Below are 72,089 nucleotides of genomic sequence, written 5' to 3' on the forward strand. Positions count from 1 at the left end.
GCATCTTGTTTCTGTAGTAACTCGGGCCATATGAGTAGCAAGTATGTTGTGGGCTTATGCGGCAGTTTCACCCCTGTGATGTTTTTTATTATGTGTGAGATTTCAGACCAAAAGGCCTGCAGATTGGGGCATGCCCACCAGATATGTGTCATAGTGCCTGGTTGTATGCCGCACCTCCAGCATGGTTTTGTGTGGTCTATTTTATGAAGCTTGGCTGGTACCATATACCATCGGTAAAGTAATTTTCTGCTGAGTTCAATGTGTACCGTATTTAGCGTAAAATGTTTATGCGCCCTTTGTGCTTGCAACCACTCTTCAGGTAGCAGTGTTTGTTTGATTTCTTTTTCCCATGTTGTAATACAGTTAGGTCTTTCTTTGTGTTCCGTTGGCCCTATCAATCTATATAAGGTGGACATTAGTCGTTGCGGTGGCTGTTTTGCTAGACATAGTTGGTCTATTTCAGTAAGTGTGTGTTCCTGGGTTTGCGAGTTGTTGTAGTGTTTGGATACCCATGATTTCATCTGTAGATACGAAAGGAGGGCCGCAGGTGGGAAATTGTGTTTATTACGTAGAGTGGCATATTCGATCATCTGGCCATTATCCATCACCTGCGATAGATTAGATATCCCATATGTGTTCCATAATTTATATTCGAACCCTGGGATTAGTATATTTAGGGCTTGGATTTGGAAGGCTTTGAAGATTTGAGCCTGCGAGTGTTGTTTTTTTAATAGGTTATCCCACACTTTCAGTGTTGTGGCTGTGGTTGGACATATGTTTTTATATCTTGGCCTTAGCATTACCGGTATCCAGGCTAGCCCGTGAAGTGGTAGCCCTTCCGTGTACACCATTTCTATTCGGGTCCAGGCTAGTGGGTGTGTGTGGTGATGCATGTGTATGAGCGTGCCAATAATGGCTGCCCTATAGTAATATGCAACATTGGGTACCCCCATTCCTCCATCTTTAAAGGATCTATATAGGACATTTGCCGCTGTTCTGGCTTTTTTCCCGCCCCATATGAATGTGTTTATAGAGCCTTGGGCACGCTTTAGAAAGCTTTGTGGGAGGGTGATTTGCAGGGTCCTAAAGAGATATTGTAGGCGCGGCAATATCATCATTTTTGCTGCTGCAATTCTACCCATCCACGACACATATTTCCCCTTCCATCCGAGTATTTGATTATTTATATCCTGAAGGAGTTTCTCGTAATTGGCTTGATATAGTTTATGTGTGTGCGGTGTAAATGCTATTCCTAGAAATGTGAGGTGGTCTCGTCTCCAGTCGTATGTGAAGTTGGTTTGCAGGTTTTTAAGTCTTGTATTACTGATGTTGAAGCTCATGGCCTGGGTTTTGGTAACATTGAGTTTATAATATGAACAGTTGCTGAACCTTTGTATGATCTTTTGTATCGTCAATAAAGATGTTTCCGGGTTAGTCAGAGTAAGCATCACATCGTCAGCAAAGAGTGTGATTTTGTTCATTGTATTGCCTATGGGTACCCCAGAGATGTTGCGATTTTCCCTAATATGCTGTGCTAACGGCTCTAGTGCCAATATATAAAGTAAGGGTGACAATGGGCAGCCTTGCCTAGACCCATTGGATATGTGGAATTGTTTGGAAGCGAAGCCTCCATTTATCACTTTTGCCGCCGGCATATCATATAGAGCCAATACCAGCGTCAGAAACTGTTTCGGGAAATTGTATAATTTTAGCACCGCCTCCAAGTATCCCCAGTGCAGCCTGTCAAAGCTTTTTCTGCGTCTAGCGACAGGGCAACACTGGGTTCATGCGTTTGTTGTATTCTATGGATAAGATTTGTTAATTTTCTAGTTCCGTCAGAGCCTTGTCGCCCCTTAACGAATCCTACTTGATCTTCATTAATGAGGGATGGCAAAATGTTACCCAATCGAAGTGCAAATATTTTGGCTAACATTTTTAAGTCTGTATTTAACAATGAGATTGGGCGCAAGTTTTGACATCTATGTGGTGGTTTGCCAGGTTTGGGCAATGTTGATATATGGGCTATCAGCATTTCTTGAGGTATAGTGTAGTATAGTGTAGGCTCCTGTAGTGAGAATATGATTGTATAATTTCTCTAAGTGGGGTGCCAATATGTGTGAGAAAGTTTTATAATATAGGTTTGTGAACCCGTCTGGACCGGGAGATTTCCCTTTAGGGAGTTTTTTGATCGTTTGGTATATTTCGTTAAGTGTAATGGGGTGTCCTAGCATTGTTTGGTCATCCGAGGTTAGTGTGGGTAGTCTTACTTCCGATAAGAAATCGTTAATATCAGATAGGAGTGGCTGGTGTGTGTCGCTATCTTTATTTAAATTCTACAGTGTATCATAGTAGTCAGCCATCATGTTATTGATATCCTGTGGGTTAAATACTTTATTGGCATTGAGATGTTTCTGTCTAAGTATCGACGCTAGTGCTTTCCCTGCTCTGTTTGCTTGCGTATAGGTGTTGAGCTTCAGTTTATTCATAATATTTACTGATTTGAGCGTGTGTAGATTGTTAATCTGTTGTTGCAATTGTTCTATCTGCTGCCGTTTTTCTTGTGACGGTTGTAGTATATGGGCTCGCGTTGCATCTCTGAGGGATCTGAGAAGGTTGGTATATTCTTGGGTGGATTTACGTTTTAAATGTGATGCTCTACTAATGAGGTGTCCCCGAATTACCGCTTTATGCGCCAGCCATATGTTAGCAGGTGATGTATCTGGTAAAGTGTTTTGGGTAAAATATGTTGTTAATTCTGTTTCTAACTGTGTGTTAAATTCTGGGTTGTGTAATAAAGTCTTGTTTAGGCGCCAGGGCGTCATTCCCCGGTGTGCAAAGTTATCTTTAAGTGTTAGCCAGGTCGCTGCATGGTCCGACCATGTTATGTTACCTATATGGCTGTTGGTAGTATATGGTAGCAGGTCTCCGCTCACCAATATATAGTCGATCCTGGAATAGGTGTGATGTACCGAGGAAAAGAATGTATATTCCCGGTCATCTGGATGATGTGTTCGCCAAATATCATACAGACCATATTCAGATATGAGACGAATCAGCTGGGTTGTTTGTTTGCTTAGTTGTTTATACCTGAGGGATGTGTGTGGTAAGGTAGAGTCTAGGTTGGGTTGTAGTATATGGTTGAAGTCTCCACAGATTATTGTCGGGGTATGGTGTGTTGTTGAGATTTTTGTTAGTATTTTGTGAAGGAAATTCCTTTGGTTATCATTTGGTCCGTAGACACTGGCCACTAGATATTGGGTATCATTGATTTTGCAATGCAATATGACAAACCTGCCTTGTGCATCTCTTTTTAATTGTAAAAGTTCGAATGTTATGGATTTATGTATCAGTATAGAGACTCCCCTTGATTTGGATGTATATGTTGAGTGATATTGCACTGGAAAGTCTCTATTTGCAAATGTTGGCACCTTATTATGTACAAAATGTGTTTCCTGGACACACAATATGTCCGTTTTGTGTTTTTGGGCCTCTTCCATTAATAATCCTCGTTTGTGCTGGGTATTTAGCCCGCGCGCATTAATTGATTGTACTTTCACCATTATTGTTTTGTGACGTGGTTCTGCTAAGAATTTGTGTGCACCAAGCTATCCTCATATCAGTTGTACAATGATGAGGCACTAAAGAGGCATCATCCATCAGATTGGAATTTCATTGTGAAACAGTACCCCAGAGTATGGACCAGAACCCTTGGTATTTGTTGCGTTGGTAGGGGTGATTAGGGAGTTGTTTGCTGGCTTGTAAGTTCTTTTTGTTTTGTACCGAGCTGGTAAGAGAGGTGTTAGGGGATTTAAAACTGGGATGTGGGGTAGAAACTATATACAAGGTGTCTCGGTAAGAGACATGGTGTGAGAGTTCCACACCGTGGGAGGTGAAGTTGCTAGACAACTCCATCAGCATGGTCTTGGGCATTTGCTTATTAGTTGCTGCTATGTTTTGCGAGTTTAAATCTTATCATGCAGGGCCAATGCACATATTATAAAATAATGTAGTAGTCTACATCCATACCTTTCCCGCAGTGGGGTTTTAGCTAGTTCAAGCATGTTATAGATAGGCGGTAGCCTTTTGGGTCATATAATGGAAGAAGGGCCATTCCCACAGGGTCATCTCCCCATGGACCCCGAGGAATCACATATTACACATTTATACATAGTTATACACATTCGAGTCCATATGATATGTAGGATCTCCCGAGTCGATCGCGCTCGCCAGCGCATGTTCCCCACCAGCTCTTAGGGGCTCCTGTAAGGGGGACACATCGGAACACATTCACTCATATGTTCCTCGACATAACAACCCCCCCATCCGTCAACTTCCCTTCCCCTAAGACCCCCGGCTCCTGATTTCACAGTCCATGAAGCCCCGCTTATATTAGCTGCTATCCTTCTATTAAAATAGTATAGGTCATCCCAGCTCTGCATGGTTCAGCAGTGCAACATGGACTGTGTGTCCCTTTCAGAGTGTCTGTTTGTGTAAGGTTCTCTTACCAGGATCATTGCCAAAGTCACTGCTCGGGTCCAGATCCGAGTCTCCCGCAGTTATTCCACTGCTCTGCTATGCTTCATTACAGGGATGGTGGGAGGCCCGGATCCAGTTACCCTCCTGAGCGTCCGGTCCCGCTGCACTTTTACAAAAGACATATGCGTGGGGCTGGATTTAGGAGTACATTGGTTAGGCCACCTCCGACAAGGGGTGTTTGCTATTTAAGCCGTTAGCAAGAAGAGTCGTGTTTGGTAATTGCCAGTAAGTCCGATGTCATTTGATATGCAGTTTTAAGATCCGTTCTTGTGTAGCCTTTCTCACTGCGATTGACGTTGGTCACGATTTGTATGTCCAGACCCGGGTCCCCCGCAATATGTCCACTGCTCTGCTGTGCGTCGTTACAGGGGTGGCGGGAACCCCGGATCCGGTTGTCTGCTTGAATTGTGCTGTGTTGGAAGGTAATTATATGGTATAGATTCGTGGGTTAGGCCCTCTTTTCAGAAGGATATCTGTAGTTGATGTCGTGAGTGTGAAGTGTAGAGTTTGGAGATTGCCGGTAAACCAGAAGTCGTCTGGTATTCAATTCTTCCTCTGTGGTTTTATCCATTCTGGCTTTAGCTGTTCATTAATTTTCGGCTGAGCTGGAGGATCGGGTGTTAGTGGAATGTCCCAGAGCTTCAGTCGTTTGGCGCCATCTTCGGGGTGAGGATTACTGTTGTTGTCCCCTCTTTGGTAACGATTATTTTCGTGGGGAAGCCCCATTTGTACCGAATGCCATGTGTTCTCAGGGCGCTTGTCACTTGGGAGAAGTCTCTCCTCCGTCGGAGCGTAGCTGCAGAGAGGTCAGCATATATCCTGACCGCTGCATACTCATCTGGTGGCTTGGTTCTCGTTTTGCTATTCCGGAGTATATGCTCCTTGATATGAAAGTAATGAGCTCTCATTAGTATGTCTCTCGGAGTCGTGGGGGGGAGATGTCGTGGTTTAGGTATGCGGTGTACTCTATCCACTAGCTGCATCTCCGTCGGAATTTCCGGTGCGTGTGCTTTTAGTAGGCCCCTGACATAGGCCGGGAGATCAGCGTTGATGATGTCTTCCGGGACCCCCCTTATTCGGAGGTTGTTTCTACGAGAACGGTCCTCCATATCTGTCAATTTTTCCTCCATGTTATTTAGTTGAGTGGACAAATGTTCCACAGTAGTTGCTAGGTCGTTATGTGCCGTGGCGAATTCGTCGCATTTGTCCTCCATATTGGATGTCCTCTTCCCCAGCTCCTGGATGTCTTTTCTCATAGAGTCGGCTGTATGTTGCCAAGTTGTAATCAATTTATGCGACAGGGCTTCCAATGCCGCCGCTAGGTCGGCTTTGGTTATCTGTTGATCGCATGATGTTATATGGAGTCTCGGGTTTTGCCTGCTGTCGTCTGACTCAGGATCCTCGATGTCATTTGAGGCCTGGTCTGTTGCAGCTGCGGGTGCCGTTTTCTGATTAAAAAAGTTGAGCTTTTCAGCCTTTCCCGAGTTCTTCTTGTTCTTATGCTGTGACATCTTCGTAATTGGAGGTTAGATGCAGCGTTATTTTGCTGGATTATAGCAGATTAGATGCCCATGGTGCCGGAGCAGATTTCTATGCGACCATCTTGCTCTGTGTTGGCCACGCCCCTCCAGCAGTACCATTTTGATGGGTAAGTAAGGTGCTGAGGTTTTGTGTGTTTTGTTTAGTAGCAACCGTGACTGTCAGCCATGAACTCAGTACTGTTATAAGATCTTATACATTTTGTGTTTCTTTATGGGACTGTGATGTAATTCATCTTATAACAGCAAATACTGCATCCCTTTGTTTCAATAAGAATACAAACACTGCTCCTGAATAGTCATTACTGAATGCCATGGTATATAAAAAAGATTTACTCTTGGGGTTCTATTGAACCTACTAAGTCAGTATTCACAAGGTCTAGTGCTGCTGTAACTCTAGCATCAGGTTCACTGCTTATACTTTGAGTGAAAATTTCACAGTTTAGGTAAGACATTCATTTTACTCTTATTCTTCATTCCTTTTCCTTTTACAACCCTTTATAACTTTGCAATATCAAATACAGGTGATACTCGAAAAATTAGAATATCTGATTTCATAGATACCTTGGAAAGGAATACTTTCTTACAGTAAGGCCTTATCTGTTATTCAGAGACATTTCCGATTATCTGGACTAACCTGCCAATTAGGGATGTGCATGGGCAAAAGATTTGGTTCGGAAATTCAGGTAAGTAAAAACAATTCGGCACTTTAGCAATTTGGTTCGGTTCGGCACTTCCGAAATTCGTTGATTAGGCACTTCGGGACTTCAGAATTCGGAATATCTGTAGGGCTCCCTACCCCTAACCTTTTTTGTAATTTGTCTGCCTTTTGTCATTCATTTTAATTTATATATTGTTTTTAAATAAAACAACATATATCTTTGGGAGTACACGTGATATTGGAAGTCATTTTGAGTGAAACAGCATCCTATTTATAACAAGGCTTTTTTTTTGGGGGGGGGGGGGGGGGGATACTTCATAATGTGACCTTGGTATAATATTGTCATTTGTTGTGTGCATTATACTTATTATAGATAGACGTTATTGACATGCTCCACAACCTGATGTTAGTATTTTATTGATGTTAACTCTGTTCACCCATCTAATTTCCCAGACAGACTCTGAAAAAGTATTTAATTTGTCTCACATTCCTACCAAGTATTGCCCGTCACAGTTTGGCAAAATTGGCAGTTTCTTTCTTTTAATCCCCTGCACTGTCTGTCTCTATCACTTACAATATGCACAAATCCATTCCATCTCAGTGGTTAAGAAATATTAATAGATGTATGACTGTTTCCGCACATGTGCAAATATACTAAATAAACATGTATGAAACCAATATATTTTTGTCAAACACCCAGGTATATGAGAGTGGATGGATCATTATGGCAGTGTCATTTGCATATCTCAGTTATTGGATTCTTCTAAGCACCAACTCCTGGTTCCGGTGTTCCTGGTTTATAATCTCCTGACTCAATTTCCAGTATTCAGCAATTCGGGACTTCTTCAATTCGGAACTTCGGAATTCGGAACATCTGTAGGGCTTCCTAGCCCTACCCCTAACCCTTACCACCACAACCACTTACACATCTATAGGGTTCCCAGTGCCGGACTGCCACCACAGCCACTTACACATCTGTAGGGCTCCAAGTGCCAGGATTGCCACCACAGCCACTTACACATCTATAGGGCTCCCAGTGCCAGGAATTAGCTTATTGGTCAAGATTCCTGTCATCATTCACGTAATTTTCCCTCCCTCTCGTTTTGCCACTTTCCAGAAATCCAAAGCAGTTCGGCACTTCTAAAATTCGGCAATTCGGATCGGCACTTCGGAAATTTGGCAATTTGGCACCTTGGATATTCAGAAGCATCCGAATGTCCGAATTGCCTGAAATTTATCCGAATTTACATTCTGTAACGAGTATATACCCCTACACGCAGGATCCAGTCCTAACAGAAGACAGTACAGAGGAGAGATACGTCTACCGGACCTTAGAGTGGCCGGACTCGACGTAATAGGATAAGACAGAGTCAGGAACGATCCGAGGTCAAGGGCACAAAGAGACAGCGTAAACGAAAACTAGCCGGGGACTGGTACACAGGAATCAGCAAGCCGGCAAACAGTACAGAATAGGATAAAGCGAAAACGAAGTCAGAATACAAAGCCAAGGTCAAATACGGAGAAACACAACTGAACACAACAAGCACTAAAGGGAACTGTAGCAGAAACCACGATAGGGCAAGGAACTAAGGGAAAAGGGTAAGTATAAGTAGCCTTCAAACTAATGTGATTGGCTCCTGTCACTTCCACTCCCCCAACAGGTAAGTGTATGGGGTGATTGGCATGACAGGAGCCAATGGGAGCCTTTTTGCAATTTAGGCTCCCACTGTCTCTTTAAGAGCGCGCCCGAGATTCGCGGCGCGCTCTTAGCTGCAGGCGGGACACGTGACCGCTTCTCGCGGTCACTGCCCGCCTTCCTGTCAGAACAGTCGGACGAGCCGCGCGCGGCTCGTGCAGCCGCAGGACCGCGCGCGGCTTGAAGAGAGGACCGCGTCCGGCCCCCGGATAAGGTAAGTACCGCTACAGTACCCCCCCCTGAGGACACGCCCTCCGGGCGGGCAGGACCAGGCCTGGCAGGAAAACGCGAATGGAAAGAACGTACAAGGCGGGGAGCATGAACAGCATCCGCAGAAATCCAACTGCGCTCCTCAGGCCCATAACCCTTCCAATGTACCAAGTACTGAAGCCGACCCCTAAGAAAACGAGAGTCAATAACAGCAGATACTTCGAACTCCTCATGACCCTCCACAGAGACAGGAGGGGGAGGGGGAGTATGCCGGGTATAGCGGTTGTGTACGTAAGGCTTCAACAAAGAGGTGTGAAATACATTGGGTATACGCAGATTCTTAGGCAGACCCAAGGCATAAGAAACGGGATTAACCTTATGTATAATGCGATAAGGACCAATGAAGCGGGGAGCCAATTTCATAGAAGGCACCCGGAGGCGAATATTCCGTGTGGAAAGCAAAACCCTGTCCCCCACAACATAGGAAGGAGCCGCTCTGCGATGCTTGTCAGCCTGAGCCTTCTGGCGGGCAGCAGAGTCCACCAAAGAACGCTGAACCTGCTCCCAAGTATTACGCAAACCAGCCAAATGCTCATCCAGAACTGGCATGTCCTGAGAGGAGAATGCAGCCGGAAGAACAACGGGATGCTGGCCATAGACAACGTAAAAAGGGCTTTTGCCGGAAGAATCATGAGTGGCATCATTCCGAGCAAATTCAGCCCAAGGAAGCAGGTCAGACCAATTGTCCTGATGGTGAGACACAAAACAACGGAGGTACTGCTCTAGAGACTGGTTGGCACGTTCAGCAGCTCCATTAGACTGGGGATGGTAAGCGGAAGAAAATGAGAGGGAAATACCCATCTCCGAACAAAAGGCTTTCCAGAACCTGGAAATAAATTGGCTACCCCTATCGGATACAATAGATAAGGGAATACCATGTAATCGAAACACTTCTCTAGCGAAGATAAGAGCCAATTCCTTGGAAGTGGGCAACTTGCGAAGAGACACAAAGTGAGCCATTTTGGAAAACCGATCTACTATCATTAGGATGACTGTGTTACCATTCGAAGGGGGTAATTCAACAATAAAATCCATTGATAGATTAGACCAAGGTCTCTCGGGAACGGGCAACGGATGCAACAGCCCACAAGGAACTCTACGAGAGGTTTTCATACATGCACAAGTAGTACAAGCACTTATATAGTCAGTAACATCCTTACGTAAGGTATCCCACCAGAAATACCGAGAAACGGCTGACACTGTTTTGGAAATACCAGGATGTCCAGCAGTCTTAGTATCGTGATAAAGTGACAGAATATCCCGTCTCTCGGGAATGTCAACGAACAATTTATCATTAGGCCTCTCGCTGGGTGCCATGCCTTGTTTCGCTTGTATGGCCTGCAAGAGGGACGAGGAAATAGACAATATAGTAGTTGCTATTATCCTGTCTGGGGGAATGACAGGAGTGACATCAATCTCCTGTTTGTCAATAGTCTCGAATTGTCTGGACAGAGCGTCCGCTTTAGTGTTCCGGTCACCTGGCCTATAGGTGATTATATAATTAAAATGAGACAAGAACAGTGACCACCTAGCCTGCCTTGAAGACAATCTTTTAGCTTCGCTAAGGTAGGATAGGTTCTTATGATCTGTAAATATGAGAATAGGATCCTTAGTTCCTTCTAGCAAATGTCTCCATTCTTTGAGTGCTAAAATGATAGCAAGGAGTTCGCGATTACCCACATCATAATTCCTCTCTGCCTTGGACATTTGTTTAGAAAAGAAGCCACAAGGATGCAATGGCTTGTCAGGAGACTCTCTTTGGGATAAGACAGCACCTACCCCTATATCGGAAGCATCAACCTCAAGTATATATGGCAATGAGGGGACAGGATGCTGTAAAATAGGGGCAGAGGCGAACGTAGTCTTAAGAAAGTCAAAAGCCTGAAGTGCCTCAGTAGACCAGACACGTGTATTGCCATCCTTTTTAGTCATACGAGTTATAGGCGCTACTATAGACGAAAAACCTTTGATAAAACGTCTATAATAATTAGAGAACCCCAGAAAACGCTGGATGGCTTTCAGACCTTGCGGCAGAGGCCATTCTATGACTGCAGCGAGCTTCTGGGGATCCATCCGAAAACCCTCGGCGGAAATCAAATACCCTAAAAACTGGACCTCGGACTGGTCGAATAGACATTTTTCTAATTTGCAATAAAGACCATTAGCAAGAAGGGTCTTCAGAACTGTTGTAACATGTCTGTGATGAGCGTGAATGTCTGTAGAATATATTAAAATGTCATCCAAGTACACAATAACAAATGAGTGAATAAAATCCCTTAAGACATCATTAATAAATTCTTGGAACACTGCTGGGGCATTGCAAAGCCCAAATGGCATGACGGTATACTCATAATGACCTGACCGAGTGTTAAAGGCTGTCTTCCATTCGTGGTCCTTTTTAATACGTATCAAATTGTATGCTCCTCTAAGATCTAATTTGGTGAATACCGTAGCATGTTTGAGCCTGTCAAACAATTCTGTTATTAGAGGTATAGGGTAAGCATTTTTGATGGTGATCTTGTTAAGACCTCTATAATCAATGCAAGGTCTTAAATCACCTTCTTTCTTTGATACAAAGAAGAACCCCGCTCCAGCCGGAGAAGAGGATCTTCTAATAAATCCCTTGTCTAATGACTCTTTAATGTACTCCTCCATGACACGGTTTTCTTGAACCGATAGGGGGTACACCCTGCCCTTAGGAGGTATAGTACCAGGCAACAAATCAATAGCACAATCGTAGGGTCTGTGAGGCGGTAATTTGTCAGCCTCTCTTTTATCAAAGACAGTCTTTAAAGTTAAATACTGAGAGGGTATAGTCGTAGATAAAGGAGGAACAGTAGGAACGTTAATAGAATTCACAGGCGTGACCTCAATAGTACATGACTCATGGCAGGCTTCACTCCATGATTTTATCTGCCCTGTCTCCCAGTCAAAAATGGGATTGTGGGCACGTAACCATGGATACCCTAACACCAACTGTGAAGAGGGAGAGGTGATGACCTGGAACCGAATGGTTTCATAGTGTAGAACCCCTGTGTACATGTGTAGCGGTGCAGTCTCGTGAGTAACAACAGGAGATATCAATGGTCTACCATCTATGGCCTCAACGGCCAAGGGTATCTCCTTCTCTCTGATGGGAATATTGTTTCTCTTTACAAAACCAGAGTCTATAAAGTTCTCGGCTGCCCCAGAATCAACCAGGGCGTATATGTTTTCAACTATACAACTCTCTCCCATATGTAAAGAAACAGGGAGAAGCAGTCGGTTAGGAGGCAAAGTAGGAGACTTAGAAATCACACCCAAGGCCAGTCCCCTATAAGGTCTTAGGTGCGAGAGTTTTCCGGGAGCAGAGGACACTCCTTTACCATATGGTCTCTCTTACCACAATATAGGCAGAGTCCCTCCCTTCTCCTATGTAATTTCTCAGTATCTGAGAGTTTGGCAACCCCTAATTGCATAGGTTCCTCTTCAGGTACTTTAACACTCTCCGGTATATTAACTCTGGGTTGAATAGGTGTAACAAAACGTCTATTCCTGTTCTTAGTATAGAGCCTGTCACGAATCCTATTATCTATATCGATGAGGTAGTCAATAAGGTCCTCTAAGGCAATAGGAAGCTCCTTAGCTGCTACCTCATCCAATATAGAGTCTGATAACCCTTCCATGAAGGCCGTAGTTAACCCATTATTGGTCCAATCGACCTGTGAGGCAAGGGTACGAAACTGTATAGCGTAATCAGCCACAGACCTAGAACCCTGTTTAACCCTCATTAATGCTCTAGCGGCATTCTTAGACCTTTTCATAGTATCAAAAGTTCTGCGAAAAGCTGTTAGGAAACTGTGAAAGTTATGCACCATAGGTCCATTAGCCTCCCAAATAGGGTTTGCCCATTCAAGTGCTTTGTCGGTAAGTTGGTGCATAAAGAACCCAACTTTAGACCTCTCTGTGGGAAATGAACGTGGATACATTTCAAAATGAAACTCTATTTGGTTAATGAACCCTCTGCATGTTTTAGAATCCCCTCCATACCTAGGAGGAGGCGTTAAATGTGCTGTAGCGTTAGGCATAGTCGATACTTCAGGAAGCAGGGGTGCAGGAGGGTTAGGTGCGGTTGCTGGAATGGTTCTAGCTAAGAGCGTCTGGAGAGCCTGAGCTATTTGATCCATACGGTGATCCTGCTCTACAAATCTAGCCTCATGGGTCGCCATCTGTTGAGCTAAATCTGCGGGGTCCATGGCCCTATCGTAATGTAACGAGTATATACCCCTACACGCAGGATCCAGTCCTAACAGAAGACAGTACAGAGGAGAGATACGTCTACCGGACCTTAGAGTGGCCGGACTCGACGTAATAGGATAAGACAGAGTCAGGAACGATCCGAGGTCAAGGGCACAAAGAGACAGCGTAAACGAAAACTAGCCGGGGACTGGTACACAGGAATCAGCAAGCCGGCAAACAGTACAGAATAGGATAAAGCGAAAACGAAGTCAGAATACAAAGCCAAGGTCAAATACGGAGAAACACAACTGAACACAACAAGCACTAAAGGGAACTGTAGCAGAAACCACGATAGGGCAAGGAACTAAGGGAAAAGGGTAAGTATAAGTAGCCTTCAAACTAATGTGATTGGCTCCTGTCACTTCCACTCCCCCAACAGGTAAGTGTATGGGGTGATTGGCATGACAGGAGCCAATGGGAGCCTTTTTGCAATTTAGGCTCCCACTGTCTCTTTAAGAGCGCGCCCGAGATTCGCGGCGCGCTCTTAGCTGCAGGCGGGACACGTGACCGCTTCTCGCGGTCACTGCCCGCCTTCCTGTCAGAACAGTCGGACGAGCCGCGCGCGGCTCGTGCAGCCGCAGGACCGCGCGCGGCTTGAAGAGAGGACCGCGTCCGGCCCCCGGATAAGGTAAGTACCGCTACACATTCGGAACAAAACGAATTGCACATGTCTACTGCCAATTATCCTTAACTGAAGGACCTCCAGCCAACTCCTAAACCAATCATAGTTACCTGTTTATTTCCTCTGTAAATTTGTCCTGATTACTTGCCTTTTTTGTCTACTCTTTCTTGTTTATTTGCTTAGTTATACAAAACCGTATATTTACCTGTTATATTTAATTTTCAGTAAACTCTCCTTATTTTTTAACCATAGCTCTCCTTGTTCTTTGTCTAATTTAGTTGTTTATTGCACTGAATTGTATTTTGGGGAATATTCATTAAATTAGGTTCTTTGTCTTACCTTCCCTGATCCTCCTTAAGTTCACCCTCTTCCTCCTATCTATTCTCGATTATCTTATACTTCCTTATCTTATATACTCACATACTTGTGTATATATTTATATATCGCTTAGATTATTGGCATCACTTCTCATTCCCTGTTCACCTCTATTCCTGATTATCTGATTACTCCTTTGACCGTTCCATTTATTCACATTTCCCTCTGTGCAGCGGCGTAAATACCGCGGTCGCAGGGGTCACAGCTGCGACCGGGCCCGTCACTCCAGGGGCCCCGGCCACCCTGCGGACCCCTGTGACCGAGTACCCGCCATTATCTTTTGCGGCCGCATGGTAAGGGGTCCATCGGGTGGCCCATGCTGTCAGGGCCACCCGATGGATATGGATTGTAAGGGGGCCCGGTCAGCGCTGGGCGCTTTAACAGCGTGACTGAGCCTCCTGTTATTACATCACAGAGCTGGGAGGTAGTGACTGCACGTCACTCCTCCCAGCTAACGCTGAGAGCCGCGCCGGAGGAAGCAAAGGGAGTCAGAGTGGGAACTCTGACTCCCATCCACCTGAGCCACCACTGGACCCCAGTCACCCTCCTGCCCCTAAAAGGTAGGAAACAAGAGGGTGACTAAAAAAATTTGTGTGCGTGTGTGTATGTATGTGTCTTTGTATGTATGTCTTGTGTGTGTTTGTGTGTATGTGTGTATGTGTCTTTGTAAGTATGCCTTGTGTGTGTGTCTGTCTGTATATATGTGTGTATGTGTGTGTCTGTGTCTTTGTATGTGTGTCTTGTGTGTGTGTGTGTGTCTGTATGTGTGTCTGTCTGTTTGTATGTGTGTATGTGTCGGTCTGTATGTATGTATGTGTCTGTATGTGTGTGTGTCTGTCGGGGGTGGGGGAGGGGCAGGAGAGAGGGAGGGAATGGGGGGGGGGCTCACAGATAAGTTTTGCACAGGGGCCCTGTGGATTGTGTGTATGCCACTGCCTCTGTGTGTTCTATCCTTACTTGTTTGCTGCCCATACTATGGGTAACCCTAAGAAAAGTGATATAAATGTTAATCCTTTTTCAGAACTCTTGTCTGACCAGATGAATAACCTGACAGTCCATTTCTGGGTCTCTTCAGACCCTGGGAGTAGCCCTTTAGCAGTCTGCAACCATAAAATCACCACAGCTGAGCACGATCTATCAACCGATTACTCAGCCATGGTGTTCAGAATGGATTGAAAGGGCTGTACGCAGCATTGACTTTCAGCGCTGCATACAACTCATCAGTTAGTCTTGGACAACAAAAATGACCTCAACTGACATAGGAAAGCCCCATGTATCTATTGATACCTGACTTTCCTGGTGAGTAGGGATTTAAAACTGCTCAAACTACAATGTCTTCTATGTGGACCAAAATAGCTATAACCCTCACTTTGAACACTGCATACAGCGCATCTGTCAGTCTAGGGCCACTAAAAATGTCCCCAACAGACAGAGGCAAGTCCCAAGTGTCAATTAATACCTGGCACTAGCTAGTGTCTGCCTGATCACAACAAAACTGCAGGACGTTCCATGTCATCCTAACAGCCTATAAGCCTACTCTGTGGAGGAAGGCATGGAATATCCCAGGGTTGGAAAGGGGTTAACATAATTTATTTTCTCGCACTCTGCTTCTCTATGTGTTGCGCTTACTGTAGTTACACCACAGTGACGGGCCACGATCTTGGTTACTGGAGCACCCTCTGGCCCTGTGCTTTCTTTAGTTTCAATCGTAACAAGTTGTATTAGAATCATGATTCATTCTGAAGCTAGGGATTTAACTTTTTCACTGTTTTACTTTTAACACCCTATACTGTATACTGTCTAAAACTTTTCATTTCACAAAATGTTTTATAAAGGTTGAAAGAATAAGTGAAAAATTTAAATTGTGTATTAATTGACTAAAATTACTTTTCATTTTTACATTTGTTTTATCAGCAATTTATACACAAAATTCTCGAGTTATATGTTTATATGCTAGCTCTACTTCCCTTGCTTCAAATGCATGTTATGGTAATCCTAATGTGCTAGGTAGTTAAAGGTGTAAAGAGACACACCACTGCACAAATAAAAAAAATCACTGAACCCCCAACATGCATGCATTTAATTATGTATTTTTCCTTGGGGGTATTTTTAAAAACAGCTTGCAAAAGCTGTAGATTTCTTGTCTGATGCCTGTGCAAGCCCTCCCCTTCTAACCCTGCCCAGACTTTCTGTGGCTGTTCAATCATAGACTTCTCAATTCATTTCACTGAGAAATCTTTACAAGGCAGGTGTTCTGAGCAATTGCTGCCTCTAGAGTATAGCTCCATTGAGCTACACAAACCAGGAAGTTACAGAACCAGTTGTCTGATTGACAGCCACGGGAGTCTAACAAGGTTAATTTATAAAGTTGCCAATTTCTTGACACTCTCTTCACGTAAGCATTTCAACAAGCTAAAGTGCTTTAAGGTCTAGAGTGTCTCTTTAGGAATACATCCTGTGTAGTTTGTGAGCAAAATACAGCTGACCCTCTCTATCATACAGTGTATGATAACTCATTGTACTAACTAATGATGATAACACGTCTCCATATTTTGAACTATATTCTTTATTGTGAATGTTTTTCATTGTTTCAATATTTGCTTGTTTTACATATTTGGGGACCTTGCCCACTCTGGCCGCTTTTTGTGCTTTGCTCCTTTGTCCCTAGTAGCTTTGTGTGTCATCAAACTGTGATTATATTTTTTCTTTCTATGATCATTTCAATAAAAATTACATTGAAACAAAATGCAGTCAAAATTGCAACATAACAAATAGATATGATTACCTAGAATTTTTAAATACAATATACAAATGTGTGGGAAAACTGGGCTATGTGAAATACAAAATTCTGTTATATTCAATTGAAATGTAAATCAAACCCCACGTATTACAATGAATATGAGTTGTACATGCCCAGAAAGAGCTTGTGCACTCTGTTGTCTGCAACACATCCGGTCAAGTATGTTCCTGTTTACGATCAGATTGTCTGGTACGTGTGGCAATAGAAAGGGATGAGCGTGATACACTTGCTGTTTCCACCATTTCAATGTCCTTACAAGTTAGGCAAGCAACTAGTTTCTCTCGTGAAGCACTGGATGCGAAGAAGAACTCATAAGAGGCACCAGCCAAAAATGCACCCATCACTGGTCCAATCCAGTAGACCTAAGGGTAATGCAGTGTTAGAACACACAGCTGAAAGCAGTGAGACATTTCAAGAATTACACTGGAACATTTTAGACTAAAACAAATATGTCTAAAACACTTATATAACAGAGATTTTTCAATATACTGAGTGCATTGAAAGCATGTTAAGATAATATTGTCTGTTATGAGCTATTTCTCACTGACACATTAGGCTAAAAGTGTATTTTAAATATATGTTATATTTTGTCAGTTTACCTCCATGTGCGGTATGTGCGGTATGGATATACAAACCAATATCCTTTTTTAAAATTAAACTCACTGGTCTGTAAATGACACTTCCTCTTTCATTGACCTTTGTAAAAAATGTTGAAGCATAAGCAAAAAATACACTTGGCTCTGCTATACTTTTATGTTGTTATTATTATTACTGGTATTTATATAGCATCAGCTTTTTTCAGAGCGCTTTAGAATGTTATCAAATGGGAAGATTTAACAATAAATGAGACAAATACAAAAGCTTACAGGAACAATAGGTTGAAGAGGGCCCTGCTCAAACGAGCTTACAGTCTATGTTCAGTAGACATGTGCAATTCGTTTCGGTCCGAAATGAATTTCGGGAAATTCGGACATTTGGGTACTTCCGAATGTGGGTGGGGGCCCTAAATTAGAATAACGGGGGATGAACTATTGTCCTCCCCCGGCTCCCACCCCTGAGCGGTGGGTGGGGGCTCCAAATTAGAATGAGGGGGAGGACCTAATGTCCACCCCCTTGGCCCCCACCCCTGAGCGGTGGGTGGGGGCCCTAAATACTAATTAGGGGCAGGACCTAATGTCCTCCCCCCTGGCCCCCATCCCTGAGCGGTGGGTGGGAACCCTAAATACTAATTAGGGGGGAACCCTATGTCCTCCCCCCTGGCCCCCACCCCTGAGCGGTGGGTGGGAGCCCTATATACTAATTAGGGGGGGAACCTAGTGTCCTCCCCCCTGGCCCCCACCCCTGAGCGGTGGGTGGGAGCCCAAAATTAGAATGAGGGAGGGGACCTAATGTCCTCCCCCCCGCCCCCCACCCCTGAGCGGTGGGTGGGGGCCCTAAAAACTAATTAGGGGGGACCTAATGTCCTCCCCCTGAGCGGTGGGTGGGGGCCCTAAATTAGAATGAAGGGGGGGACCTTATGTCCTCCCCCAAGGCCCCCACCCCTGAGCGGTGGGTGGGGGCCCTAAATACTAATTAGGGGGGACCTAATGTCCTCCCCCCTGAGCTGCGGGTGGGGGCCCTAAATACTAATTAGGGAGGGAACTAATGTTCTCCCCCCTGGCCCCCACCCCTGAGTGGTGGGTGGGGGCCCTACATTAGAATGAGGGGGGGACCTAGTGTCCTCCCCCCTGGCCCCCACCCCTGAGCTGTGGGTGGGGGCCCTAAACTAGAATAAGGGGGGGGACCTAATGTCCTCCCCCCTGGGCCCCACCCCTGAGCAGTGGGTGGGGGCCCTAAACAAGAATAAGGGGGGGGATCTAATGTCCTCCCCCCTGAGCAGTGGGTGGGGGCCCTAAATGCAAATTGGGGGGGACCTAATGTCCTCCCCCCTGGCCCCCACCCCTGAGAGGCGGGTGGGGGCCCTAAATACAAATTAAACCCCCCTCCCCCCAGGTGACTAGGGGCCCCCAAAGCCCTAGTCACCCCCTCCCCAAAAAAATAAACTCCTACCTACCCCCCTCACCCTAAAAATAATGAGGGGGGACCTTTAACTAAATACCTGTAAAAATAAAAATAAACTTACTATTCGGTGTTTTCTATCTTCTAAAATCTTCTTTTTTCAGCCCTCAAAAAGGCCAAATAAAAAATCCATAATAACCGACGCAATAAAAAAAAAAAGCAAACGCAAAAAAATTTATCCATCTTCACCCGGCGAGGGCTCCGTGCAGACTGAGCTCTGCAGGGCAGGGGAAGGCTTAGTTGGTTTGAAATCCACCAATCAGAGTGCTCTGTGTCATTTTACACAGCGTGGGAAAATTCCAAAGAACTTTCCCACGCTGTGTAAAATGACACAGAGCACTCAGATTGGTGGATTTCACACCAACCAATCAGAGTGCTGTGACAGGTAAATGTAGATACTTACCTGTCAGTCTCTTCATTTACCTGTCAGAGCACTCTGATTGGATGGCTTAAACCCACCAATCAGAGTGCTCTGAGCCTAATTGCAGGGTGGGGCAAGGCTTTCTAAGCCTTGCCCCGCCCTGCAGAGCTCAGTCTGCGCGGAGCAATCGCTGGGTGAAGATGGATTTTTTTTTTGCGCTCGGTTTTTGCCGAAGTTCCGAAGTGGCGACGTTCCAAAGTGTTCAAGTGCCGAAGTCCCGAAATGACAAAGTCCCGAATTTCGGAATGCCGAACCGAGACGAAAATTTTCGCCATGCACATGCCTACTAAACAGTCATTTGATAGCTCACAGAATGTAATAGTTTTTTTTAAAACACCTAGTCGAGGCTAAAATTATGGGGATTTAGTTACAGTATATGATCATGCATTGCATAAGTCTGCCACAACACCAAAGTACCCCATTTTTGGCAGGTCATATGCTGGCAACCTAATGCCTGCACTTATAAGATTACCCACTTACTTGGAAATCCTTCCTCCTGGGTCTCTCTGCAGGTCAAGGTTAAATGGGCCCTGGAATGAGGCACCTGTGACAGGGAGGGGTACAAAATTGGGGAGTTGGCCTAGACTCCCAAATATTGGACTCCCAAAATGTTGTATGAATTGGCCCGAGCAGCAGTGTAATTTGTAATGCACAGATATTGACACACTTCTAAGTCCCAAATGCAGCCTTCCCTCAGACTATCTGTGTACTAGAATAATAATTCTGTAGTTATGTATACATTGAAATGAAAGATTTTTAGTCAAAGCTATAGCTTGGTTTGTGCAACTATAAAGTAATATCATGAAAGAAAAACTTGAATTTACAAATTTAGTAGAGTTCTTCTTTTAAGGCGTGGCAGACTACTCTGGTGCCATCTATGGCATATTGTACAACTGTAGCCTTCTTGTTTTTACCCTGATTTTATATAAAAGTACATTATCTTATTTTAGCTAGGGATTTTTACACATTTTCAAAACTCTCTCACCCAATGATTTTCCCAAATCCCTGTGACAACAGCTGGGCCTAGTGATCGGGCTGGGTTCATACTGCCACCAGAAAAATGACCCTGTGTGAAGAAAACAAGATTCGTGTAAATTATTTTTTATTTAAGAAAAACAAATCAAAACAAGTTAAATAAAGTGTATATTAAAGGAAGCTCATCTTAAAATGAAACAGCCTGGCTGAAAATTATCCTACTTTATTAATGCATTAGATGACATATGTACTAAATAAATAAAACAATATAATAAGCATTGTCCTCTTTCAAATGTCTGTATTCGCTTCAAATCCTCAGGATTTGCAGCTTTTGCATTAAGCTCTCTCAGCCATTCCTGGCCTTCATGCAATCTTAACTATCCACTGTTCTCAGACAGTTCTAAGCATATCCTACAACCCAATGCCGAACAGCAGGAGTCTGAATACTGTGAGGGATGGATGGAGACAGGAGGGAGTAGAGCTGTAAGGTGTCCCTGAATACCCTTTAATGAATATGCACAGCCAGCCCTGTGCCACGCTTTTTATTTTATTTTTTTATATATTTTTTCTGTGCGAGAAAATTACAAGCATTTGTGGAGTGCCACAACAGCACGCATAGATTAAGTAACAATCATTCAATTAGGCACTTGGAATCTGCACATTTTTAGGTATTATGTTGTAGCAGGCTAGACACAATTTTTTTTAGGTATATAGCGAGAAGATGACACGTTAAACATGTGTCAGTAAACAATATTGAGGCAATAGGCTAAGCTTTAAATACTTTAACTGCCAACATGGGAGTGATTAGCCAAGGTGAGTATCCAGGATATGTGTGCTTGTTAAGGTATAGTAGATAAATGTTAGCTTAAACAACAGTATAGTGTTATTGCTCTCGTTTCCAGTCAAGTGGCTGGGTTTCAGACTATTCATGTATGTCCGGTTATCTAGTACTATAGGTTCTACATTATGTGTGGGTTAGCTGGACATGTGAGTGGTTAAATAAAAACGAGATCAACGACATGAACATTTCAGAAGTAAAGTGGTTAGTGTATATTGCAACTGCCTAGGTTGTGTCTACCCTTGTTTGTTTTATCGGTAACTGTGTAAGAGAGCATGTATGATGTTCGGCTCACTGTGGACGTGACCTGGTATAGTGTATGAGTTGTTTCTGTGGAGGTAGGTATAATTAACGGTGAAAGTGAGCATATAATGGGACATCAATATTTTTAACTCAACTCTATAAGGTTCGAAAAAAAATAAAGTGAACTCCTTGTATAAAACAGTTTGCGGCAGTTCTAGGAAGGCACTTCATGTTCCCATATGGCAAGTGGGTGCTGCCCATCGTTCCTGGTTAGGTGGTGACTGAGGTGTAGGTGTCAGGCGAGGGGCCTCGCGGGAGGAACGGGATGACTCTTGCTGGATCCCAATTTTCGGGTGGGCGAGTTTAGCTCGTGGGCTCTGTCTTGGGAGAGTGAGTCCTGTGGTAGGCCTAGCGACCGTAAGAGATCCGCGTGCCTTGTATCCGATGTGTGTTGGCTCCATGTTGTACTAGGAGTATTCGGTAGGGGCCGCCATCTGTAGCTGATTTTTTGTCATTGGAGAAGGGAGGTAAGAGGTCGGAGTGACCTGCGCCATACTACGGTTCCGCTGGATATGTCGGCGAAAAAGGTAAGTGCCATATTTTCCAGCTGGATGGGGGTTTTATCCCGGAGAGCTGAAAGGGACCGTGTCACGTCTAAACATTTGTTATGAAGGAACACAACTGCAGATTTCTTATAGTTTGAATATTTATTATAAAAAGTAAAAGATAATGGGACGTTAGTCCAATTCACAGGTACTGTAGCTTTAATTAGTAAACGATAACTGAAGTCCACAATTACAGGCACTGTAGTTTTAAGAAGTAAACGATAACTGAAGTCCACAATTATAGGCACTGTAGCTTTAAGTAGTAAACGATAACTGAAGTCCACAATTATATGCACTGTAGCTTTAAGTAGTAAACGATGACTGAAGCAGAAAGAGTCCTTTAGTAGTAATTAATTAGGTGATAAGAAGTTACATTAGCTGTTCCATAGACTTTAACTGAAGTAAGATAGATGCAGCTAACTGAGACAAAGTATGAGTTGAAGTTAGCTGTAACGGGTTTGTTTTAACGAAGGACTTTGGAGACAGGAAATAACAGCTTTGAGATGCAACGCTTATCACAGAGGTTTTACTTAGCTTCCGGCACATAGAACACTGGTTCCCGAGATCTCCTCAGAGGCGGTTTATCCTGAATGGTGAGAGTTCAGCTTTAGTCGTGGATGAGGAAAGGTGAAGGGAACTTGAAGTCTTCCAGTCCGGTCCGGTAACAGAGGGCTTTCACAACGATGTTGCAGCCGGTTCGTGAGTACGGAACGTAGTTCAATAATCCAGCCTCGATCAGCTGGTTCAGTCAGATTAAATAGGCAGACCGTGTCATAAAGGGGTGTGGCTAAGCTCCGTGGAACCAGGAAGTAAGAGGATACCTGTCATGGCATGAAGGGGTGCTGCCCTGCAACAGCACTGTCCCTTTAAGTGTGGGAACCAACTTAGCAGAGAAATAATTCTAGGACACGATAAATGGAGTAATAAAGAAAATGTATTAAGGCAAGCCAAAAGGATATAGATATATATAATATATACAAAACAAAATATGACAATGCCACAAATATATAAATATATACAATAACCCAATATATACAATAGAGCAGGCAGAGTCCACGATAGTCCTAGGCAAAGGTAAAGGCTTAGTCAGGTTAGTGCAGCCACCAAGTACAAAATGAACATCAAGGGGCAAAGTCCTAAGCAGGTCACACAGAAATAATGCAGCAAGGTCAGAATCACTGGAGAAGGAGTCTAGACAGGAACACTGCAGGCGAACACTGGAACAGGAGGCACAGGACACAGGACTGTTATGGTACTTTTTGCAGTAAACCAAAATGTTTAAATGTCTATCTGTTCCTGTCCAAATCAATAAAATAAATTGCGTATATACGCTGAAGTAATTAAGTCTGACACACAAGGTTCAGGTTAAAATAACTTCGAGAAAATTTATTGGCAAGTGATTAAAAAGCGGACACGCAGGTCCTTTTAAGAGACATTTTACGTCATCATTGCTTATTAGAATATCAGTAAATAAACATCATTAATTGGATTAATTGTCAAGTGTCGGGATTAGTGTCCACCTATCAATATTATTAATTGGCTCAAAAGACTAAGTGGTTAATCCCGTGTCCACCCACCAAGAGGTGGGATTGTTCTGGACACGGGTGGGGGACAAGGGGTCTTGAGCGTCATTTTACACGGTCGGTGATCTCAGGCCTCGTGGCCAGGTGCAAGGTCTCTTATGAATAGAACATTTCATTACTACTGTGTTCGCATGGCCTTCAAATTATACTTTGTTGCAAATCTAAGGAAAAGTCAGCAATTCCTGTGTTAATCATATCTTTATAGAAAATACAGTCTTTGTTCTATTGTATTAGATGTGCTGGGAAATTCTGTCATGTAAGGTGATTTTAAAATGAACAAGTTAGGTTATGAGGACAAAATGGAGGATTGAAGAAGTCAGGTTAGGGGGACAAAATGGAGGATTGTCACAGTATAAAGTTAAAATGGAGTTAGTGCAATAATTGAATACAAATACAATAAGGTTTTTTAAATAATCCCACATCAGTCCCCCCTATGAAATGTTAGATTCTAAGAGAGAAAACTTTATTAAGTTAGTACCAGGAAGACGTGTTAACCCAAAGGCACAGAAACCCCGTGGCCGCTAGCTAGGTGTTAATGCAAAGTGCAAGGCTGTCCCTAGATCTGACCCTAATAGCTAATTCATCCGTCAGTATGGCTCTCGAACACTTCACACCCAAGGGTATCCCATGGCAGCTAACCCACCACTTCTCCACATGGGGCCTTTACCATTCACTGACAGATGCTGTCCCTGAGCTAGTCCCTTCCTAGAATTCCTGCACTTTATCAACAAAAGGGATTGTTTGCAGCGGCAGACAGGGTGAGTTGATGTCTTGGAAATCTTGGCCATCAACTTCAAGATGGGCGAAAGTGGGTGCCGCTTGGTCAACAGTCTTCAGGAGGGATTTTCTCAGACATGGGAGAATACAACAAAAGAGAAGAGCAAAGAGAAAAAGAAAAATTAGTATAGCCATACCAATATGCATTAAAGCCTTTTGCCATCCCGTCATCCAGCCAAACCATCTTTCCCAGGGATCTTGTATCCCAGAATTCCTTTTCAACTCTATAGACAGGTCATTTAATTTTTCTATGGCTAATGTAACTTTACCATTAGGGCCTGTGTTTTCTGGGATATAGGTACAACATGTCAAGGTGTCGGGCAAAATTTTACAAACCCCTCCTTTTTCGGCTAAGATCATATCTAGGGCCATTCTATTCTGGAAAGCCATTTGGGATGTGGCCTGCAATTGTTCGGCCAATCCCTGGAGGGCGTCTCTGGTATAATTAACAAAACGCTGTTGATTATAATAAATGTAGTTTATCCAATTTAAATTCTTGTTTGTGGTAACTATGGCAAAAAGTGATTCAAATCCTGCAGCAACTTCATCTCTCGCTTTAAATTCATTGGGCACCCCCCTAGGCACCCCAATGGCATCAATATAAACATGAGGATCAAAACTTCCTTTTACTGGGGCGTCACGCTTAACCTTAGTGTGCCTGGACTCATGGGTGACGAGGTGTGTGTCAGAGATGATATGTATAGGCATAATAGCTTTAGCCAAAGTACACTCCCCCCACCATTCCTTGTCCATTCTGGATCTTAGCTGTAAATCCCCACACAACCAGTAGATATCCCCTAATGACCTGGTGTGAAACTGCAACAAGTTCATAGAGACACTCCTGTAGGTAGCACAATACCCCTTAGAGAAGTTACCCAAGAATTTACCAATTCCATCATAATTAGCATAACAAGTGTAATTACCTTTATACACGGTAATACCATCTGGGGGTTTGACATCCTTGGTTAGGAGAGGATACTCCTTTGTCCATGCAATACATATGGACCTGTTAAAATCATAGTGATAGGCAAAAAGGCTTAAAACACATTCCTCTATATCTACTGGCAGGATTAGAGGTACAGTACCCAGGTGAGGCCGGGCACCACCACACACATAGCATGCAGTCTTATTATGCTTATTAGCATTATATTTCATCCATTCTAACCATAAATTTACATCATTAAAACCTGTTTCAGCGGCCATGGTATCTTCAAAGGTGGGGTTAGCAATGGCCATCATGTCTTGAAAGGTCTGGATGTGAGGTTTTAATGGGTTAGGGACCATATGGGTGGCCCCTTGCCACTCAGAAGAGTTGCACATATCTTTTAAGAAGAAATGCCCTAATTTACGGTAGGAACCCTTTTTCCAATACATTCCCATCACATACTGGTCTGCATCCGTTGGGCTTGGATGCTCAATGTTAAGGATTAATTTCATTGGTGTACCCCCCCCAGGCTTTCTCAAAGTCATTCTCTGGAGAAGGGATCTACCTTGATCATCTACTTTAGATAAGGCACTTTTTGGCTTGTAACCCCAGGCAGGCCCGGCATTCCATCCCGCCGCCCCCCAATGATTACAATTGTGCCCCCATTGCTTGTCAACTACACAAACATATGGATCTTTTGAATGAGGGATATCTCTGTAAATACTCTGGATTTGTGATGTGGGGAACGGGCATTCTACAATATCACAATAGTCAAAGGTGTAAGTAGCCACATGGGTGCATGATGAATTGTACCAGAAGGTATACCCACTAATATCTTTGGTGATGGCTACTTGTTGGGCCTTTATGAGGCTGATTAAGGAGAAGATGTGCCAGAGGTACATGCTTGTGCGGTATCTGCTTCCTCTGGGGCAGGAGATTTCTTGCAGTGGGAAGCGTGGATCCAATTTGGCCTACCGGCCAGTTTGACGGAAGTTGCGGTAATCAGGAGAACTTGGAATGGACCGTCAAATCTTGGTTCCAGGGTATTTTTCCGCACAAACTTCTTGACCAGAACCCAATCTCCGGGGAGCAGGTTATGGGCACCTGTATCCAATTCGGGATCTGGAATTGAAGAGAAAACTTGGGCATGTATTTTGTTTAAGGCACTTGCAAGTTCAGTTACATAATCTACTAAAACATCTGATTGGAGCTGTAACTGCTGCGGATAATAACAACCTAGTCTGGGTGCTGTCCCAAATAGAATCTCATATGGGGACAGTGAATGCTTCCCTCTAGGTGTGTGCCTAACACTAAATAAAGCTATTGACAGGCTTTCTGGCCAGGGCATCTTTGTTTCTTGTGACATTTTTAACATTCTGGCCTTTAGAGTGCCATTCATGCGCTCTACTTTACCACTACTTTGTGGGTGGTAAGGGGTGTGGAAGGCTAAGGTCACCCCTAGAGCAGTCCAAATTTCTTTAGTCACTGTTGCTGTAAAGGCTGGGCCTTGATCACTTTCAATGACTTCTGGGAGTCCGAACCTACATACTATCTCTGTAAGTAGGCGTCTTGCGGTTGTTTTCGCAGTGATATTGGCCACTGGGTAGGCCTCTGGCCATCCTGAGAACATGTCCACTATGACTAGTGCATATTCATGGGGCCCACTCTTGGGCATCTGGATGTGGTCAATTTGAATTCGCTGGAAGGGGTACATGGGCTTTGCCAGGTGTTTTGCAGGCACCTTGATTGGTCTTCCTGGATTGCATTTTGCACAAATGACACAGGCCTTACAGAAGCTGCTGATCAATGTTGTGATTCCGGGTGCTTCATAATACTTCTGTATGAGGGCGGCCATTAATTCCTTTGACAAGTGTGCAGGCCCATGTGCCCATTGGACAACTGCTGGATATAAATTTTTGGGGAGACAGAATTTGAAGTTGTTGTAATATACTCCGTCCTTTTGGACAGCTCCTTTCTTTTTCCATTTCTGGATTTCTTCAGGAGTGACTGCAGCTTGCTGTTCTCGCAAAATTCGCAAATCAGTAGGAAGAGTTTGCAGAGCAAAAATAGGGACTTCTTCTTCTTCTTCTTGTCCGGACATGTCTTCATCCACTTCCTGCAAATCCCTGGCTGCTAGCTTAGCAGCCTGATCAGCCAAATGGTTGCCCATTGCTTCATCTGTATCCAACTTCCCATGGGCCTTTACCTTCAAGACGGCCACTTCTTTAGGGAGTAGGAGGGCATCCATTAGCTCCTTGATTGCAGTACTATGCTTGACTGGCGTACCGGCGGTGGTAAGAAATCCTCTTGTCTTCCAGATTAGGCCGAAGTCATGTGCCACGCCTAGAGCATATCTTGAATCTGTATAGATATTGGCACGTTTTCCTTCGGAAATTTTGCATGCTGAAGTCAGAGCCTGTAATTCAGCTTCTTGCGCAGACATTGCTGGTGGTAAGGATGATGATTTGATAACTTCATCTGTTGTGGTTACGGCATATCCTGTATGGTATCTTCCTTCTTCATCAGCATATCTTGAACCGTCCACAAACAGGGTAAAATCCGGATCTGGTAATGGATTCTCGTGCACGGTTGGTAGGTGCACTGTCTCCATTTTCATCTGTTCAAAACAGTCATGAGGTGTTTCGGGGTCATAATCATTCACTATGACCAGATCTTGAAATTCTTTTTCTAGGAAGTGGCGTGGCCATGCTTCCAGAAGGTCAGTTGTTGGGTATTTGACAATACCATTTTCCTGTAGCTGTTCTTCATCCATGGTGGCCCATAACTTTGCCATGGGCCCAAGATCATTCCATGACTTTGTCTTCAATTTGGTAACAGGAATATGTGGGATAGCAGTATCCCAATGGCGGTAGAGGTAGTTAAGTTGTTGAGGTAGTTGGACCAAGACCATGCTATTGCCTTCAGAGTCACAATAGAAATCTTGAGCAGTGAGCTTAACATCAGTCCAATGGTAGAGCTCATCTTCATAGCAAGGCTCGGGAGTAATGTCTGGTTTGTACCACATGGTACAGAAGGCGTGATCTGGGCCTTCACAGAGAGGCTTTTCACCTTCATAAAATGTCAAATGTGGATGCATGACTTTCTTGATACATCCACAAAGCAGGTAAATGTAGGTTTCATCTGTGATAAATCCATAATAGATACCCCCCTCAGGGAGTGGAAGAAGAGTGGATGGGTTAAGAACTTGACATCTTTGGATGGAAATGTTGTCAGGTAGAAGAAGATGGCACTGGAGGCGTAGGTGTCTGGCTGGAGACACGTGCTTGAGCTGGACTTGGTTGATGATGGCAGAAATGTCATGAGGGGCCAAAACAACCAGGGGGTGGCCAAGGACCAGGTCTGAGGTTCTTTCTATGAGCTCTCTTGCAGCAAAAACAGCCCTGAGACAGGAAGGAGTCCCTCTGGCCACAATGTCCAGTTGACATGAGAAATATCCAATAGGCCTCTGGCGGCCTCTTAAGTCATTAGTTTGGGTGAGAACTCCTGTTGCGTGGCCTTGTCTTTCAGAGACAAATAATTTGAAAGGTTTGGAGTAATCAGGTAGGCCCAAGGCAGGAGCAGAAGCAATGGCACGCTTGAGAGCATTGAAATTGTCCAGAGCTTCATTAGTTAAACAGAAAGGGTCAGACTTAAGTGCGTCATAGAGGGGTTGCATGAGCAGGGAGGCTTCTGGGATCCATGCTCTGCAGTAGGAAATGAGGCCTAGGAAGGCATGGAGAGATTTTGAAGTTCTTGGAGTTGGAATATCCAGTACGGCTCTTACCCGGTCCCGGGTAAGATGTCTGGTACCTTGAGATAGGCAATGTCCAAGGAAAATTACTGAGGGTTGGCAGAACTGTAGCTTGATGAGTGAAGCTTTGCATCCTTGTTCTGCCAAATAACAAAGCAGGCTAATTGAGCACTTTTCAGTAGTGGGTATATCATCTCCACAGAGCAGCAAATCATCCACATACTGAAGCAGAACAACTTCTGGGTGCTCGGCTTGCCATGGGTCAAGGATGGTGGCCATGGCCTTTGCAAATTGACTTGGTGAATTTTGTGCCCCTTGGGGCATGACAGTCCAGGTATACTGTTGCATCTCATGGGTGAAAGCAAACAGGTATTGGCAGGATGGGTCCAGTGGAACACTGAAAAAGGCATTTGCTAGGTCAATGACTGTGAAAAATTTTGCAGATGGTGGGACTCCAGAGAGCAGAGTATGGGGATTTGGTACAAGAGGGGTGTCCAGGACGGTAGCTTCATTAACAGCACGGAGATCCTGAACCATCCTGTACTTCTCTGGCTCACCCTTTGGAGTTTTCTTTTTCACAGGGAATAATGGGGTGTTGCATTCAGATTTGCATTTCACTAGGGCACCCTTCTCCAAGAGTGCCTTGATGTGGGTAGAAATGGCAGCAGCCTGTGCTGGTTTTAATGGATATTGTGGTTTTCTTGGTAATTTAGCCCCTGGAATAAGCTTTACCACCACAGGGGGAACATTTAGGTGACCTATGTCCTCTGGGCCTGAGGACCATAACTTGGCGGGCACCTGTGTTTTTAATGCCTCTGGGAAATTGGACCTTAATTCTGCTGCTTTCTCACGGGGCTTTTCTAAATGCAGCATTAGAGGCAAGGAGCACAAGGCTGAGGTGTCTGATTCAGATAGAGGTGTGGACATTTCTACCTGCCCATCCGGGGTGAAGGTAATGGATGCTTGCAGGCGTGAGAGAACATCAGCACCTAACAGGTTAATTGGGCATGTGGAGGATACCACAAAGCGAGCTAGCAGGCTGGAGCCAACTCGGAGTGGAGCTGTTAAAGGGCTATGTCTTGGCTGGCCATCCACTCCGACACAAGAGACATCAATATTTGACAGAAAGGATGGATCTGGCAGGTCTTGTTCACGGAGAACACTACGGGCTGCACCTGTGTCAACTAGAAAGGTGGTAGGGTGGCCTTCAATGGGCAAAGTCACTGTGGCAAGTGGCCCCCCTTTATCCCCTGTAGACACTGCCATTACAGGGGTTACAGACACAGGCTTGCCAATTTCCTAATCATCGGGTTCCTCAATTATCGGAACCTCTTTTTCGGCCTTAGGGGCTGGGGCAGGCCTGGATGGCTTTCTTGGCTCCCTCTTGGGTTCTGGACAGTCACTTTTAAAATGTCCCTTGGCTTTACAATTAAAGCAGAAACCATCCTCTGGTCTGGTGCCCCTGGGGACAGGGGTACTGCGTGATACCATAAGAGGGGCAGAGCTTGGCCTTCTGGGGGTCTGGGCAGATTCTAAGCCCCTAGCAACTAAAAGTAGGGTATCCAGGGGAACAACCTTATATTCAGGGCGTGCAGCAATGATTCCCTTGCGTATAGAGTCCTTAACACCTTGGACAAACGCACCTGACAGCATTTGTGAATGAATTTTGTCAGTAAGATCAAACCCCAAATCTGTAAACATTTGATACAGTCTTGCATGAAACCTTTCCACTGATTCTCCTTTATCTTGAATAACATCAGTAAGGCCAGCAGCCTGATCTGCAAGTTTGTCCTTAGCCCATTCTTTTAATTGGGTGCAAAAAGTTACTCCAGAGGGGTAATCAACATCACTGTTGAGCTGATCTGTACTGAGGTGTCGGGCCATACTTGGCCAATATGCATCCCCTGCTTTAATAGCACAAATGCTCAATAGATCACGCCATGCGGCTGAATAAGTCTTTTGAATTTGAACTATCCCTCGGTAGAAGGGCATGGGCTGCTTTTCTGGGTCCGGGAGTGATTTCATCAGAGCACTAGCTTGAGTGGGGTTAAAAGCTACATATTTAGGAGGGGCCTGTTCTCCCCGACCCTTGTGGCCGAAGGGATCATCGATAGAACGATGAGATGGGGCTCCCGCAGCAAGTTCCGATGAGACATGGGACACCCTGTCCATCTCGTCATCATCGAATTCTATGATATTGACTCTTCTACGCGGTGCAGGTCCCGCGTGAGGTGAAAGGGTCGGTGGCTGGGAATGAGCCCCAGATGCAGGGGTGGCTAGCGAGTCGTAACCTGGGGACAGGTAGTCGCCGGGAATTACTGGCATCAGGGCTGAACTGGGAGCCGCCATATTGGAGGCGGGGAAAGGAGTTGCTTCAGGATTAAGGGAAGGAGCGGCGGCCATATTTGATATGGGCACTTCCGGGGTAGATTGGGCCGGACTGGGCATGACCGGAACCTGGGGAGTGGCTTGGGGAAAGGGAGGGTAACCGGGGTAGGGCAGGGCCATGGGATATGGGATGGGGTAGGGCCAGGCAGGGGAGGGCAAAAGAGTAGGGTGGGCAGGTACGGTTAAGGAGGTAGGATATTGGACTGGGGCGGAGCTGGTTATCGGAGGAGACAGGACAGGATTAGTAGGGATGGATGCAGAAAGAGGAGTCGTAGCATGGGAGGGAGGGGTAGTTAGCTGGACGGGTGCTGATGGAAGGGGATTAACCATAGAGAGGGATTGCAGGGAGGAGGCGGCAGATGAGATGTTAGGATTAGGCATGGAAGGAAGCGTGGGGATGGCTGAGGATGATGGGACCGTTAGAGAAAGGGAAGGGGTAAAGAAAGATCCATCAGAATTCAGGACCGGGCAGACAGGGGAGGTGATGGGATGGGATTCGGGAGGATCGGGAGTGGGGAACATAGTCAGCTGGCTATCACCTATGGCTGACTGAACCTTGGGGACGGACATCCCCTGGGCGCCATTTTGGGGCGCTGGCTGAGGGTAAACCCCAGCAACACAATTTTTATGATACACAAACAATTTTACACCTTTGTGATTTACTTCTTCCTCAACCCAACCTTCTAACTGAATAGCCTTCGCTACTCTGTACCATGCTTCAGCAGTCTTTAATAAACCATTATCTGTAAGCTTGCCTTTCATTTCTGCTAGTAACTTGCGCCAACTTTCTGGTTGCAATCTCCCACATGTCGGTACAGCAATTTTACATACTTTTGCAATCTTTTCAACACCTTTAACCATCTCTTCACCCTCTCTGTTCTCTACCAAATCACATGCTAACCAGCCCTTGCTGGGCTTATCTAAATCCTGTCCCATAGTCCCTTTACCCCTATACCAGCGTCCTAGATATAGAGAGAGAGAGGGAAATTTGAACAAGAACGTCTACAATGCTCGACTGCCACCCGAGAATCGTGGGACTTTCTCAGGTGCGTCTTCCCAAAACGTAGACTAGTCACTGAATCCGCCTACCCGGGGTGGTAGACACGGATTGGAGCGAGGTGAGAAGTGTGTGACCAATCACTTCTCTTTTAAGAGGAATGGGAGTGGATAGTATAATAATATAGAAAGTGTAGAAAAGATGAAAGGCAAGGAAAAATCCTTAGAGACAGACACAGGAGTACATGAGACTCCTCATTAAACAACCAAGACAACAATACAGTTGAAATACAGTGCATGCATCACAGTTCAAATAAAATCAACAGTAATTCCTTTCCTTTACTCGTGTGCTTACTCCAAAGTCACCTCCCTCAATCCCGTAGTATCTTACTACCAACGGCCAAGGATAACAGCTAACACCGGTCCGAAATCCATATGCCTCCCTCGTCACAGCAGCCCACTAATGGTGTCTGCGCTACCCTCACCCTTGTAGTGCCCCTATAAAAACCCACTTTATAAGTCCCACTACTCCGTGGTGATGAAGACAGCAATGCCTGCCCGAATTCACACACCACAAAATAAAAATTGGAATAGCTCCAGCTCAGCGCTCAAAGCTGGAGGGTACCACCACTCTGCAAGCAGAGTAACGTGCACAGAGAAGCTAGCAAGGCTATCAAAGTGACACAAGAAGGATCCCCAGGAAACTATGAGTCTACACAATCTCCACAGATCCAACACACCTCTTTTTCCCTACAGCCCCAGCCACGAGGCTCCTAAAAGAGTTAAACAGGAAAAGATGACCCCCAGGAACACATCCACAGGTCAACCCCCCTTTTTCCCTACAACCACAGCACCGTGGTTCCTAAAAGGGGTAAAACAGGCAACAGAAGACCCAGGCAAATCCCCTCAGGTCCACCCCCCTTTATCCCAAAAAGGGGAAAACAAGCAAGACGGAACCCCAGGCAAATCCCCTGCAGGTCCACCCCCCCTTTATCTCAAAATGGGGAAACAGGCAAACAATTCAAACACAATTCAAACACACCCAGGCAACAGATAGACTAAAATGCAGGTAAACAAATGAGTAACGAGACACCGGGCAAGATATTACCTGTCTTTGATGTCCTCCCGGGAAGCAGTCACAGACACGTGGACGGGTCAATCAAAGGGGCCGGAACGTACCGGTGGCTCTGCAGACGTCTCTACCGTGTATCTGGAGGTGATCAATCTCCCTTCCTTCCCCCTGGATTCCTCCGTCCACCCTTGTCTTCCTTAGGACGGCTCACCGGCCGGACATAGCCCGATGCCCCACGTTGGGCGCCAAGTTGTTATGGTACTTTTTGCAGTAAACCAAAATGTTTAAATGTCTATCTGTTCCTGTCCAAATCAATAAAATAAATTGCGTATATACGCTGAAGTAATTAAGTCTGACACACAAGGTTCAGGTTAAAATAACTTCGAGAAAATTTATTGGCAAGTGATTAAAAAGCGGACACGCAGGTCCTTTTAAGAGACATTTTACGTCATCATTGCTTATTAGAATATCAGTAAATAAACATCATTAATTGGATTAATTGTCAAGTGTCGGGATTAGTGTCCACCTATCAATATTATTAATTGGCTCAAAAGACTAAGTGGTTAATCCCGTGTCCACCCACCAAGAGGTGGGATTGTTCTGGACACGGGTGGGGGACAAGGGGTCTTGAGCGTCATTTTACACGGTCGGTGATCTCAGGCCTCGTGGCCAGGTGCAAGGTCTCTTATGAATAGAACATTTCATTACTACTGTGTTCGCATGGCCTTCAAATTATACTTTGTTGCAAATCTAAGGAAAAGTCAGCAATTCCTGTGTTAATCATATCTTTATAGAAAATACAGTCTTTGTTCTATTGTATTAGATGTGCTGGGAAATTCTGTCATGTAAGGTGATTTTAAAATGAACAAGTTAGGTTATGAGGACAAAATGGAGGATTGAAGAAGTCAGGTTAGGGGGACAAAATGGAGGATTGTCACAGTATAAAGTTAAAATGGAGTTAGTGCAATAATTGAATACAAATACAATAAGGTTTTTTAAATAATCCCACATCAGGACCATAAGGACATCGGAACACCAGATCAGGAAACACAAGATACTCAGGATACTCAGGAAACAAGACACAGGAGACAGGAGCCAGGAGCCAGAATCACGGGAGCCAGGAAACAGCAGGTACAGGGTCAAGGATAGAGGATAATGATCTGACCGGGAGTGAGGGGAGAAACCAGAATATATAGGTGCTAAACAAGGGCCAGGTGTAGTGCCTAACGAAAGGAAATGAGAAACAGTGCCAAACAGAAACAGTGGTGAGTGCGAGTACTGCACGAGGGCATGTCGACTAAGGAGTGTCGTGACAGTACCCCCCCCTTAAGGAGCGACTCCCGGCGCTCCAAAACCCAAAGATCCCCCACGGGTGACAGAAGAAAATCAGGGCCACCCAACCAGTAGAGGAAAACAAGGAGGAGGCTTAGGAGGAATGAGAGGTGGACAATCCCATGGGAGAAACCAACGAGGCAGAATAGAAACATACAAAAGCAAGGACTGTAGAGTAACATTTAGCAATAGAAGGGCAGACACAGAAACAGAAGGTAAAGGCACATAAGATAAGAAACACTCCATACCAGTGACCGACAAATGTGTTAACCCACTAGATCTGGGACTATTGCTAGTAACAGGTTCATCACTCAGAAGTCCTGGGTCTGACTTGGTTTCTGGCTTGTGGGATCCTCGGAACAAAGACTGAGATGCAACTTCAGTCGAAGGGAGAACAGTCTCTGCGTAATCTTGGGTAGGTACCACTGGAACCAAACAAGGAGAATCCCCTAAATTAATAGGTACAGGATCAAGAACATTCTGCGAGCCTTCCTCCACAGACCGCAGATATGCATCAAGGAACGGTTCCCCAAATTTCTCCGAGCACGGGGCTAACCGAAGCAGAGACGACTCTCTCTCAAATTGACATTTTTCTGTAGCGGCTAGAGATACCTGGTTAATAAAATCATTCTCTTCTTCCCTTGTGAACTCAGCTTGAGGTAGTTCTTTATTTGTCGTAGATAGACTTTCAACTGAAGGCAAGTCTTCATTTAATACTTGCTGGAGTTTAGGTGGAGTGATAGACATCATGGTAACTGAAATGTCATAGAAGGAGCTTCCTTCATCATGGGAACAGGTACCTCCTTGTTCGGTTACACTCCTTTCCTTTGGCGTTTGGTTAAGCGGCTGATTAGAATAATCTTCGGCGCTTGGTTCAGGTACAAGCTTGGTAGTTGGGGTTTCCTCTTGCAGCAGAGAAATTGTTCTACCAGAGCATGTAACTCGAAGAACTGTAGAGTCTTCTTCAGGCTGTGGGTTTAGAACAAGCCTGGTCTCATTTAGATTCTTCTCTTGGGCTTGATCCATCACGGGTTTGTCACGTTGCACCCAGTCTGAGTCTTTGTCTTCTATTTGAAGATAACTGTCTTTTTTACTTGGCGACAACTCATTTTCCACAGTTGCGGTTGTGAGAGGGGTGCCAATCTTCAAACCCCCAGAGGTAGAAGGGTTAAAATTGGAATCATCAAGCCTCCCCACATCAACGTCATGAGCTGCCTTTGGCACAATAGCCTCTTCTTCTACTGGTTGTTCTGAAGTTTTCACCTTTGGTTCTTCAGCCTTCTCAGCCAGTGTCTTGAAAGAAGTAGGTCGTTTACCACGTCTCCTACGTGGTGACTTTTTGACAGGAGATTCACCTTCAACGAGATTGGTCCCCAATTTCAATGGTCCAACCTTGTCGTCACTTGCATCACCCGGAGCACATTTTATAGGTGACTCTTCTAGTTCGGATGCATTGTCCTTTGTGGGACAGGCCTTCAGATCAGATCCCGTTACCTGGTTAAGGTCACTGGTGGTCTCCTCAATTGGCACGGTGAGGTAGGAATTCGTATCTCTAGTTGCAGACTCAGGGGAGTCTGTTTCTGCTTCGTGGTTGGGCAGAGTTTGCTTGAGACTTTCTCTGACCAGACATGTACCCTCTTGAACGGTGTTGAGATCGTTCATCTTGGTAGCCGGTAGCTTCACCTTGGGAATAGGCGAGTGGATCTTGCAGAAAAGAGACGGTAATATATGGGTACTATGGGTCTCTGGTACTGAGACAACATTAGGAAACTGCGTACTGGTACTACCTTCCCATTCAGACTGCTCGTCCTCTAAAGCTGCTATGCAACGAGCACCCAGTTCATCAAAGACTTGGTCCATGAGGGGATCGCCAGTGCTGTATAACCCCTCAACATCTTCGTCTTTTGTTTGGGCAGGAAGGCATTCAGCTTTAATTTCCAGAGGGACTTCGGTTTTGCAGTCGGTAGGATCAACAAGCCATTTTCCCAAGTCAGAGTCAGGAGGATTTGTTATGCTATGTACATCAGAAAAGGGAATACCATCATTATTATCAGGCATAAAGACAGTCATTCTTTCTTGTACAAGATCAATAATAAATTGCACTTCAGGTAGCAAGGCAACAAGATTATTGTGCATTACTCTCACTTGTCTCTGCAAATATGATAAAGATTTTTTATGTGATATCTCTTTAAGAGACATACGGATAAGTGTATACACCCTACTTATCACAGGAGGCTCTCTCAACCATATATCGCAATTAGGTAACTGAAAAAGCAATGAATCACATATGTTTTTGTGAAAAGTTTGAAGTTCATAGATAAATCCACATAATACAGATTTCTGGATTTGACAGGAGACATCTATAATAGATAAGCATAAATTAGAGGCCTTTCCAATCTGCCGCTGAATTTTTTCTAACTGATTACAACAAGTCTCAATGAGAGCACACTCTTGCTGTGAATCAGCGTGAATACCAACAAGGTTCTTCATTGTGATCCTAGACATTATACTCTGCCGGTTCCAAGTGGTCAGATCATTCTGTCATGGCATGAAGGGGTGCTGCCCTGCAACAGCACTGTCCCTTTAAGTGTGGGAACCAACTTAGCAGAGAAATAATTCTAGGACACGATAAATGGAGTAATAAAGAAAATGTATTAAGGCAAGCCAAAAGGATATAGATATATATAATATATACAAAACAAAATATGACAATGCCACAAATATATAAATATATACAATAACCCAATATATACAATAGAGCAGGCAGAGTCCACGATAGTCCTAGGCAAAGGTAAAGGCTTAGTCAGGTTAGTGCAGCCACCAAGTACAAAATGAACATCAAGGGGCAAAGTCCTAAGCAGGTCACACAGAAATAATGCAGCAAGGTCAGAATCACTGGAGAAGGAGTCTAGACAGGAACACTGCAGGCGAACACTGGAACAGGAGGCACAGGACACAGGACCATAAGGACATCGGAACACCAGATCAGGAAACACAAGATACTCAGGATACTCAGGAAACAAGACACAGGAGACAGGAGACAGGAGCCAGGAGCCAGAATCACGGGAGCCAGGAAACAGCAGGTACAGGGTCAAGGATAGAGGATAATGATCTGACCGGGAGTGAGGGGAGAAACCAGAATATATAGGTGCTAAACAAGGGCCAGGTGTAGTGCCTAACGAAAGGAAATGAGAAACAGTGCCAAACAGAAACAGTGGTGAGTGCGAGTACTGCACGAGGGCATGTCGACTAAGGAGTGTCGTGACAATACCATAGTTAAGGCATTACAGACCGCCATTTTGTCCTTCCCGGTCTGGAAGGTGATTATTGTGTCTCTTGTGGCTGTATCTGGGGCTCTGGTGGGTTTGGGGACACGGAAGAGGTCTGTGGGGATGATAGCTTTAGCCTGTCCGGGTGGTAGTATGGTTGTAAGTATGCACCTGAGTACCTGTGGCAGCTCAGCTTCTGGCACCTCCTCTGGGATCCCTCTGACTTTTAGGTTATTTCTTCTTCTGGCATCTTCTTGGGCTGCAAAGCGGCGTTCGTGTATTGTGTTCTGATGTTGCAAGTCCTACACGGCTTTTTGCAATGAGGAAATGTCCCTTAGGTGGTTTTTGGAGGAGTCTTCCAAGGAGTTTATGCGGCCTGTCAGGCCCTGCAGTTCACCCCGGAGAGCTGTGACGTCCGCCAGAATGTTCTTCTGCAGATCTGCCAGTAATGATTTTAAGATCCCAGTGGTGACCGGGTCAGAATCCTATTCTGTTTTATTATTTTTCGCCCTCTGCATCGGGATTGAGGCTGTGGGGTAGTCTTCCCCCGAGAAGTCTGAGCAGCCTCCGTGGAGAGCCGCCATATTGGAGCCGCTTGTGCTGCATGCCTGCCTCCACATATCTCCGATTGTCAGCCCCGGAGCAGGCTTGTCAGTCGCTGTTTTTTTATTTTTCCATCCCATGGACCTTGGTAAGTTCCCACAGCTGTGCAGGGGTCGTTTTGTGCTAGGAGCTTCAATTTGGTGCATCCGCTCGCTTTTCCAGTTAGGCTCCGCCCCCTTGGCCACGCTTTTTGAGGACAAAACCAAGGGCAGCATGACTCAAGAACTTCAACAATTCAAAGTGATCCAGTACTGCTAGAAAGTATAGTACGAGTGTTTGTGGGATAAGTAGTTCAGTGACCAGAGCCTATCAGCGGTAGTAGCAAATAGTTGTATCAGCAAAGAGAAGCATAATTTACCACTCTGATATCTCAAAGCTAGGAAGGGAAGTTTAGTGTAGTAGCACAGAAAATTTCTGCAGTTATAAGAAACCCTTTTTAAGGTAGACAGGGACAGAAGAGTTCATTTTAACATGATCCATTCAAGGAACATAGAAACATAGAATGTGACGGCAGATAAGAACCATTCGGCCCATCTAGTCTGCCCAATTTTCTAAATACTTTCATTAGTCCCTGGCCTTATCTTATAGTTAGGATAGCCTTATGCCTATCCCACGCATGCTTAAACTCCTTTACTGTGTTAACCTCTACCACTTCAGCTGGAAGGCTATTCCATGCATCCACTACTCTCTCAGTAAATTGTTTAGGTACTTAGAGTATCCATGTTAAGATGAAACAATGTTACTTTATTTCAGTGGATGGCATAGTCAAAAAGACAACTAAAAGGTATGTATTTTGTAAGTATTATTATTGATATTCTCAGAATATTTCCATTTTTATTGAGATTTGCATCAAATACCTCTTGTGAAAGAACTTATCGGTGCACATATGGGTTCACAGTGACATTATGTCTGTGTGTACAGGTAGTTAGGGGGAATATGAGGTATCTTCTCGCCAGTTAGTGCAGCAGAACTAGAACTGATCTGATCTTAATCTTTATTTTGGTCTAGAAGACACTTCCAAAGTGTCTTTTGGGATGAATAAAATATCTGTCACCCATACAAATGCAGGGCCGGATTAACATAGGGGCTGATGGAGCTCAAAAATTTTTTTTTTTTTTTTTACACACTACTCTTAGGTTTGCCACCTGACTGTTATTTTAGTGGTTTGCCACCTGACTGGTATTTGAGGCTGCCTGGCCGTGCCAGTATTGCAGTAATACCGGCAATACAAATGCAGGTATTTTTCTCAGAATAAATGGAGATTACTTTGCAATACCAGCAACGGCCAGTAGGGGTCACTGTGTGTGGAGAGAGGCAGGGATAGGAAGTTACAGCATGTCCCTGCCTCTCTCTACTACTTACTGAGCTGTGGGGGAGTCCAGACAGCAGCTCTACAGCTCAGGTAAGAGAGGGATGCAGGGATGCAGGCAGCAGGGACACATGGGGACACTGAGACACTAGAGGACACATGTGGACACTGAGACACAAGGGGACATATGGGGACACTGAGACACTAGGGGACACAGACACTAGGGGACAAATAGGGACACAGACACTAGGGGACACTGAGACACTAGGACACATGGGGACACAGACACTGGGAGACCTGGAAACACTGAGACACTTGGGGACACTGGAAAACATGGGGACACTGAGACAGTAGGGGACACTGGGACACATGGGGATGCTGAGACACATGGGGATGTTGTGAGACATAGGAACATTGGGAGACACTGAGACATTGGGACACAGAGACACTGTGTCCCCATTTCTCCCAGTGTCCCGATGTCCCCCATCCAGTGTCGCTAGTGTCTCAGTGTCCCCAAGTCTCCCAGTGTCTGTATCCCATGTCTCTCAGTGAAATGGGGACACTGAGACACTGGGCGACTAGAGGAATGGGTGACATGGGGGCACCAGTGGCGTACTAAGGGGGGGGTGGGGGGGCGGCCCGCCCCGGGTGCCACTGACTAGGGGGGTGCCATGACTTCCAGTGTCATGTGTCACCCCCCCATCATTACGCTGAGCACAGCCGCAGCACCTTTGCGGCCAAACACCGGCGGGACTTCCTTCTTTATGAGGAGGAGGGGGAGGAGCGTTGCGGGCCGGATTAATTAGAGGGGGTGGATTAATTAAAGGGGGGTGGATTAATTAGAGGGGGGTGTATTAATTAAAGGGGGGTGTATTAATTAGAGGGGGGTGTATTAATTAGAGGGGGTGTATTAATTAGAGGGGGTGTATTAATTAGAGGGTGGATTAATTAGAGGGGGTGGATTAATTAGAGGGGGTGTATTAATTAGAGGGGTGTGTGTTAATTAGAGGGGTGTGTGTTAATTAGAGGGGGTGTATTAATTAGAGGGGGGTGTATTAATTAGAGGGGGGTGTATTAATTAGAGGGGGTGTATTAATTAAAGGGGGGTGTATTAATTAGAGGGGGTGTATTAATTAGAGGGGGGTGTATTAATTAAAGGGGGGTGTATTAATTAGAGGGGGGTGTTTTAATTAGAGGGAGGTGGATTAAGTAGAGGGGGTGTATTAATTAGAGGGGGGTGGATTAATTAGAGGGGGGTGGATTAATTAGAGGGGGTGTATTAATTAGAGGGGGTGTATTAATTAGAGGGGGGTGTATTAATTAGAGGGGGTGGATTAATTAGAGGGGGGTGGATTAATTAGAGGGGGGTGTATTAATTAGAGGGGGTGTATTAATTAGAGGGGGTGTATTAATTAGAGGGGGTGGATTCATTAAAGGGGGGGTGTATTAATTAGAGGGGGGTGTATTAATTAGAGGGGGTGTATTAATTAGAGGGGGTGGATTAATTAGAGGGGGTGTATTAATTAGAGGGGGTGTATTAATTAGAGGGGGGTGTATTAATTAGAGGGGGTGTATTAATTAGAGGGGGTGGATTAATTAGAGGGGGTGTATTAATTAGAGGGGGTGTATTAATTAGAGGGGGGTGTATTAATTAAGGGGGGTGTATTAATTAAAGGGGGGTGTATTAATTAGAGGGGGGGTGTATTAATTAGAGGGGGGTGTATTAATTAGAGGGGGGTGGATTAATTAGAGGGGGTGGATTAACCCCTTAAGGACCAAACTTCTGGAATAAAAGGGAATCATGACATGTCACACATGTCATGTGTCCTTAAGGGGTTAATTAGAGGGGAGTGTATTAATTAGAGGGGGTGCATTAATTAGAGGGGGGTGTATTAATTAGAGGGGGGTGTATTAATTAGAGGGGGTGTATTAATTAGAGGGGGTGTATTAATTAGAGGGGGTGTATTAATTAGAGGGGGGTGGATTAATTAGAGGGGGTGGATTAATTAGAGGGGTTGTGGATTCATTAGAGGGGGTGGATTCATTAGAGAGGGGTTGTGGATTAATTAGAGAGGGGTTGTGGATTAATTAAAGAGGGGTTGTGTATTAATTAAAGAGGGGGTGGATTAATTAAAGGGGATGTGGATTAATTAAAGGGGGTGCAGCACGGGGGAAGGGTTTTTATTAAGGGGGGGTGCATGTTTTTTGTTAGGGGGGTTGTGAAAGTTTTTGTTTTTTATTAAGGGGGTGTGCAGGGTTTTTATTAAGGGTTTGCATGATTTTTTTAATTAAGGTGGGTTGTGCAAGTTTTTGGTTTTTTAAGGGGGTGTGCAGCTTTTTTTTTTTAATTAAGGGGAATGTGCAGGGTTTTTTATGTGTACGGAGTGTATGAAATTTATGTGATCAGTGTGCAGGGTTTTTAGATGAAGGGCGAAGGGCAGGGGTTTTCTAGAAGGGGCGAGACCAGGGGCTTTGTAGAAAGGGGCAGGGAAGGAGTTTTCTAGAAGTTTCTCACCAGCCCCTTTCTACAAAAGCACTGGTCTTCCCCCTTCTACAAAAATATCGCATTTATACAAAACCCCTGCCCTGGCCCCCTTCTACAAAACCTCTGCCCTAGCCGCTACATCTTTTGAACTCAAATCCCTTTCCTATGCTATTTCTAAGGATCCGCTCAATAAAGTGGTATGGGTGCCAGGTTTCACTGAGGGTTAATCCAGCCTCTAGTGGCTGTCTCACTGACAGCCGCTAGAGGCGCTTCCGCAATTCTCACTGTAAAACTTACCGTAAGAAGACGCTGGACGTCCATAGGAAAGCATTGAGTAATGCTTTCCTATGGGCAGTTTGAATGCACATGCGGCTCTTGCCGCGCATGCGCATTCGGATCTAACGTCGGCAGGGGGAGGAGAGGTCACCAGCGCCGAGGGAGCCCGACATTGGAGAAAGGTAAGTGGCTGAATGGGTTTTAAGGGGTGACCTCTTCTCCCCCGCCAACGTCAGCTCCCGAGTGGAGCCGAATGCACATGTGCGGCAAGAGCTGCGCGCACATTCAAACAGTCCATAGGAAAGCAAAAAATTGTGGGTGTTTTCTTACATTTTTATTATGGGGGGGGTGCCACACTCAGGGTCCGCCCCGGGTGCCAAATGCTCTAGGTACGCCCCTGGGGGACACTGACACTGTGATACTAAGGGACGCTGAGACACTGGGTGACTTGTGAGACTGAGGCACTGGGAGCAATCCATCTATACAGCAGAATCAAACTGTGAGTAGTTTGATGGTGATTTTACAGAATTTGTAATTATACAAATGATTAAGGTTGGTATTTTTTTCCAAGAAAGGTGGCAACAATAACTACTCTTCACATACTCTTGCTTAAAGGAGCACTATAGGGTCAGGAACACAATCATGTATTTTTTACCCTTTTATGTTAAAACCACCACCCTGGCCCCTTCTTGCCTCCCTAAGTATAGTAAAATATAACTTGTATTCAAGTGCTGGCTCTGCCTCTGAACTGACTGTCTGCTGACATCATCAGAAGTGGTGGTCTGAGCAAATTACAATACTTCCCCATAGGATTGGCTGAGACTGTCAACTAGGCAGATCAGGGGCAGAGCCAGCACAAGTCCAACATAGCCCTGGCCAATCAGCATCTCCTCATAAAGATAAATTGAATCAATGCATCTGTATGAGGAAAGTTCAGTGTCTGCATGCAGAGGGTGGAGACACTGAATGGCAGTGCTGCACACTAGGCAGAACTGCCCCAGGAAGTACTTCTAGCAGCCATCTAAGGAGTGGACAGTGGAGTTATTTTCTCTGAAAAGACAGCATTTACTGCAAAAGGCCTGAATGGAATGATTCTACTTACCAGAACAAATACAATAAGCTGTAGTTGTTATGGTGACTATCGTGTCCCTTTAAGTTTGGAAGCTTAAGAGGGATGTATGGGAACAAAACTTGTGTGGACTGGCTGACAATAAAATTAGTTTAATTTTAGGTAATGCAGACGCTGGTCTCTCTAACACTGTGGCATGTCCCCTTTCTTCTACACTCACTACATACACCTTTTCTCTGTCTCAGACTATATACCAGGAGCTTCTGCCTGCTAGTAAGAAGGTAAGGAGACAAGTGGACATGTGAGTGCTAGGGGACAGTCCTTAGAAAGCATGGAGTGAGCACATCATTAGACGCATTTATGTCAAGCTTAGGGTGCTGCCTGCATAGTATGCCCTTAGTTGGACAGCCTGCAGGATTGGCGGGCAGCCTGACATGCATTAATGCCAGGCTGTCCTTCAAATTCTTTGGACAGACATGACCCCTTTTTGGGCATGTTCTCCCCTTTTGGCAGGTCTGGTCACGTGATTCGCACCAGTGGCCCACCCTTTTACCCCACCCATTGACTTCCTGCTTCACTGGACACTGCTGTTAGGGGTTATGGATTTACTTGAAAGATGAAAGCATAAATTAGAGAGAGATTAGCATAGGGTATGTGTTTTCTTATAGCCGCATACTATGAGTTTCCCTCCAGCACCATCTCCATCAGATACATGACGCTTGAGAGGTATGACTGTTTTAGTGTTTTTGGTCAATAAGATTCCGTAATTAGGCCCATCATAATTGTCAGCACCAGGCCCAGTGTGCTCTTAATCCGGCCCTGTACAAATGTAAATGTTTCTCTTCAAATCAAAAATATGTATATAAGCTACGTGAAAATGATTGTGACTAGGTGTTCCCATTTTTTTTGGTAAAGCTCAGAGTAGTCCCCCAAAATTTAATAATATAAAATACATTATATATATATATATAAAATATTGCTGTGGTAGACACATGGTAAAATAGGTAATTACTACAGCTGGATACTGGAGTGGGAATATGTAACAAGATACATATTATTACTATGGAAAATGGAAACATGGGACTAACATGGTAGATATACATAGTTAAAAAGAAACTGTCACTTTCCAGAATTTTCAATACTTATCCATATATTTAACAAATATGTATTTGTAAGATGTAAAAAATAAAATGTATAAATCCTCACCTCTTAATATTGCAACTGGGTGCCTCCACATTATCTCCTTGTTCATCATTGTTATTGTTACATTCTGTCCTTTGTGAAAGAAAAAGGTTTGGTAAACACGCGACCTCAAACGAAAGCAGGAAGTTGAACAGCACACCGGACCGAGAAAATTGAATTAACTGCCTATATAAACACGAACATTCTCCTTGAGCATCTACACTTCTGAACAAGCCCAAATCCGTTAAGTACAACGCGTTAAGCTGGCAAAACATGTTAAAACCACCATAAGTGTATACTACCAGAGCAAGTCATTGCTCTGGAAATTGTAAGTAGCATACCTACCTGTTTTTTATATCTTATATTACTTACAATATACTTACTTACTTACAATATACCATTTGTTCTTTTTCCTTTGTTTCTTTTATCTATAAGACTGCTGAGAATTGGATGTCCATTACAAGGAATACCCATATATCCTAAGATGGGGATTGTACCATGCACGCGCTAAGCAGCAGAGCTCTTAGTAGCTCAAAAAAGTGTGAGTTAGTCTTTTATTGGGTTTTAAAATATTTTTTTTTAAACTTGCTTGACTTATTGAACTATTATCTTTTCCTATCTCATTTTTGTTTTGAGGTCATCATTTACCCATACAACATTGGACCTCATAAAATGTATGTACCGATTTGTCTTATACGTCTTTCTTCTTTGGCGCGGTTTAACAAACCTTTTTCTTTCACAATTTTGTATTTTAGCAAGGGTTGGGAATACTTGCTGGTTCACTGCTGCCTTTCATCCTGTTATATTAGTGAACGCCTATTTATTGTTGTTTTATGTATATTCTGTCCTTTGCAGTGGTGTATCCTGGTTTTGTACTTCCCTAGGCAGGACAAAACTCAGACGCCCCCCTCTCCCCCAACCCTTCCCCCGCCTTCTAAATACACACACACACACACATACATTCACTGACAGATACGCATACACTAGCTAACAGACAGACACACACTAACAGACACACACACTCACTAACAGACACACTCACACACTAACAGACACACACACACACTAACAGACACACACACACACTAACAGACACACACACACTCACTAACAGACAAACACTAACAGACACACACTCACTCACTAACAGACACACACACTCACTCACTAACAGACACACACACTCACACACTCACTGACACACACTCACTCACTAACAGACACACACACACTAACAGAAAAAACACACACTCACTAACAGACACATTAATGCCAGGCTGTCCTTCAAATTCTTTGGACAGACATGACCCCTTTTTGGGCAGGGGAACAAACCTGGTGTTGACTGACTGATGTAGTTAAAACTCTAACTGCCGCAATAAACCATTGAAATTAACTGTGAAGGTAAAATGTACACAGTCCCATAGTATAGTTATTCCTATAGTGGCAAGAAATTAGTAATGCATAATAAAAAACAAAATAACCAAAAATAGCCAATATTGAGTCTACTTCATGAAAGGGTTAGAGTATATAGCTCGATCAGAACAGCATATTGTGCTTGTTAGTATATAGCCATACCTCCATGGACCTACCTTCTGGAGAATATCCAGAAGCAGTATTCTATATTTTTACAAACATATTGCATTTTTGTAATTAAGTTCACAGACCTGATGTATCCTACTATTGTGAACATACCAAATTTATATTCTGCTACATGCTGCTAGTATAGCATCAATGGTATCTAGTTCAGTGGACTGTAAAATTGTCTAGAAAACAACAGGTTTTATTTACTCTACAATATGATAACAATATAAATAACAATAGATAAATGGTTATAATTATCTGAAACCCGTGAATTACTTTTGTTTATGCTAGATACTTTTCATGTTACTGAACCAGTGATTTTAATGAAAACTTAACAGTAAAATAATTGACTTCGGCCAGTTTCTGGTCTTTTATTTACCAGCTCGTTGGTGATATTTGCCTTTCTGGCTCTGCATTAAGCCATCCCCAAGGACCATAATACAATGCTATTCCCTTTTATCTCTTTCCTTGTAGCATTTCATCAGTCCTCTAGATGTGTATGTTGGGTGTCTTACCTTGAGAGTCGAAAAAAGGAGATAATGCCTACAACAAAGGATTGGATAGGGTTCCATACTGTAAGAATTAAAAACATGTGGCATCCTCTGCCTAAACAATTTGTTGTTATAAGGTTCTGTACAGATGTCTAAAAATGTTTTTGAAAAACTGAATATTCAAAAATGTATTAGTTAATATGTGGGGTAAAAGCTGGCTGAGCCGTAGAGACGTGGAAAGCATAAATTGAATATTATGATGACGCTGTTCCTCCTCCACCTACTAACTTGACCGCCTCAGACTTTGCAACTCACTTCACTGACAAGATCTCTACAATCAGAGAAGAGATCTCTCATCTTTCTTCTTCCCCTTACAATATTTCTCCTAACTTCACTCCCTCTGCTGTTCTATGTTCATTCGCACCCGCTACATTGGAAGAGGTTTCTGCTCTGCTCCAGTCCTCCCGCCCCACCACCTGCTCCCTAGATCCAATTCCCTCGCATCTCATCCGTACTCTGTCTTCTTCTCTTTCTCCACCTCTCACTAAAATTCTCAATCTCTCTCTCTCCTCTGGTATATTCCCATCGCCCTTCACACATGCAACTGTAACCCCAATTCTAAAGAAGCCCAATCTTGACCCTAACTCCCCATCCAACTATCGTCCTATCTCGCTACTGCCTTTTGCATCCAAGATCCTTGAAAGAATTGTGTATGCGAGATTGACAGACTTCCTCGAATCCAACTCTCTGCTAGACCCGCTTCAGTCTGGTTTCTGCGCTAAGCACTCTGTGGAAACGGCACTGACCAAAGTATCCAATGATCTACTCGCTGCAAAATCTCATGGTCACTACTCTATCCTAATTCTCCTTGACCTGTCTGCGGCTTTTGACATTGTTGATCATCAACAGCTTCTTCTCATCCTCCGCAATATCGGTCTACAAGATATTGCTCTCTCCTGGTGCTCCTCCTACCTCTCCCAGCGCTCTTTCAGTGTTTCTTTCTCTGGATCTGCTTCTTCTCCCCAACTCCTCTCTGTTGGTGTCCCCCAAGGTTCAGTCCTTGGTCCCCTACTGTTCTCCATCTATACTGCCTCCCTTGGTAAACTCATTAGCTCCTTTGGCTTCCAATATCATTTCTATGCAGATGACATGCAAATCTACCTGTCCTTTCCTGATCTCTCCCCGTCCCTCTTGACTAGTGTCTCTGACTGCCTCTCTGCTGTTTCTAACTGGATGGCTGCCCACTTCCTTAAACTAAACCTGACCAAAACTGAAATTCTGGTCTTTCCTCCCTCAAGTGTTGTTACTCCTGTGTCTCCCTCCCTCCAAGTCAACGGTGCTACCATCAGCTCCACCACGCAGGCTCGCTGCCTAGGTGTTCTCCTTGACTCTGACCTCTCCTTCAAGCCTCATGTTCAATCTATCGCCAATCCTGTCATTTCCATCTCAAAAACATTGCGCGCATCCGCCCCTACTTAACGCCAGATGCGACTAAGGTGTTAGTCCATTCCACTGTCCTTTCTCGCCTTGACTACTGTAATCCGCTTCTCAGTGGTTTTATGTGCTCCCAACTTGCGCCGTTACAGTCCATAATGAATGCGGCGGCGAGGCTCATCTTCCTGTCCGCCCTCACCTCCCATGCCTCACCCTTCTATCAGTCCCTACATTGGCTTCCTATAAAATATAGAGCTCAATTTAAAATTCTGGTTAATGGTAAATTTTCAAGCTGGACAGAGGTGGCAAGGGGTGTCCCTCAGGGGTCTGTTCTGGGACTCCTTCTATTTAACATGTTTATAAATGATCTTGAAGACAGTATTGAAAGTCATGTTTCAGTGTTTGCAGATGACACAAAACTTTGTAAAATAATACAATGTGAGCAAGATATTACTTTGCTGCAGAGGGATTTAGATAGACTGGAGGACTGGGCACTCAAATGTCAGATTAAATTTAATGTTGAAAAATGCAAAGTTATGCACTTCGGCGTAAAGAATACACAAGCAACGTATACACTTAATGGAAGTGAATTAGAGATAACAACACACAAAAAGGACTTGGGAATTGTTATAGACAACAAACTATGCAACAATGTGCAATGTCAATCAGCAGTGGCCAAGGCCAGTAAGGTATTGTCATGCATGAAAAAGGGCATTCATTCTCGGGACGAGAATATAATTTTGCCTCTTTATAAATCACTGGTAAGACCACATATTGAATATGCTGTGCAAGTTTGGGCACCTGTTCTAAAGAAGGATATTATGGCACTAGAAAAAGTGCAGAGGCGGGCTACAAAATTAATAAAAGGAATGGAACATATCAGCTATGAAGAAAGGTTAACAAATTTAAACCTATTTATTTTAGAAAAACGTCACCTGAGAGGGGATATGATAACATTATACAAATATATTCGGGGCCAATACAAACCATTGTGTGGAAATCTATTCACAAATCGGACTTTACATAGGACACGAAGCCATGCGTTTAGACTGGAAGAAAGAAGATTTCGTCTAAGGCAAAGGAAAGTTTTTTTTACTGTAAGAACAATCAGGATGTGGAATTCTCTGCCTGAAGAAGTGGTTTTATCAGAGTCCATACACATGTTCAAACAGTTACTAGATGCATACTTGCAAAAACAGAATATTCAAGGATATAATCTTTAAACGTAGGGTAATAACTGCTTGATCCAAGGATAAATCTGACTGCCATTCTGGGGTCAAGAAGGAATTTTTTTCCTACCTTGTTGCAAAATTGTGCTTCAAATTGGGTTTGTTTGCCTTCTTTTGGATCAACAGCAAAAAAACAAATGTGAGGAAGGCTGAACTTGATGGACGCAAGTCTCTTTTCAGCTATGTAACTATGTTCTTGCTTTCAAATCTCTACATAATGCTGCTCCCACCTATCTATCCTCCCTTATACACAAGTATGTCCTGTCTAGGCCCTTACGATCTGCTGAAGACTTACGTCTATCTTCTGTCCGTACTCCCACCTCTGATGCTCGCCTTCAAGATTTTTCGAGGGCTGCACCGTTCCTGTGGAACTCGCTTCCCTCCTCCGTTAGATGCTCACCCAGTCTCCACTCCTTCAAAAAATCGTTAAAAACCCACTTCTTCATAAAAGCGTATCAATTAAACTGTTAATAGCTCCCAACTGATTCCTCTTCTGCAACTGTGACTAGTCTAATACTATCCTTACCTTTTTGTGTCATTTTACCCCACTCCCTCTAGCATGCAAGCTCATTGAGCAGGGCCCTCAACCCCTCTGTTCCTGTGTGTCCAACTTGTCTGGTTACAACTACATGTCTGTTCGCCCACCCATTGTAAAGAGCTGCGGAATTTGACGGCGCTCTATAAATATCATAATAATAATAATCTCTGAGGGAGTTCCTGTTTGACTACATCGAGTTACCTCGTTGTGATGTGTCCATTTATTGCTTTTATCTTGTAAGTGCAATATTTATTAAAGGTTTATATTGTTATAGAAACTCTGCACTATCACTTCTTCATTTTCTCTCCTATATGCGGCAATTCTGATATGAGGATACTTTTCAATGCATTTGATACGCCTCCAATCAATTTGGGTTTGTGAGTGTGCATTTTACCAATTTTAATATTATTTTAGACACGGCAATATTGCCCTTTGTTTTTGTCTTTATTTTTGCTTTGTAGTTACCTGCTTTTTGGTATATGTATTTTCTATGATTGAGGACATGGAGGAGTCCTATTCTACATGCAAATATCTTACTAGGGTAAATTAGTTTTACTTATTTATCCCTATTTCTCTTTTTTCCCAATAAGGTGTTTCTGACACACTGTCAGGGTACCTGAGGTCTCTGCCTCCGAGAGAGGTAGAGACTTAAACGTTTATCCGTCCGGACACCAGGTTTCTCCTGTTCCTCGCGGTCGACCCGGTCACATAAACGCCGTCCGCGAGGGAGTCACTTCCTTATGTAGCATGGCGCCCGGAGACCGACGCCATGACGCCAATCCGGAACGACCTGTCACTCAATCCATTGGAGACTAATCAGGACTCGTCGGAGGCGTGTCTATCCCCTCTAGCCAGGGTATTTAAACATACTTCGCCCTGTTGCTCATTGCCCTGTCGTGGTTCTAGCCTGTCTAGTCACACAGTGCTCTGGTGTTTTTCAGTTATCCTTTTGGTTCCGACCCGGCTCGTTTGTCTTACTCTGTTTACCTCTGTTATCCTTGACCCGGCTTGTTACTCGCTTACCTGTCCTCTCGTTCCCTCGACCTCGGCTTGTCTCTGACCATTCTCTATACTCTCCGTACGTTAGTCCGGCCATTCTAAGGTCCGGTATACGTACCCTGTACCTGTTTGTACTTTGTGTGTTGGATCCCTGTCCCGATCCTGACACACACGTGGTATATCTGAGCCGTAGAGAACTCTTACTTCCATTTTGGTGTCAATAATGATTTTTGGGCGGGAGTTTGTGACAAAATTGGAAATTACTTCATATTGGGTACAGATTCTTTTGGATTAACAGCAGTAATACAGATATGTGAAACACTGAATTTAATAGACTTGAGTCTTTTGACATACTGTATATTATGCAACTATGAAACTATGGAACAACTATCTATGTGCAGTTTCAGTCTCTATGCAGAGAAAATATTGTACTGAATGTCTTACATTGTGCCACAAAATAAACAGTTCACTCACTTCATTATTATCCACTGCTTTCACACAGAAAATGGTTTCTAGCAATAAACTTCTAGTAAATATATTCTTCTTACCGCCGCGGTAGCCCCTGCAGTGAGAGAGAAGCCAATGGCAAGACTCCCTGACTCTGTAGTATCTCTCCGTTTGCGATCATCCACTGCAAAGATTGTGAATGCTAGTTGGAATGTGGACATTATTTCCATGCCCAGAGCCTGTGCAGCATTACCTTCACTGTTCACCTGTGAAGAAAATGAGTTTAGTGTCAGAACTGTAGACTGTAAGCTCGTTTGAGCAGGGTCCTCTTCAGCCTATCTTTCCTGTAAGTTTTCTTGTAATGGTCCTATTTATAGTTAAATCCCCCCTCTTACAATATTGTAAAGTGCAACTGAATCTGTTGGCGCTATATAAATGGCAATAATAATAATAAAAATGATAATAATAACTGTACTTGTTCTCAAATCCTTAACTTTTAGGAGAGTTAAAATTCAGCAAACTTGCATCTTCAGTACTCAACATATTTACTCCTCTCAGAGCATCTCTGGTCTTATCCATGTTTGCGCAGATCAGCTCAATTCTAAGATACAAGATGATCAATGTGAGTTATCGGATATGTGGTTTTCCCTCTCATATATTGTTTCTTAATCCCTTCCTTATAGATTGCCAGCTTGTTTGAGCAGGGCCTTCTTTACCTCTTTTTTTCTGCCAATATCATTTTGTATGTCAATTACTTGACAAATAAATAAATATATATATATATATATATATATATATATACATATATATATATTGCTGTGAAATATGTTTGTGCTATATAAATCCTGATAATAATAACAACAATAACCAGATATTTTTTATTCATGAAATGCCAAATACGGCTAATCCAATCTACACTACAGGTATATATATATATAAAAATACAGAAGGAGGACCAATACTCATAAACTTTTAAAGATTAAAACTCAATGCTTTATTGAAGACTCCTTAAAAAAGGATGGACCGACGTATGTCCTAATGAAAGCTCTGTACAAGAGCTGAAACGTTGACCGTTTGGAACAATAAGAATAAAGAAGATTTCATCTTTTTTTACCAAATCCTGGAGTGACAGTATTTCTTTCTATATGTATACTTTATGTGACCAGAGCACCAGGTACTTATTTTGCTAAAGTTGGAGTGCAGGAGCTTTGGATTTATATATATATATATATATCATTTTTAATTTAAAATCTAGCAGGCCATTAAAAGGACTTAAGAGAGTTTCACTGAATTATTTATAAAGGTCTGCAATGTACTGTCATGAACCTCTTCAGTACCAACATCAAGTAGAAATATTTTTATTTTCTTATATTTTGCAGTATTCTATGTAAAGCCTCATTTAAACTCTAGTTATGATTACCAACCTGTAGAGGAACACTTTTTATATACCAGAAGCCACTATATTGCCAGATATTGCCAGCTATTGCCATATACACGGGTAGCATACCAGTAAATAGTGTATATGTGTATAAGAAACAAAATGCATTTTTGCTTTGAATGCTATCTAAAGCTGTTAATTTCCCAAATATAAAAATGAGTGAAAAATAAAAATTGTGTAAATTTACATACTTTTATTTTTTATGTTTGTCTGCAAAGCAGTCCATACATAAAATGGCCATTTTTATGTTCATATGTTTGCTAGACATTGCTTTCAATAGATGTTATGCTAATATTTCAATCATCAAACAGTGCTCGTTAGTGAAGGGGTTTAAGCAAAATGTAATCAAAAATCCAATAAGAATTATGGTCCACTTCACATCAAAGCATTTAAATATTCTAAGAGTCAGTGAAGACACATCAGTTGAGATACATAAGCGTCTATTCACTAACAAGAGAACTGGAAATAGAAGTGCAACTTTTTGGAGAAAATTAATTAAATGTAAAAAATATGAAACTTAGCTATTTTCCACATTTGTTACTTTTGCCTAAACTTGCTTCCATGTAAATTGTACTTTGCTTAATGAATGAACCCAACACTCTAAGTGGGAGAGGCATCTGGAAAGAGAGCATGTTTACATAAATACATAGCTGAAAAGAGACATGGGTCCATCAAATTCAGTCTTTCTCATATCTGTTTTTGCTGTTTGATCCAAAAGAAGACAAAAAAAGAAATGCAGTTTGAAGCTCTTTCCAATTTGACAACAAACTAGGGGAAAAAATCCCTCCTTAACCCCTTAAGGACACATGACATGTGTGACATGTCATGATTCCCTTTTATTCCAGAAGTTTGGTCCTTAAGGGGTTAAACCCAGAATGACAGTCAGATCTCTCCTAGGTTCACAAAGCCATTACCCCGCATATTACAAATTATATCTCTGAATATTATGTTTTTGCAAGTATTCACCCAGCTGCTGTCTGTACAGACTCTAATAAAAAATACCATTTCAGGCACTTTTATCAGCACATCGTTATTATTCTTACCATAGAAAACCCTTTCCTTTGCCTTAGACTAAATCCTTTCTTCCATTCTAAAATGTGTGATCTTGTGTCCTATGTATAGTCCTGTTTGTGCATTGAGTTCTAGACAATGGTTTGTATTGGCCCCGAATATATTTGTATAATGCTATCATAACCCTGCTGTGGCGCCGTTTTTCTAAACTAAACAGATTTAAATTTTTTTAACCTTTCTTCATAACTAAAATGTTTAATTCCTTCTATTAATTTTGTAGCCGGTCTCTAAACTTTTTATAGCATCCTTCGATAGAACAGATGCCAAAATTGCACAGCATATTCAAGGTGTGGTCTTACAATTGATTTATAAAGCGGCAAAATTATATTTTCAGCCTGAGAATGAATGCCCCTTTTTATACATGACAATGCCTTCTTGTGTGTTGGTATCCCTAATCCAATAATGTTTGGTTTTTAAGTTGCTTCAATTCTTTACCCCAAAGTGCATAACCTTGAATTTATTTACATTAAATACACATTGAGAACCAGTGACACAAAACACATTTGTGATGTGGTCATAATTCAGTTATTAAACATCATTCTGAAATATGAGATAAGTGAAGTTTAGGGCTAAACAGGTTAAGAATTGTATTGCAAAATTTGAGGGGTCTAGGTAATTTATACTGAGTAATGTAATACTTACTCTTGTGACAAACTGATTGCTCATATATGTTGGAACACATACATAGAAAATAGCAGACGAACACAGAGCACCAAGACATTGAGCTACAGCAAAGGCTAATCCATGGAGTAGGTCTAATTTCCGGGCACACACTAGAGCAGATGTTATGGCTGGATTAAATTGAGCGCCGCTGATCTCTCCAAAACACTGAATCAAGCTCACAACTGATAGCCCAGCTGCTAGTGCTGGAGCCAAGGAATGCGTTTGTTGTGTTCCCAAACAAGAGGCTCCTAATACAACAGAAACCAGCATAAACGTTCCTAAAGTCTCTGCCAACACTGAACGCCAGAAACGACGTCTCCTCAGTTCCTGAAACAAAAATTGGGAGAATAGCTCCACTAGTATAAATTCTATGTAACAGGTGTTTAAATTAATGGTATTATGATGTTGAAAGTTCTTTTCTACAATTATTTAAATGAGGAAACATATTTTATATAATAAATTATCTTTACATCTTGTATGTCCAATAGCATATATTAAGCTGGTGTAAGACATATTTTTATTATTCTGGTAACTGATAACAGTTTGTCTTTAGTTTCTTTTCACATTTTAATATAATTCAGAAATTGGCCCTTATTAGCACTTTAAAACCCAATAGGATAAACAGATTTCGGACCAAATACCAATTTTTCATATCATACTAGAGAAAATTGTAAATACTAGTTGAAAATAAAGTATATTAAAGGACTGCTATAGTGCCAGGAAAACAAACTTGTTTTCCTGGCACTATAGGGTCATTAGGTCCCCCCGCCACCCTCAGGGCCCCCCTCCTGGTTAAAACCCCTTCAGCCACTTACCTTTCTCAAGTGACAGGCTCCCTCTGCGCTGGGGAACTCTCCTCCCTCTGCCGACTTCAGCTCCGAATGAGCATGCGTGGCAAGAGCCGCGCGCGCGCATTCAAACCGACCATAGGAAAGCATTACTCAATGCTTTCCTGTGGACGGCCAGCGTCTTCTCACTGTGATTTTCACAGTGAGAATCGCGGAAGAGCCTCTAGCGGCTGTCAGTGAGACAGCCACTAGAGGCTGGATTAACCCTCAGTGAAACCTATGTTTTCAGCTGCAGCTGCTGAAGTGGTCTGGGTGCCTATCGTGGTCCTTTAAAGGGACGCTCTAGTCCACAAAAGGTGTTAATTTGCAATCAGATGCAACTTACTTAAAATGTTTTATCTCCTGCTCTGTAAATTGAACTTTAATTACAGACAGGAGGCCCCTGCACGGTCTAGCAAGATATGAACAGAGCAGTTGATACGAAATTCTAAATAAGACAGAATTTGCAATAAGGGAAGTGTAAACATTAGACCTCTCTTTACAGGAAGTATTTAGGAAGGAGGTATAAGTCACATGCAGGAAGGTGTAACTAGGGCTGCATAAATAAAGAGATTTAATTCCTAAATGGCAGAGTATTGAGCAGTAAAACTGCTTCATTAAGCTAAAGTTGTTGTGGTGACGAGAGTGTATCTTTAATTTAACAAATTACCAATGTAGAGTTAGTTATTTGGCCATATTTGGGGCAAAATCCTTACTGAAGGTAAATGTTTATCAGACTTGATGCTCAGAGAGTTCGAAATATTCTCACCAACTACTGAGATTGGTAGAAAACAGCAATATATATGTACTCATTATCTAACAATAAAAATACACTTTTTCAGAGTTCTATATCTAATTTTATTTGATAAAATATTTACATTTTGGAGACACTCCATTCTACAGATTTTGATATGAATTGCAAATTAATATAAAATATATATATAGTATAAAAAAGACAAATGAAGAGCAGCAAGGAAATAAAAGATTTTTAAAAAATGGCAGGATAGAAGGAAAGTGTAGGACAACAAAAATGTAAGATATACATTTTATTATAACATTTCAGAAATTAATATGTAGTTTCATAATAAGAAAAAAAACGATACATTTTAAAAAATGCAATTTGATGTAAGGAATAGTTGTTTGTAATGTCTTTTCACTTACCTCTTTGATAACCATCCTGCTGTAGTATACCCAGAGATTCAGATGGGGAAAATACCACAAATTTATTCAGATGCCTTCAAATATCATAATATAGTCCATTCTCTGCATATAAAAGAAGCTCTTTTTAAATGGGAAAGACTCAACGGTATACTGCAGTTGATTTTCTCAACTGTTCCTGTAGATTGCAAGTCTGTCTAGTTAGAACTAAAGTGCTATTTAGACATGACACGGGAAATGATATAAGAATAGATATTGATGCACGCTAATATTATAATTGCATATTGATAAAAAAAAAATCACAATATGATTTATGAATTAAGGAGAGCTATGTTAGCTGACACATGCTCAACATCTATGCACTAGCAATGCATTGACATGTATCTTATTTTACTACATTACCTGGATATACGGTTACACTTTCTCGTGGGATCCACTGTTGAATGTTGCCTTTAACTCTCTAGGAGAAGACCCTACGTGCTGTGGAGACCACCCACATTTCAATGTGAAAGGAAACGTAAGCGCTGCAGCTGTATGGTCAAAGCTTAATTACTTAAGTTACCAAGGCGACCATTGTTTGGGACATCATGGACCTCTTTCATCTTTACACTAAAACAAATGAATAACAACACAAATCTGCATCAAAGTAAATTAATTAAAGGTTATTCAAATCAAAAGGAACTCATCCTGTCATTGGGAGGGCTTACTATATTTTTCTCTAGCCAAATAATAATGTAATTATGAAATATACTGGCACATAGAACTGATAGATAATTGAACTCTTCAATATTCAATGTACATTACATTTTTATTTTTAAATTCTTTATTTATTCCACAATCAGACCGTACTGACTGTGGGTTTCTAATTTTGTTATGTAGCATACAACAGTTATGTTAGAACCGTAAGGGTAGTAGTCTAGATATATAGATTCCTGGAAGAGGTATGGGAATGACTAAAATATAATAAAAAATGAGTATACCATAAAAATTGAGTGAACATAACGTGTTAGGAGAGCAACTCCATAAGTTCAAGTAATGTGGTTAATTAAGTGTTTGAAGCTTGGGGGAGGTAGGTGGTAGGAGCCATAGGAGCCATCCAGAGCAACCTGTATTTCTCCTGAGGTTACCTGTGGGGTTTTTCGTTGTATTCTGAACTATTTTGCAGTTGTGGCTGAAATCTTTCTTGGCTATAAACACAACACACGTGAGATTCAGCTGATTGGCCTAGAAAAAAATCAATAAACAGAACATAGTGCAAAACAATTAATTATAAAAGACACACGCTGGTATAGATTGCACTAAATTTTTGAATAAGAAGCGCTCCCGAGCTGCCTCTCCCGAAGTTGAAGGGGGCTAATATTCCTTCTCCGGATTGTAGTATCACCATAAATCAGGAACCAGACAGGACTCAAATAGGTAGATAAGCTTAAAAAAGTGATTTTATTCAAGTAATAAATGATTATAAAATGTCGGTCTTACGCATTTCGTCACAACATTGGGACTTCCTCAGAGACCAAATTGTAAATAAAAGCAATAACAGTAATAATGCTCCAAAAAGCAACCTAATTCCACCCTCCTCTCAGTCCCCTTAAATAGGGCTAGTCCCTCAAGTTCATTGGTGCTCCAGTGGGTGTCTTTTCTTCTTAATTCTATTGGAGGGTCCGATCTCCACGTCACCTGTTTCTTCATCTGTCATAATGAGCTACCCTTCTCCCAGCTGATCCAAATTCTTCCGATCAGCAGAAAACGGAAGTGCGTTCCAGCGTGCACTTCCGTGCATTCCATCATGCACTTCCGTGCGTTCCAATCATTCTTGTAATCCAAGATGGCTGTGTGTTCCACTGTGGATCCGAGAGAGTGATTAACGATCTCCCCCGATGTTTTCCAGGGGTTAGCTAGCCGATATCACAGATGGAGAGAAGATTCACTTATTATGCTCTGGTGGAGAGAATCCATCCACTAAGGGGAAAGTGCAGTTAGTTTCAAATAGCAATTCCCCCAATATGTGTCTGTTATAATTAATTGTTTTACAATATGTTCTGTTTATTGATTTATTTCTAGACCAATCAGCTGAATCAGCAAACAGATATTTGAAGCTGCTGGTGCCTCTGCAGTCCCACGGACATCAAGGTGTAGACAGTGGCGGATCCAGAGCCTGATCTCGGGAGGGGCACTTGTAGATTATTTAAATAAATAATCCAGACACAATAACCACTACAGCTCAGTGTAGTGGTTACTGTGCCAATAGTGCCGAGACCCCCTCCCAGAGTAAGTAGTCAAACTGTTTAAGAACAGTTTGACAACTTACCTGAGGTCTTCTGGGAAATGGGGCTGTAGTGAATGTGTGTGTGGGGGGCAGTGTATGTGTGGGGGCAATGTATGTGTGTGGGGGCAATGTGTTTATGGTGGGCAGTGTGTGTGTATGTGGGGGCAATGTTTGTGTATGTGGCGGCAGTGTATGTGTGTGGGGGCTGTGTGTATGGGGGCAGTATGTATCTGGGGGCAGTGTGTGTATGGGGGGCTGGGGCAATGTGTGTGTTTATGGGGGGCAGGGGCAATGTGTGTTTATGGAGGGCAGGGGCAATGTGTGTGTTTATGGGGGGCAGGGGCAATGTGTGTGTGTATGGGGGGCAGGGGCAATGTGTGTGTATAGGGGGCAGGGGCAATGTGTGTGTGTATGGGGGGCAGGGGCAATGTGTGTGTGTGTATGGGGGGGCAGGGGCAATGTGTGTGTGTGTATGGCGGGGCAGGGGCAATGTGTGTCTGTGTATGGCGGGGCAGGGGCAATGTGTGTGTGTATGGGGGGGCAGGGGCAATGTGTGTGTGTGTATGGGGGGCAAGGGCAATGTGTGTGTGTGTATGGGGGGGCAGGGGCAATGTGTGTATGGGGTGCATGGGCAATGTGTGTGTGTATGGGGTGCATGGGCAATGTGTGTGTGTATGGGGTGCAGGGGCAATGTGTGTGTGTATGGCGGGGCAGGGGCAATGTGCGTGTGTGTATGGGGGGGCAGGGGCAATGTGTGTGTGTGTATGGGGGGGCAGGGGCAATGTGTGTGTGTATGGGGGGCAGGGGCAATGTGTGTGTGTGTATGGGGGGGCAGGGGCAATGTGTGTGTCTATGGGGGGGGCAGGGGCAATGTGTGTGTGTGTGTATGGGGGGCAGGGGCAATGTGTGTGTTTATGGGGGGCAGGGGCAATGTGTGTGTGTATGGGGGGCAGGGGCAATGTGTGTGTATAGGGGGCAGGGGCAATGTGTGTGTGTATGGGGGGCAGGGGCAATGTGTGTGTGTGTATGGGGGGGCAGGGGCAATGTGTGTGTGTGTATGGCGGGGCAGGGGCAATGTGTGTGTGTGTATGGCGGGGCAGGGGCAATGTGTGTGTGTATGGGGGGGCAGGGGCAATGTGTGTGTGTGTATGGGGGGCAAGGGCAATGTGTGTGTGTGTATGGGGGGGCAGGGGCAATGTGTGTATGGGGTGCATGGGCAATGTGTGTGTGTATGGGGTGCATGGGCAATGTGTGTGTGTATGGGGTGCAGGGGCAATGTGTGTGTGTATGGCGGGGCAGGGGCAATGTGCGTGTGTGTATGGGGGGGCAGGGGCAATGTGTGTGTGTGTATGGGGGGGCAGGGGCAATGTGTGTGTGTATGGGGGGCAGGGGCAATGTGTGTGTGTGTATGGGGGGGCAGGGGCAATGTGTGTGTCTATGGGGGGGGCAGGGGCAATGTGTGTGTGTGTGTATGGGGGGCAGGGGCAATGTGTGTGTGTATGGGGGCAGGGGCATTGTGTGTGTGTGTGGGGGGGGAAGGGGCAATGTGTGTGTGTGTATGGGGGCAGGGGCAATGTGTGTGTGTGTGTATGGGGGGCAGGGGCAATGTGTGTGTGTGTATGGGGGGGCAGGGGCAATGTGTGTGTGTATGGGGGGCAGGGGCAATGTGTATGTGTGTATGGGGGGGCAGGGGCAATGTGTGTGTGTATGGGGGGCAGGGGCAATGTGTGTGTGTGTATGGGGGGGCAGGGGGAATGTGTGTGTATGGGGGGCAGGGGCAATGTGTGTGTATGATAAGAAGGATGGGGGGCTTATAATATGTGTTTTTTTTTATTTAATTAAAATAAATATATTTATGTCCCCCCTCCCTTCTTACCTTTACTGTGAGGAGGGGGGACATCTTTCTTTCCCTGGTGGTCCCAGTGGGGATTCCCTGGTGGTCCCAGTGGTAGGAGTGAACTCTAGCCCGTGCTCCAGGGCTAGAGTTCACTCTCGCGAGATTTGGAGCGTTGCCGTGGTAACCGCGGCAGCGCTCCAAATCTCGCGAGAGGAGGACCCGGAGGAGCTGCTGGCTCAGCTCCCGGGTCCTCTCTCCCTCCCCTGCCGGCTGTCAGCACACTGTCTGCAGACCGGGGAGGGAGATCTCTGATCTCCCCGGTCCGCAGGCACATTGCAGGGCTGGCACTTGGGCAATGCCAGCCCTGCACTAGCCGGCGGGGGAGAATCTCGGGGGGGGCAATTGCCCCGCTGCCCCCCCCTGGATCCGCCACTGGGTGTAGAGTCCTCCAGAGTCTTGCAACTGTGCATAAACCTTCTATTCGGCCACCAATAACCAATGCTCACAAGCAGAAACGGCTGCATTGGGCAGAAAAATACATGAAGACTAATATTCAAACAGTCCTGTTCACTGATGCGTGCCGTGCAACCCTGGATGGTCCAGATGGATGGAGTAGTGGATGGTTGGTGGGTGGCCACCCTGTTCCAACAAGGCTGCGACGTCAGCAAGGCGGTGGTGGAGTCATGTTTTGGGCCGGAATCATGGGAAGAGAGCTGGTCGGCCCCTTTAGGGTCCCCGAAGGTGTAAAGATGACCTCTGCAAAATATGTGGAGTTTCTGACTGACCACTTTCTTCCCTGTTACAGAATGAAGAACTATGCTTCCCGTAATAAAATCATCTTCATGCATGACAATGCACAATCTCATGCTGCAAAGAATACCTCTGCATCAATGGCTGCTATGGGGATAAAATGAGAGAAAGTCATGGTGTGGCCTCCATACTCCCGTAACCTCAATCCTATTGAGGTTATTTGGAGCATCCTCAAGCAAAAGATCTATGAGGGTGGGAGGCAGTTTACATCCAAACAGCAGCTCTGGGAGGCTATTCTGACATCTTGCAAACAAATTCAAGCAGAAACTGTCCAAAAACTCACAAGTTCAATGGATGCGAGACTTGTGAAGCTGCTATCAAATAAGGGGTCCTATGTTAAAATGTAATGTGACCTGTTAAAATGTTTAAAAAGTTAAAATGTTGTTATAAGTTTGATTAAAATGGCTTTTGATTTCAGTAAATATGCTGTGTAACAGCACCCCCAGGCATAAAAGGGTTAAACCGCCGTTTAGGAGATCTTCTCCTTCCAGAGATACAGGCACAGTTACTGCAGAACACCAACCTCCCGATCTGAATACAAGGGAATGCTCCAAACTCCCGAACTGCATACAAAATAGCACTCCAAACTCCCGAACTGGAACCTCACAAATAGCTGCTAGCAGACGAACAGGAAAAGCATCCAAGCGGGTTACACTCCTGGCAATCAGTCTCTAACAGCATACCGTAAATCCCCCCAAAGACGAGACAGAGCTCCGTGTTGAGGGTCAAGCAGTGGTCTGGTTTAATGTGGGCTACCTGCCCGGTATTTATGCAGGTCTTCCACCTGGTGGACACTCCCCTAGGGGACCAGATGGAAGACTGGGATACAAATGGTAAAATGACCAATCACAGGCATACAGGGTTAAAACCCTCCAACAGTACATTACAATCCCTCCCCTCTATCCTGGAGATAATTGGGAAGTAATCCAATTATCTCCAAGGACAGAGGCAAAACTCCATTAACCACATGGTTACAGTAAAACACTAAAATACAATAAAATACATAATGTTACATTTGTCACATGAAATATATACATGTAACCCATCCCCAGATAGCTGGGATCTGAGCGCACAAAAGTACAGAATAGCACTCAGATCCTATGCACAATCGCCGTGGAGTTAAAGTGTTCACAAAGTCTGTTCCCCATACGAATAGACTCCACGGGATGGCTATCTGGGGAAATGTTGTTCATACGGTTTAAACTACCGAATGAACAGGCATCCGGTTAAATGACTGACTGTAGAAGCAAGAAGGAGAAGTGTTCGCGCAAATAAGTGTCCGTTTCCAGTTCCATAGTTTCGGCGCTGAACACCGCTGGCCGTTCGGGACTTTAAAATGGCCGCCGCCACGTGTTCGGCCAACGAACAAAGGCCACCCAGTATTCGTCAATTAAACTGCGGTTAACCGCAGCTTCTGGGGGGTTAATTGATGGCACACTCCAGCTCCCAGGTGGTCCAGTCATTCGTGCGTTAGTTCGGTAGATTGAATCTACCGATTGCCGGGCAGAAAGGCATGAACAAGCCTTTTCTGCAGGGGAAAAGACGGCTTTTTAACATGGGGCCATAGTCCAGAGGCAACAGGCGGGCAACCAGGCTCCTCCAATGCAATGTGGCGAGATTGGTCTCGTCACATCTCTCCCCTTTTCCAAACAGACTAACAGGGTATCTGACCACCTGCCGGTCAGTGCCCATGTTAGTCCAGCAGCCCACCCACAAAACACAATCAGCAGTACAGCCCACCCACAATAAATGGTTACTACACCTGGGTAGAGGAGAAACTTGTCCATGTCCAGGTGCCTCACCATGGCTGCGTGGGTGACTGGTAAGCTGACTTGGTGGGTTGCTGAGTGGGCAGAGACCAGCGGTACCACGGGAGTAGTCTGGTTGGAGCCTGGTTGCTGGAGGTGGAGACCGACTGTCTCCCCTTTAGATACACAGCTCTGCTGCTGAAGGGGGAGACCGACTGTCTCCCCTTTAGATACACAGCTCTGCTGCCGGAGGGGGAGACCAACTGTCTCCCCTTTGGCTAAACAGATCTGTCACTGGGGGGGCAGGACCGACCGTCCCTACCCCCTGTGCTGTAAATGCAGAGACCACGGTCCCATCTGCACGGTTGTGGGGCTTACTGTCTCCCCCTGGTACGTTAAGCTGCCACTGGGGAGAGGGGGTAACAAGCGCCTCTCCCATATATACTTCCAGCCGCGGGGGAGGGATACCGAGTGTCTCCGCTCCCAATACAGAGTCCTGCTGCTGGGGAACAGAGACTGGGCTCTCTATTCCCTGTAGGACACTCTGCCACTGGGGAATGGAGACTGTGCTCCCAATTCCCTGTAACACACACTGCTGCTGGGGGCCAGGACCAACTATCTCTGCCCCTTGTAACTCAGCCTGCCGCTGGGGAATGGAGACTGGGCTCCCAATTCCCTGCATTTTACACTGCCGCTGGGGAATGGAGACTGGGCTCCCAATTCCCAATAAATCATACTGCCACTGGGGAATGGAGACTGGGCTCCCAATTCCCTGCAATTCACTCTGCTGCTGGGGGACAGGAGCAACTATCTCTGCCCCCTGTAACTCAGCCTGCCGCTGGGGAATGGAGACTGGGCTCCCAATTCTCTGCATTTTACACTGCCGCTGGGGAATGGAGACTGGGCTCCCAATTCCCTGCATTTTACACTGCCGCTGGGGAATGGAGACTGGGCTCCCAATTCTTTGCAGGACCGGTGGAGAGACCTCGGTCCCATCTCCACCAGCCACCTGGGGTTCTTCCCAGTCAAACTACTTTTTCGTCCCAGCTGAATTGGTTGGTCTCTGGGTCTGTCACTCTGCTCTCCTGCTGAGCCTTCTCACTGCATTGGAACAGCTGCTGGTAGCCCTGTTCCAGCTCCATCTCCCGGGTCAATTTCGTGAGTGTCGTCCCAGTCATACCTGCTCTCCCTCCACTCAAAGAGATCACTGAACCGGGCTTGTGTAGGGCTCCCAAACTCGGGCTCTGAAAAAGACTCCCATAACAAGCCAGGACCATCAAACTCCTCTCCCTCTGGCTTGTCATGCTCGGCTGTCCAGGGCAGGTACTGTGCCCCATACCACCAGAGCAACTGGTAGGCATCTTCTAGCCACATCTCCTGCCATACTAGGTGTTCCAATCTCTTTACCCATTCCTCCAGGGGTTGCTCTCCCAGGAAGGGCATCCGCAGGGCTACTCACTTCTGTAACCACAGGTCTTCCTTGGGGAATCTCTTGTCCCGCTGGTATTCCACAATACCCAGTGCCTGGTACCAGATGCCTTTGCGAACTGCATCTCGGTCATCCATGACACCCTCATCGTACTCCACTGCTGGTTCCATCCTGGTGCTGTCAGGGTCGCTGTACTGGGACATGCATTGCCCTCAAATTGTAAAATCCAAAGAAATGGTGTCTCCTGTAGCTGTCCTTCTGTCTGTAGGAATGATCCCGCTGCTTGCCACCAATTGTAACGGCACCCCCAGGCATAAAAGGGTTAAACCGCCATTTAGGAGATCTTCCCCTTCCAGAGATACAGGCACAGCTACTGCAGAACACCAACCTCCCGAACTGAATACAAGGGAATGCTCCAAACTCCCGAACTGCATACAAAATAGCACTCCAAACTCCCGAACTGGAACCTCACGAATAGCTGCTAGCAGACGAACAGGAAAAGCATCCAAGCAGATTACACTCCTGGCAATCAGTCTCTAACAGCATACAGTAAATCCCTCCAAAGACGAGACAGAGCTCCGTGTTGAGGGTCAAGCAGTGGTCTGGTTTAATGTGGGCTACCTGCCCGGTATCTTTTTTTTGTAAATATATTTTTATTCGTGTTTATCAAGATTTTCTTGAGGTAATCCAACAGTGTGGATGCGCAGGTCCAATCAAGTAGAGATATTATAGTGCCTTACAAGACCTCATAGAGTTTTCATGTTTCCTCTACGGTGGACTCGCAGGTCCTGACTAATATGCAGTAAGATAGGCATGGCTCCAGGTTCCCAGTGTGTTTATTATACCTGGGTCTAGTGGTCGTCCTGGGAGTCACGTTTGGGGTCTCTTACGCTAAGGGTAGGTGTTTGCACCATGGAAGGGGGGAGGGGAGTGGTGGTGCATTCTCCCTCTTGGGGTCTGCTGGCAACGATGACTGTATGAGTCGGTCTATACCTGCCCGGTATTTATGCAGGTCTTCCACCTGGTGGACACTCCCCTAGGGGATTAGATGGAAGACTGGGACACAAATGGTAAAATGACCAATCACAGGCATACAGGGTTAAAACACTCCCACAGTACATTACAATCCCTCCCCTCTATCCTGGAGATAATTGGGAAGTAATCCAATTATCTCCAAGGACAGAGGCAAAACTCCATTAACCACATGGTTACAGTAAAACACTAAAATACAATAAAATACATAATGTTCCATTTGTCACATGAAATATATACATGTAACCCATCCCCAGATAGCTGGGATCTGAGCGCACAAAAGTAACGAATAGCGCTCAGATCCTATGCACACAGTCCAATCGCCGTGGAGTTAAAGTGTTCACAAAGTCTGTTCCCCATACGAATAGACTCCACGGGATGGCTATCTGGGGAAATGCTGTTCATACGGTTTAAACTACCGAATGAACAGGCATCCGGTTAAATGACCGACTGTAGAAGCAAGGAGGAGAAGTGTTCGCTCAAATAAGTGTCCATTTCCAGTTCCATAGTTTGGGCGCTGAACACCGCTGGCCGTTCGGGACTTTAAAACGGCCGCCGCCACGTGTTCGGCAAACGAACAAAGGCCACCCAGTGTTCGTCAATCAAAACTGCTGTTAACCGCAGCTTCTGCGGGGTCAATTGATGGCACACTCCAGCTTCCAGGTGGTCCAGTCATTCGTGCATTAGTTCGGTAGATTGAATCTACCGATCGCCGGGCAGAAATGCACGAACGGCTTTTTAACATGGGGCCATAGTCCAGAGGCAGCCGGCGGGCAACCAGGCTCCTCTAATGCAATGTGGCGAGATTGGTCTCGTCACATGCTGCAAACACAACAAATGACAATGTTCAGTTCTTACAACCTATAAAGATCTTTGAAACTTACTGTGCGTAATAATTTGGAACAGTGCATTGTAAGTTTTTTATGTTTAAAAAAATACTGTTATCATTAGGAGGTTTGTTCAATAAAATTTGAGTTGTACTCTTAATAGTTGATAACATGAGAATTATGCTGACTGTTATTTACATCAATTATTTAGGTAAATGATAAAAATATAATTTGCATAATAATTTGGAACAGGGTTTAAGTATACACACAATGTCACTGACACTTGTACTGTAATTAAGTATAAACACAACCTCACTAACACATACTCTTACTGTAGTATACACACACACACACACAATGTCACTCACACCAGTTTACATTCATACTTTATTTACACACACACACACACACACACACAAAATAATCAGCTCCCTTAGGTTCCATGTGGGCCATACCTGTGCTAGTGCTGTGGGGGAGGAACTATTCTCCAGCCTGCAGAAAGTCTCCCTTTGTTTCTGCTGGCTTCCCCTGCCTGAAGGATCCATCTGCTCAGGGGCTGGGCTCACAGTAACATGGAGGGAGCCCAGCGAGCAGTAACCCCCACCCCACTCCCCGTGACGCCACTGTCTGAAAGTGAGCGTGTGCGTGTGTGTGTGTCAGTGTGTTTCTAGTGAGCAATAGTCTTGCTTCACCTTTATTGGATCAATTTATATACATACATATATGCAGCTATTTACTTGCATGCCCTACTCTGCTGTTTGTTTGTTTTTTGGTTATTTTTTCTTCTTAACCCCTTAAGGACAGCGGGCATACTATGCCGTCCTTGGGGACCCAGCTTTAAACACAGCGGGCGGCATAGCACGTCCCTGCTGTCCTTCGTACTTACCCGCTCGCCGACGATTGCGGTGGGGGGACTTACCTGGCATCCCTGGGATTCCAAATGTGTACAAAGGATCAGCGCTAATATACTAGATCTTACAGAGATAAATATGAGGCAGCACACCTGAAAAATAGGGCTCCCTCACAGGCCCTATAGAGTAGACAAAACAAAAAAAGGTGAAGGGGGAGGCAGCGCCACAGGTGAAAAAAAAACCTGATTATAAACTATACAAGCACATATACAAGACACTATATAAGAGAAAATACATACAAGATAAAAAAACAAAAAGAGTTTTTAATATGGGAAAAAAACAGAGTATATAGGCGCTCGCTATAACGTGGTGAATCAGTGAGGGCTGCTGTATACAATACAAGTATTCCCAAAAACCTTGTATATTAGTGAAACAAAAAATATATAAAATATGGCGTATACTGCGCCCAAGGGTAATACGTACATACACCTCTGAGGGGAGAGTTGGTAAAATACCTCGGAATAATAAAACAGAGGAAAATAATAGTGCAATACAGTTTATAACAGTGCTAACTGTTCCGCGCGGAACAGGAGTTTCTGTTTCCTGTACCCGGCCGGACTGACAGGAAGGTGCACACTCAGTGTGTGTGCACCTTCCTATCAATCCGGCCGGCACCGCGGACGCAGAGCAGCTCGGCCACGCTACGGGGAGGGGGTAAAAAGAGAGAGGGAGGGAGAGGGGGGGAGTTAAAAGAGAGAGGGGGGTTAAAAGAGAGAGGGGGGGTTAAAAGAGAGAGGGGGGGTTAAAAGAGAGAGGGAGGGGGGGTTAAAAGAGAGAGGGGGGTTAAAAGAGAGAGGGAGGGGGGTTAAAAGGGGGGGGTTAAAAGAGAGAGGGGGGTTGTTAAAAGAGATGGGTTAAAAGAGAGAAGGAGGGGGGTTTAAAAGAGGGAGGGGGTTAAAAGAGAGAGGGAGGGGGGGTTAAAAGAGGGAGGGGGGTTAAAAGAGAGGGGGGTTAAAAGAGAGAGGGGGGTTAAATAGAGAGGGGGGTTGTTAAAAGAGAGAGGGAGGGGAGGTTAAAAGAGAGAGGGGGGTTAAAAGAGAGAGGGAGGGGGGTAAAAAGAGAGAGGGAGGGGGGTAAAAAGAGAGAGCGGGGGGGTAAAAAGAGAGAGGGAGGGGGTAAGAAGAGAGGGGGTAAGAAGAGAGAGGGAGGGGGTAAGAAGAGAGAGGGAGGGGGGTAAGAGGAGGGAGGGGGTAAGAGGAGGGTGGGGGGTAAGAAGGGAGGTGGGTAAGAAGAGGGAGGGGGGTAAGAAGAGGGAGGGGGGTAAGAAGGGAGGGGGGAGTAAGAAGGGGTAAGAAGAGGGGGAGGGGGAGTAAAAGAGGAAGGGGGGAGTAAGAAGAGGGGGAGGGGAGAGTAAGAAGAGGGGGGTAAGAAGAGGGGAGAGTAAGAAGAGAGGGGGGAGTAAAGGGGGTAAGAAGAGGGGAGGGGGGAGTAAAAAGAGGAAGGGGGAGTAAGAAGAGGGGGGAGGGGGGTAAGAAGAGCGGGGAGGGGGTAAGAAGAGGGGAGGGGGGAGTAAAAAGAGGAAGGGGGAGTAAGAAGAGGGGGGAGGGGGGTAAGAAGAGCGGGGAGGGGGTAAGAAGAGGGGGGAGTAAGAAGAGGGGGAGGGGGGAGTAAGAAGAGGGGGAGAGTAAGAAGGGGGAGTAAGGAGAGGGGGAGGGGGGAGTAAGAAGAGGGGGAGAGTAAGAAGGGTGGTAAGAAGAGAGTGGGAGTAAGAAGGGGGTAAGAAGAGGGGGAGGGGGGGTAAGAAGAGGGGGAGGGGGGAGTAAGAGGAGGGCAATTGCCCCCTCCCCTGTCCGCAGGCACCGTGCGGGCAGCCGGCAGGGGAGGGAGGAAGAGAGGACCCGGGAGCTCAGCCTGCAGCTCCTCTGGGTCCTTCTTGCGCGAGCACAGATCGTTGCCGCGGTTACCACGGCAACGTTACGGCTCTTGCGAGAGTAAACTCTAGCCCTGGAGCTACGGGCTAGAGTTCACTCTCAACACTGCGACCACCAGGTATTCCTGGTGGTCGCAGTGGTGAGAGTGAACTTTAGCCCCATAAACACACTGCCCCCACACACCAAACACATTCACACACTGCCCCCCATACACACACACTGCCCCCACACACACCATACACATTTACACACATTGCCTCACACACACACACATACACTGCCCACCCATACACACACAGCCCCCCATACTAACATTGCCACACACATACACAGCCCCCTCGTACACACATTGCCCCACACACCCTACACATTCACACACTACACCCCCTCACACACACTGAACCTTTCACACACACTGCACCCTTTACACATTGCACCACTGCTCCTATACCCTACTACAGCCTCATATCCCAGCAGACCCCAGGTAAGTTGTCAAACTGTTCTTAAACGGTTTGACTACTTACTCTGGGAGGGGGGCCCGGCCCTCCTGGCACCATAACGACTACACAGAGTAGTAGTGGTTATTGTGCATGGATTATTTCTTTAAATAATCTACGAGTGCCCCAGTAGCCAGCAAGCCAGCCAACCCACAGGCCAGCCAGCCCACAGGCTGGCCAGTAGACAGCCAGCCAGCCTACAGGCCACCAGTTAGGCTTAAAGCCAGCAAACCCACAGCCTGCCAACCGCAGCCAGCAAGCCACAGCCTGCCAGCCAGCAAGCCACAGCCAGCAAGCCACAGCCTGCCAGCCGCAGCCAGCAAGCCCACAGCCTGCCAGCCGCAGCCAGCAAGCCCACAGCCTGCCGGCAGTAGCCAGCAAGCCCACAGCCTGCCAGCAAGCCCACAGCCTGCCAGCAAGCCCACAGCCTGCCAGCCGCAGCCAGTAAGCCCACAGCCTTCCAGCAAGCCCACAGCCTGCCAGCCGCAGCCAGCAGGCCCACAGCCTGACGGCAGTAGCCAGCAAGCCCACAGCCTGCCAGCAAGCCCACAGCCTGCCAGCAAGCCCACAGCCTGCCAGCCGCAGCCAGTAAGCCCACAGCCTTCCAGCAAGCCCACAGACTGCCAGCCAGCAACAGTAATTAAGGTAAGAGGAGCCAACTTGGCCTAGGTATCAGCTATGTTGTGTTGCTATATTGTGAATAGGAACCAGAGTGTTGGAGAGGCCCCCCTCCAGGCCCCATTAGACTCCATTGTAGTCTCTAATGGGACCTGGAAGAAATTCTTTCTAACACACTCTCTAAAGGACACTGAGATAGCCTCTGCTAGAATGCTCCCCCCCCCCTCCATGACCCATTAGCCCTCAATTGTAGTCTCTACTGGGGCCTGGAGGCGACTGTTTCCAGCAGGGACACTGAGATGGCCTCTGTTAGAAAGACCACCTTCCAAGCCTATTAGACTCCATTGTAGTCTCTAATAGGGCCTGGAGGGGATTCTTTCTAACACACTCTCTAAAGGACACTGAGATAGCCTCTGCTAGAAAGACCCCCCTCCATGGCCCATTGTAGTCTCTACTGGGGCCTTGAAGGGATTATTGCACTTTTGTTCCTTGTGTCTAAAGATTGTGTAGGGTGTGGCTGGAGGCGGTGCATGGAGGCGGGACATGGGTGGCGCTTGCTGCGGAGTATGGGTGGGGCCTGTAAGGGGCCCTTGATTTATTTTGCCCGGGGACCCTGAGGGTTCTCAGTCCGCCCCTGTATATATATATATATATATATATATATATATATACACACACACATACACACACACACACATACATACATGTTTGTGACTAAGTGGCTTATAAAAAAGACTAGACATACCCCATTTGCAATATCTTGGGTTGTCTACTATTGCAAATGGTATGCCATCATGTGGGTAATTCTCATTCCTGGGCTACCATACGGTTTCAAAGGCAACGTAACCAAGCTGGCGAATTTCAATGTGAAAAAACAAAAAAATCTAACATGCTATTTTTGACCCAGTAACTTCCCAAAAAAACATAAAACCTGTACATAGGGGGTACGGTTTTACACGTGAGACATCGCTGAATACAAATATGTGTATTGTATTGCAGTAAAAGAAAACAGTATTATGACATTCACAGTTAAAATGTCATGTAGAACTAAAAAAATAAATGTCTTATTTTCTCCAATTTTTGTTATATTTTATTCATATTAAATTATGTTTCAAAGCTAAATATTTGATGTTAAATGAAGGCCCTGTTTCCCCTGAATAAAATGATATATAATAAGTGTGGGTGCACTTAATATCAAAGAGGTGAATTACGGTTGAACAGACATATGGTCAAATACCAGATTTTGTTTTGATCACAACGTGTACATTTGGCTCACTCCTTAACCCCTTAAGGACCGGACTGTTTTTGCGATGTTGTACATTTGCGACTAGGCATCTTTTTACACTTTTGTGGTGGTTGTGTTTAGCTGTAATTTTCCGCTCTCTCATTTACTGTTCCCATACAAATGATATATTGTTCTTTTCAGGACAAAGG

At 44.6% G+C, this 72,089-nt stretch overlaps 1 protein-coding gene across 1 annotated transcript; it reads right to left on the minus strand.

Annotated features, from left to right (window-relative positions):
• Positions 1 to 16,582: 16,582 nt before the first annotated feature.
• On the minus strand, positions 16,583 to 56,909 carry LOC134596198 (aquaporin-4-like). Its single transcript, XM_063444754.1, has 5 exons — positions 56,813 to 56,909; positions 54,804 to 55,151; positions 51,754 to 51,918; positions 20,241 to 20,321; positions 16,583 to 17,138 (listed from the first exon to the last, which is right to left on the minus strand). Exons 1-5 carry the CDS (start codon positions 56,825 to 56,827, stop codon positions 16,932 to 16,934), a joined length of 816 nt encoding a protein of 271 aa, XP_063300824.1. The 5' UTR covers positions 56,828 to 56,909; the 3' UTR covers positions 16,583 to 16,931.
• Between the last annotated feature and the right edge of the window lie 15,180 nt (positions 56,910 to 72,089).

Source organism: Pelobates fuscus, chromosome 1 (assembly GCF_036172605.1).
Source record: "Pelobates fuscus isolate aPelFus1 chromosome 1, aPelFus1.pri, whole genome shotgun sequence".
Taxonomy (NCBI): Eukaryota; Metazoa; Chordata; class Amphibia; order Anura; family Pelobatidae; genus Pelobates; species Pelobates fuscus.

What these genes read in the sequence shown, in the direction of transcription:
- LOC134596198 (XM_063444754.1), bottom strand. An exon ending in CTGCAGGGGCTACCGCGGCG is followed by an intron (nt 20,322 to 51,753) that starts GTAAGAAGAATA and finishes TTCTTCACACAG; the next exon opens with GGTCATTTTTCTGGTGGCAG. An exon ending in GGATTTGGGAAAATCATTGG is followed by an intron (nt 17,139 to 20,240) that starts GTGAGAGAGTTT and finishes CATTACCCTTAG; the next exon opens with GTCTACTGGATTGGACCAGT.